General features: G+C 37.4%; 7 protein-coding genes across 11 annotated transcripts; 2 read left to right on the top strand and 5 right to left on the bottom strand.

The window, feature by feature from the left end:
• The first annotated feature begins 535 nt into the window (after positions 1-535).
• Positions 536-5283, top strand: LOC109094616 (RNA-binding protein 15-like). The gene has a single exon (XM_042729725.1). It carries the CDS (start codon positions 696-698, stop codon positions 3255-3257), a length of 2562 nt encoding a protein of 853 aa, XP_042585659.1. The 5' UTR covers positions 536-695; the 3' UTR covers positions 3258-5283.
• A 5389-nt stretch (positions 5284-10672) lies between these two features.
• LOC109094615 (monocarboxylate transporter 5-like) lies at positions 10673-25069 on the bottom strand. Of its 2 annotated transcripts, XM_042729724.1 has the most exons (11): positions 23959-25069; positions 23223-23345; positions 22125-22251; positions 20025-20157; positions 19779-19911; positions 19562-19705; positions 19321-19482; positions 18229-18804; positions 13756-13967; positions 12252-12345; positions 10673-11303 (listed from the first exon to the last, which is right to left on the bottom strand). In XM_042729724.1, exons 3-11 carry the CDS (start codon positions 22145-22147, stop codon positions 11098-11100), a joined length of 1683 nt encoding a protein of 560 aa, XP_042585658.1. In that variant the 5' UTR covers positions 22148-22251; positions 23223-23345; positions 23959-25069; the 3' UTR covers positions 10673-11097. The 2 variants fall into 2 exon arrangements, with proteins under 2 accessions (XP_042585658.1, XP_018963874.1); XM_019108329.2 differs by lacking the exons at positions 22125-22251; positions 23223-23345; positions 23959-25069 and adding an exon at positions 20861-22099.
• Positions 25070-25224: 155 nt separating this feature from the next.
• On the bottom strand, positions 25225-32310 carry LOC109094613 (ragulator complex protein LAMTOR5-like). The gene is made up of 4 exons (XM_019108327.2): positions 32154-32310; positions 32005-32066; positions 29778-29895; positions 25225-25600 (listed from the first exon to the last, which is right to left on the bottom strand). Exons 1-4 carry the CDS (start codon positions 32186-32188, stop codon positions 25540-25542), a joined length of 276 nt encoding a protein of 91 aa, XP_018963872.1. The 5' UTR covers positions 32189-32310; the 3' UTR covers positions 25225-25539.
• A 4076-nt stretch (positions 32311-36386) lies between these two features.
• On the top strand, positions 36387-39379 carry LOC109094724 (prokineticin-1-like). Its single transcript, XM_042729723.1, has 3 exons — positions 36387-36678; positions 37750-37875; positions 38780-39379. Exons 1-3 carry the CDS (start codon positions 36607-36609, stop codon positions 38897-38899), a joined length of 318 nt encoding a protein of 105 aa, XP_042585657.1. The 5' UTR covers positions 36387-36606; the 3' UTR covers positions 38900-39379.
• Positions 39380-40001: 622 nt separating this feature from the next.
• LOC109094612 lies at positions 40002-42185 on the bottom strand. 2 transcript variants are annotated; one of them, XM_019108325.2, is made up of 6 exons: positions 42029-42185; positions 41433-41741; positions 41138-41264; positions 40940-41058; positions 40825-40862; positions 40002-40420 (listed from the first exon to the last, which is right to left on the bottom strand). In XM_019108325.2, exons 1-6 carry the CDS (start codon positions 42066-42068, stop codon positions 40247-40249), a joined length of 807 nt encoding a protein of 268 aa, XP_018963870.1. In that variant the 5' UTR covers positions 42069-42185; the 3' UTR covers positions 40002-40246. The 2 variants fall into 2 exon arrangements, with proteins under 2 accessions (XP_018963870.1, XP_018963871.1); XM_019108326.2 differs by having other exon boundaries at positions 40940-41055.
• Positions 42186-50107: 7922 nt separating this feature from the next.
• Positions 50108-63991, bottom strand: znf335 (zinc finger protein 335). 3 transcript variants are annotated; one of them, XM_042729720.1, is made up of 28 exons: positions 63703-63991; positions 61810-62021; positions 61453-61723; positions 61252-61329; positions 59178-60104; positions 58194-58337; positions 57959-58120; positions 57584-57842; positions 57249-57426; positions 56955-57067; positions 56797-56815; positions 56576-56692; positions 56325-56401; positions 56073-56233; positions 55768-55985; positions 55590-55689; positions 55397-55470; positions 54337-54620; positions 54113-54254; positions 53815-54021; positions 53571-53713; positions 53281-53420; positions 53054-53154; positions 52809-52895; positions 52395-52478; positions 52149-52214; positions 50881-50971; positions 50108-50737 (listed from the first exon to the last, which is right to left on the bottom strand). In XM_042729720.1, exons 2-28 carry the CDS (start codon positions 61999-62001, stop codon positions 50616-50618), a joined length of 4557 nt encoding a protein of 1518 aa, XP_042585654.1. In that variant the 5' UTR covers positions 62002-62021; positions 63703-63991; the 3' UTR covers positions 50108-50615. The 3 variants fall into 3 exon arrangements, with proteins under 3 accessions (XP_042585654.1, XP_042585655.1, XP_042585653.1); XM_042729721.1 differs by having other exon boundaries at positions 54113-54251; positions 61810-62008; XM_042729719.1 differs by having other exon boundaries at positions 61810-62008; positions 63703-63990.
• A 1046-nt stretch (positions 63992-65037) lies between these two features.
• On the bottom strand, positions 65038-69770 carry mmp9 (matrix metallopeptidase 9). The gene is made up of 13 exons (XM_019108324.2): positions 69519-69770; positions 69154-69392; positions 68908-69056; positions 68694-68822; positions 67790-67963; positions 67475-67648; positions 67224-67397; positions 66989-67144; positions 66638-66842; positions 66405-66538; positions 66168-66318; positions 65954-66057; positions 65038-65843 (listed from the first exon to the last, which is right to left on the bottom strand). The coding sequence occupies exons 1-13, from the start codon at positions 69651-69653 to the stop codon at positions 65743-65745; spliced, it is 2025 nt and encodes a 674-aa protein (XP_018963869.1). The 5' UTR covers positions 69654-69770; the 3' UTR covers positions 65038-65742.
• Between the last annotated feature and the right edge of the window lie 712 nt (positions 69771-70482).

The following is a 70482-nucleotide window of genomic DNA, read 5'->3' as shown; positions in this document are numbered from 1 at the left end:
GAATGCTAAATCAACACTGAACCGACATGGTAAAAAAGCTGTTCTTCACGTTTACACTAACGTGACCCTTCCCTTCACCTCAGTGGAACAGGCAAACATCACCATCTGTTGGACATAAAGTGAACTTGTTCTTAGTGTTATTTATTTAACCACTTACAATTTATAATTCACTTACATTCTTAATTTAAATGAAATGTGAGGTGGAATTCCCAGTCTTTAGTATGAACTAAAAGCATCAACACTTTTTTATTTAAAAATTATATATTTTTTTCCTGCATGATTTGTGGATTTATCATGTTGAGAAAAATATCGCATAGAGTGCAGAAGCAGATATAATATTTTCAGTGCATGTCCTCACAACTTAAGAGAAGATTAGTTATATGCCACCTCTCCTGTGTCTATGGTAAATATTTGGCGTTGGAAGCTAAAATGGTGTACACCGACACTGGGCGCTGTATGGGAGGGCTTGATTGACAGGCAGAGCGACCAATGGCGTTGACGTTTCTCAGAGATTCAAACCAATCAAAGTCGACGGGCGGGTCGTGTTTTAGTCTTGACAAGATGGCGTATGCGGTTGTTTTGCCGCAGGGACACTAAACAAATCATACAGTTTCTCGTGTAAATTCGTTGACATTGCAGTAACATAACTGTTAAAAAGTGTTTTGTTAGGCGCGCAAAGCCAGAGGACATCTAACATGAAAGGGAAAGAGCGGTCGCCGGTGAAAAAGCGTTCAAGGGCCTTGGATGATATACGAGACAGGGGAGGAAGCCATCCGACCAGTAAGAAAATGGGGGTTATCTCAATCTCTGGCGGTGGAAGCAACAACGGCAATAGTTCGTCTAAAAGCGAAGGGGGTTCTGCACGACGGGGGCTGATCGGGGATAAACGAGACGGACGGGATTTTGACGGACATGTCTCCAGTCGAACTGGAAATAACCACGGTTACACCAGCCCTGTTGCGAGCTCGAGCGGCAAGAATCACGCCTCGAGCCTGTCCTTAGAGGCGGCCGCGCGCACCAACTCGCGCGGAGAGTCGCGCGCCCCGCTTCCCACAAACGAAAGTGAGTACAAAACTTTAAAAATCAGCGAGCTCGGCTCCCAGCTGAGTGACGAGGAAATCGAGGACGGCCTCTTTCACGAATTCAAAAAATTTGGCGACGTGAGTGTTAAAATCAGCCGAGTCAACGACGAGAGAATTGCATTCGTCAACTTCAGGAGACCGGATGATGCCAGAGCGGCGAAGCACGCGCGAGGCCGGCTCGTGCTCTACGACCGTCCTTTGAAGATTGAGGCGGTCTACTTGAATAGGAGGAGAAGTCGATCTCCTGTAGATAAGGACCATTTCTCTGTCGTTGCAGGCCACAGACATTTGCATACCCAGAGGCCGCTCTCTCCAACCGGTCTGGGTTACAGAGACTACCGGTTACAGCAGTTAGCGCTGGGTCGGCTTCCTCCTCCCCCACCCCCGCCGTTACCGAGAGAGCTTGAGAGAGAAAGAGAGTTCGCCTTTTATGAAGCCAGGGCGCGGCCTGCGTACATCGCGGAGCGGGCCGCTCCTTTCCGCGAGGAGGACTTTATCTCCCCCGAGGATGACCAGAGAGCCAACCGCACACTGTTTTTGGGTAATTTGGATATTACTGTAACTGAAAATGACTTGAGGAGAGCTTTTGAACGATTTGGTACCATCACAGAGGTGGACATTAAAAGACCCTCTCGGGGCCAGAGCAGCACCTATGGCTTTCTTAAATTTGAAAACTTGGACATGGCCCATAGAGCAAAAATGAGCATGTCTGGGAAAGTCGTGGGCCGAAATCCCATAAAAATTGGCTATGGCAAAGCCACCCCCACCACACGCTTATGGGTGGGCGGTCTTGGACCTTGGGTGCCTCTCACTGCATTAGCCAGGGAGTTTGACCGCTTCGGGACTATCAGGACTATAGACTACAGAAAAGGAGACACCTGGGCTTATATTCAGTATGAAAGCCTGGACGCCGCTCAGGCGGCCTGCACACACATGCGTGGATTTCCTCTCGGAGGTCCCGACAGGAGGCTGAGGGTGGACTTTGCTGACACGGAGCACCGCTACCAGCAGCAGTTCTTGCAGCCCCTCCCTTTGCAACACTATGAAATCGTGGCTGAGTCTTTCGTCCATCGTGCCACGCCCGAGGCCATCAGGGTCCGAGAACGGACTCCCCCACCGCTGCACTTCAGAGAACGAGAACTGTATGCTGGGGCTGAATGGCCTGCGCCTGCCATTCGTGAACGTGTACGAACTCCTGCCTTCGAGCCCCTTGAACACTTGGAGCGCGAGCGACGGCGAGAGGCGTGGTCACTGGAGCGGGAGCTGCCGGGCAGGGACGCTGCACGCAAGCGGCGGCTCATGGAGGACGGGAGACATCTGGAATGTTCACCTGACAGCAGCAGCGAGTGGGCGGCCCGGCGTCGCAGACCGCCATCCCTCGAGGGCAGCCCAGGAGGGAGCAGTCGAGATGGACGATTCAGCGACTCCGAGCGCCCAGCGAGAGCAGACCGGGTGTCCCCTGCACGAGAGAGCCGCAACAGCCTTGACCGAGGCCCTGGTGAAAAGCGCATCAAAAACAGCACCCTCTCAGAGTCCAGTGTTGGTGTGAGCCCTGCGGAGAGAAAGCGCAAAGCGGCCGATTCGGCTAAAGGTGCCTCCAAAAGAGACCGATCTGAGAGCAGCTCCAAAAGCAGCCAGGCTTCAAAGCAGGACGCAGGGGGCAAGCTGAGCATGCCCTGGAATGGCATGCTGCTCCTAAAAAACAGTAACTTCCCAGCCAGCATGCACCTCTTGGAGGGGGACCTGAGCGTCGCCAACAGTCTCCTCATCGACGGCAGCACGGGTGGTAAAGTCACACAGCTGCGCATTACACAACGCCTTCGCCTAGACCAGCCTAAGATCGACGAAGTGTCTCGGCGCATCAAAGTCGCAGGCCCAGGTGGGTATGCGGTTCTACTGGCGGTTCCGGGCAGCTCCGAGGAGGCTTCATCTTCGGACCCAGCAGCGTCGACGCAGAGGCCCCTGCGCAACTTAGTCTCGTACCTGAAGCAAAAGCAGGCCGCTGGGGTCATCAGTTTACCCGTCGGGGGCAGTAGAGATAAGGACAACACTGGGGTCCTGCACGCATTTCCACCATGTGATTTCTCTCAGCAGTTCTTAGATTCTTCTGCGAAAGCTCTTGCCAAAACGGAAGAGGACTTCCTGGTCATGATCATTGTGCGAGGAGCATCTTAACAATCATAATGCACACAAGTGTTGTTAAATGCAAGCTTCTCTAAATGTCTCTTAATTGCATGCTCTCTAAAGCAGAAGTGGTACTAGAGTAAAGGGCAGATGTTATTACTTGCTCTGCCAAACATGTGCAAAAAAAAAAAGAAGAGAGAGAGAAAAAGGCCCATTCTTATAGAAAAGTTTAGCTCTATAGCAATATATTTGATTTAATTTGCAATTTATTCAGAGATCTAGTTTGTGATAAGTTGTACCCTGCATAAAAGAATGAATGATATTGGGAATATTAGAATAGGAATTTAATTTGCTATTGGTCATTAAACGCTGTCTAGTGCCAACACTTCCTATCAACATGTATTTCAGTCAGATTCCAAACAGTCATCCCTGTACGAAATCCTTTTTGTGAATGTTCATGTTCATGATTATCAATTAATCTGATTTAATGGGAATCTGGTTTATGTGTCTTGATGCTTTGAACAATCATTCAGTAATGGGGAGTGTAATATAGATATATAGTCCTGTAGGCCACTAAATCAGGCAGAATATTTTGCTCCGTGAACTGCATGTTGATGCTAGTGTTGTACAGTAAGCCCTTGCAGAGGTTTAATATATGTAGCCAAAAATGTCATCAGTGTTATATCGATTGATACAGGCTGCATTTTTAACACCCCTTTATCACATTAAAAATAATTTGTGAAGAGCTTTTGATTATAAATGTAGATATTTCTAAGCCCTTCTTAGAACAAAGCATAACATCAAAGCTTTCAGTTTGTTTAAAAATGAAAAAGGTGTTCTGACATACTGTTTTCATATTTTTTGGGTTACATTTGAAAGGTTTTGAATGAAGCATAATTGTCATTTCAAAGTGGGATAGAGTGAAATGTCTCCATTTAAATTATATGGGTCTCAGATAGTTACTTTGATTGCATAAGGTGGTTTTAATTTACCCCCCCCCCCCCAAAGGACTGTCATAATTTCGCAGGTAAAACCTATTTACAGTGATATTGTTAATAATGGTATTCTTATGAAGGTCTCTTTATAAAGCTAAAGAAAAGAGGTGCATTTGCCACAAAAACAGAATTTTTCCATTCATCAATGTAAAGTGCATGTGTCCTATAATGTGATATTGTCATAATCACCCGTAAATGGCTAGATGTGCCATGTGGATACCACTAAGAAATTAAGGTGTATAACAAATGTAACAAAAAAAATCAAGCCCAGACATTTGTACAAGAAATAGAGACTTGATGCCCTAAAGATTTGTATCCTGTGCAACTGTAAGACAGTCCTACGTTTTATTTCATTGACATACTTTTAGTTGACAATATAGACGTACATTTAAGTATGTTTTTAGTTTGAAATGTTTCACAATGTTGTGGTTCTTAGGTGTCATTGTTTGAATGGTTTTAAAATGGCAGTCTACACTTTTCTCTAAAATCCCGAAGAAGTATAAATTTGTGTTCTTAGTCTGTTTAGCAAATTGCAGTGTACTGATCTTAAGCATAACTAACATCTTTTCATGTAAGACATTTCTATTCTCACTAAATTGTGTTTTAAAAGTTGATTGCTTGGTGATTTCACAACATAACAGCTGTTTGTGTACATGAATAAATGGACATACTGTACGTTCAGTCCCGGCCACACAGGACAGGACAGGAAATGGACCGTTCCACAAGTGGACTTCACATGGCTGGAAGCAGAAATTATTGTTTGAAATGATTCAGGAGCCCTTTGGATGCACAAGGGCAAGAGCTTTCCAATTAGTGTTAGTGTACTCTCACTGAGAGCATCTTCCTGCTTGTGTAATTGTTTTTTTTTTTTTTTTGTGCTTACAGTTCCCGTATTTAAACGGAAATAATGACACTCTTGATTTGTGCTGTGTTTACCTAATTTCTTGAATTGGGGGAGAAAGAGGAAGCGGTCACTCACTCGTTGCACAGCTTCTGACGTGGCTGTTTGTACACACACAAAAAGTGCACTGGCCCCTCATTTGATTATATCACGCTATCAATAAATTGTTTCATTTGAGGGAGAAAATGTTTATTCGTTGGAAATCAATTGAAGAACGCCTGCCGCTGCTTTTTTCGGTTGTGTTTCGGGAGGAATTGTTGCTCAATTGCTTGTTTCTGCTCAGGAAAGAGAAATTCTCCTCCGGGATCAGTCATGGCAGTGAGAGCGAAGGGCAAGAGAGGCTCGATGTTGTTGTTGATCTGTGTTTTCCACCCTTGTGTCCTGGAGTTGCCCCACGTGCTAAGTAACCTGAGGGCGCTGCAGCCCCCAACCCTCACACAGATCAGGGAGAAGGGGGCCGTTCTGCTGAGCTTTGAGAATGAGTGGAGAGATGATGTTTGCGCAGACCTTCACCTTAACTGAAATCTTTCGATTCTCCCAGGCTGTATGTGTCCTTCATCTGGAAGTATCCAGTCTTGCTGTAACCGGTCCGGCCATACTATGCATTGCCAGCACAAACCTCAAATCAGTGCTTTCCAGTTCAGAGGAGCAGGCGTTTGTTTATCCCATCCTTTGATTTCGTCCAATATGATTTTGTTTGGCTCCATTGAAAATCAGTGAAGGAAGAGGATTTAGAAAAGCCAAAAGCATTTTAGCCTTTAACTCAAATCAAGTTTTGATAGTTTCTTAAATGTTTATTTTCCGAAAGAGAAAACGGTGACCGGTACGTGGTAAATTGACCCTTCATTGTGAAGAACCCCTGAAAGAAAACATGCTGCCCATGTGAACTCCACCCAGAGTTAACCTGGAGTTTGCTTGCCAGGAGCCTCATCAGGAGGAAGAAAATGAACTTCCCTTAGTCAGCTGCATCACTTGACCAGCAGCTCGTTCAGGCCTCTGACGCCAGGATCCAGACCAGTCCTCTGGTGTGGCTGGTGAGTAGGGAGTATTTGCTTTATACCAGGTCTTTAGACTTTAGAAGTCTACATGGTGCAGGTAAGTGTCAGTTAAGCAAATACATTAGAACATTGCTATTGGTTGTAACATTGACATCTTGGCCTGTAGCTTCCAAAATCCTATTTATTTGTTTCTTCTGGGGAAAAGAAGAAAAATGCAGAAACGTATGTAATATTTTAGGTAGGAGATTATTGTGCTTGGGATTTTACGCACATAAATTGGTAACAATGATAAAATGCTATAAAAAAATTACGTTATTTGTTCACTCTCATGTTGTTTTAAACCATTGTGACTTTCTTCTGTGGAACAAACAAGATATTTTGAAAAAAAAGTTTTTCTTTTCTATGTATGTTTTTTTTTTTTTCTGTGTTACTTTATTATTTTTCTCTTAACTGAATTGGCAGATATAGTTGAAACATTCTTCAAAATATCTTTTCGTGTTCCACAGAGGAAAGTCATATTTGTTTAGAATGACTTGAGGGTTAGCAAATGATGACACATTCGTTTAATTTTTTGGGTAAACTATTTCTTTAAGTTGATAATATTACATTTGTTGTATTTTTAAATGCAGGTAAACTAATAACTTGCATATTATTCACAGAAGCAAAATGAATTGTTGGAAGTGTCCCTGAGATCATCAAACAGGTTCAACGGTCCTCTTCATTCAGATCATTCAAACACTTATGACAGTAAACGACCCAAAATACATTAAAGTAATAAAAATTAGGTCATGGATGTTCTTTCATTTTAATTTTGGTTATTAAATATTTAAGAGAGCTTTTACTAGATCTAAAACAACTAAATGTTCAATTTACATACAAAATTTAACACAACCCCACATTTCCTTTTCTTTTTGTTTGTTAATTGATAGATTAGATTAAATTTTAGCTTCATTTAATTTTATTTTTGTATTATTATCATTTAATTTGATTATGTGTTGTAATGTTTTCTAATTTTAATTTTAATTTTATCTTAAGTTATATTGTGATGATTTCTTAAAACATTAGGAACATAACTATGACTTTCAATGTTAGGGTTTCATAGGTTTCTGCTTAATTGTCTCAGCATTGTGTTATTTTTTTTTTTCTAATGATAGAAAGAAACAGAACAAAATTATTAGATGAATATAGAAAGTCATGCACCTGATCATTTAGCTCTGCACTAAACCTCATTGATTATAGACAGGCAGAACCAAGGGCTTATTGTGGGAGGTTGTGTTGAATTTCTTAGTTTAAATGATGATGGTTGTCCAAAAGAAATTTGATTACACAACGTTATTTTAATGTTTTTTCCCCTCCATGGGACTGTTATAATTATTTCCCCTTTACACTGATTGATATTGTTAATATTGGTATACTGTGAAGGTCACTTTATAAAAATTAAGACAAACAAGAACTGTCTATACAATCATGGATTTATCAATATGAATAGAATTTACAAGCATTTTTTACCCTTATATATATATATATGTATATGTATATGTATATGTATATATATATGTATATGTATATATATGTATATGTATATATATGTATATGTATATATATTATATATATATATATATATATATATATATATATATATATATATATATATATATATATATATATATATATATATATATATATATTAGATGGTCTGATCAAATTTCACAGTACAGTTAAAGAAACATTGTTTTTTATTTCATATTTTGATGTCATGCCATGTCTCATTTTAAAGGCTGCACCTTCTGAAGGCCACATTTATCACTCACAAACGTCATTGAAACCGCCTCATTTTGAAAAGTAATCATTACTTTCCAAATTAAGTGAAAAAATATTTGTCTCGGGGAATAACAGTTAATTTTATAATTACTTTTCTTAAATAACTCATCCATGTAGACATAGATGTAGCTGACAAATGCGACCTCATGAGGACGCAGCCCTTGAAATGTGACAATTAGGAGCACGGATGTGGCACGTAGTTTGACCAAAATTTGCATTAACACATATAACTGAAACAGTTGTGATAATTCATTTCTGTAACTTCATTTTCAGTTACACATAATGATAATAATAATCAGATGTCTCAGTCCATGGCACTCAGCTGTGGTCTCTAATGTTTTCTCCTGTGTCTTCACCACAGTTCTGACTGGCTTGTCTTCAGATGCTATGGAATGGGCCTGGTAACTTGGTAACCGGTAACACTCAAGCCCCTCCTCTGGCCTCATTTACATAATTTCTTTGTGTAGTCCAGGCACTGTTCCCTTCCCACTTTTCCAAGTAATAAAAAGAGCGTATGAAGTCTGACAGTCCAACACATTAGCTCATTGTTCCTGGTTGTAGCTTAGTTCTCTGCATAAGCTACCACATGATGACTATAAGCTATTTCAGACCTCACAATAGGCTTTCTACCCTCTGAATTTACTACTCTGAATGTTGATTGCAAACCCAATGAAAACGCACAAACTGAACGCAGTCAGACTTTTCTCTATAAAGAGTTAATTCTGAACTGTTAAACCTTATAGAGGAAACTGATGATTGTTGAAACTCAAAAATCTGTTTAGAACTATCAGCCATTGATGTTATAGGTGACCTGTCTGCTATCTTTTATCACCAACGGCCACTATTGTGAGAATATTTGCTGGCATTTTGTAACCAATGTCCTGATCTGAATCTTGTTTCAGGTGGACAGATGTGAGTATCTGCTGAGTAATTAACGCACACTTGGCTGTCTTCAGATGAAACCAGGAGGGTTTGTTATTGATTAGAAGCCTTTGTTTCCTACAGCTGAACAAGCACATTTAATTATTCATTTGTTATGTATGTGAGATTTTCTACACATTATTTTGTGCTGTTTTCAGTGTCCACAGAACATCATGGTTGCATTGTAGGTATCTATTCATCAGTGATTAAACATGAAAACAATGCAGTGCATCTCATCTTGGCTCACATTTCTGTAAGTACCAGCTCATTTTTTAAGTCGAGCATATTTTGCAAGTAATTTTGTTAAAATAGTTTAGAATCAAATGTATTTGAGGAATGTCTTGGAATGATGCATTAGAAATGTAAATATACTGCTTACCATTGTTGTGTGCTACATGCAGTGTTCTCAATAAAGATAATCTTTTACACTACTTTGTGTTATTTTTTTATGTTACACATAAAAAGAATGAGTGTATGTTTTAAAATGACAAATCTTTTAAAGACTCTAATAATAATTAAGATAATAAATGGACTTTAGACAGTGCTGTTTAAAAGATTATATTATCTATTTTCTGGTTTGCAGAAAACTATTTTCTTTTATATTTTCCTCATAATTTAGATAAGATCTCCCAGGGATGAACAAATGTTTTACAGGAAACCCAGTGGCTATCAAATGTACTGCTGGCTTTAATCGCAGTCTTGTAGATCTTGACAGTCATGAGCATTGTCAACAAAACAATAATAATAATAAAAAAAAAAAACCCCACAACAAAAAACTTTCAGCTTATAATCCTCACATTTTTCCAAAAGTATGAAATCACTAACAGTACAGTGTTGCTGGTGAAGTCTGTCATTGACATTAATAGTGTTATTGCGTCCCCTTAACTGTCTTTCAGGCTAGTTTTAAACAAAACAACTTATCAAAACACTAACCAATTTCTTCAAAAAACCCTGCTTTCATTAAACAATTTAGTGTGATAAGGAAAAGCTTGCTGCCAAAAACAACAAAACAAAGAAATCAGTGGCCAATGATTTCAAGATTTCAATGGCGTATTGTTATTATTTGTTAAATTGTTGCATTTGTGTGTGTGTGTTGCTCATTCTAGGAAATACTTAGTTTGTCATTACTTGGCTAATGAAAGAAAAGAATGGGACATTCCAGAACATGGACTGCCTGTTAATTGATACAACATTCCATTAGCAGTACATCTTTCGTGCCTCTAGAGGGCAACAGCTCACACAAAAACACATTACCAGAGAGAACTACAACATGTGAGCAGTAACGAGATTTCTGTCAACACAGGACATGTTCAAATGCATAGATTGATAAATTGTATTTCTATTGCATCTTTGGCTCTCATCACAGGATATTTAGCACAGTCATTGTGTACAAAGGCAAACAGTGGTGATAAACAGTGCACTGTAGTATACCCAACAAAATCAGAACCTAAAAATAAAAATGACCAGAAGAATACAGGATTTGCACTTTAGAGAACGCTCAGCGTCTGGGCCTCTTGTACAGGTACACATGAACCCACAAGCCAACTGACCTAATTCTTGCACAACTTGGCATCAGAAGAATATTCACTTGTATTCACACAGCAGTTTGTTCCAAAAAAAAAAAATCTCTTGGTTGTTGTAAGCAGTAAATGACAGTGTGACTCATTTGGCACCAGTGAAAAAAATTCATGTCTGGAATATTCTGGCCCAAAATGTCTTCCAGTCGGGGGACAAAAGACAAAATCTGTTGATGTCAGCCATTATGGCATGATGCAGTCCTTTTATAAAAACACATCAACAAAAAGGAGGCTCACAGCATCTGACAAAATACTCTTATTTCACTACTAGTATATTTGCCTAAGTGAGTATTATGTCTTGTGATACAAATTTACAATCATATCAGTGGAAGCATTTGAGTAACCTTCTAATGTCGTAAGATCCAGATTTATCATGTGCTGTAAAATAAAAGCTTATGTGGTGACGAAGGCTCCTCATTTTGTTCTCGTGCTGATCTGAGAAGCGAGTAGAAGATTTATATAAAACAATTTAACCAACTCCATTCTCAAAACAAAGTAGTTTGCACTGTAGTGTCCTGAAGCATTCATTTATTGGTCTCTGCATTCAAATGACCATTCATTTGCTTGCCACGCTGTGGTCCCGCCAAATGTTCAGGTCAGGTCCTCTTCCGATCAGCCCACAGAGGGTGAACCACATGACAGGGTGGAAAGTAAAATGGCTTTGAGTTTAGTCCTTTATTATACAACACCATTCCTCTGAGGCGCCGGGCAGAAACAGCCATTACTCCACATCAGTTCTTGGTTTAGCTTCTCTAGCCGCTTCTTCCGGGCTTGCCAGCGCCTCGCCAGAGGCTCAAGGAAAAGAGAAACTGATGATAACAGATAACACACACCTGCCAGGTAGAAGGAGCAGTCGTAGGTCTGAGTGTAGTCGTACAGGAAGCCTTTGGGACGAAACGCAAAGCGTTAGACGTATATAGTTACTGCTGACAGATGGAAAGTTTTCCTTAAATAGTCAGTGGAGGTCAATGAAGAAAACATGGAAAAAAGACAGACTTTCTTTACATTCTATTTTTTTCTGTCCTTGCACGATATACTTAAGAACGGTCAGTAACCTGACACTTTAGATGATGGACTGATGGAGAAAACTTTCTTCACTTTCCAGCCCAGAATCTCCGCACACCTGTTTTCTGGCTGGATACGCTTTTAAAACCACGGCTTGTTTTCACTATGCATGCAGCACCGGGTCATATCCGGAAAGGCCTTGGGTAGGATACAAAAATCAGTTTTGCTTCCCTGGCTGCTCATTATTTTTTGGGGGGGTGGAGGGATTGTGGAAGGGGGCCCTGACAAGATGGTTCATGTTAGCATAACTGTGTTACAGAGTTCAGGGGAAGGTCTATGCTCGCCTTCCTGAAGAGGCCCCTCTTCAAGACTTGCTTTTCCACGAACTGTACTTCACTGTAGACCTGTTCTATATAAGGAGATTCTGTATTTGCGTTGATGACTGAGTATTCTTATTAAATAGTAGCAAAGAAATATATCTAGTAGCATAATGGAATTTGTTTAGCAATAAATTATAATGAAAAGGAGCTGCACATTAGGAAACTAAAGTTCAAAATGCTTTAAATCTATCCAGACAGGTAATCCTATTTTTAGGTGGGTTAACATGTCTCCCATCTGTAACCCACTTAAACAGAAATATGAAACTGTACGACCTCAGTGTCCCTCAAGCCACACACACAGAAGCAAGCTTGTCTTACACATTATCATGTCTGGCCAAGTCTTTCCAAAGCTGCTGGTTATTTTCGTGAGACATCAAGGCTACGTTCACCTATTGATGTTTATCGCTTGCATGATCTAGTCAAAGAGTTCATCCAAACTCCACATACCTGCCAGAGGAGGACCTGTTAGACAGCCAAGCCCCACAAAGAACATTGAGAACCCCATCGAGTTGTTCAGCTTTTCAGAGCCCACCAGGTCCACCTGGAAAACACAGAAATGAATAATATTTATGGCAGATGACATATGGCAGATTATGACTTCTCTGACTAAGCCAGGAAAAACTTTGGTTAGCTAACTTTGATATAGAATATAGACAAGGATTTATCATTAAAGAAATGTTTTTTTTTAAATTCCACATTCTAATCAAATTTATTAATACACATTTTTTCCCCCACCAAAGCATATTTCAAACAATAATTTGAATTGTAATTCAATGCAATATAATCCATCACACTCACACACACACACTGAGGTATATGCAAAACTCTACAGTCATTTAGATTCATTTAATGCATTTTTACTGACCCCAACAGTATTGTATATATTTCATAAAATGTTCATACATTTTAGCACCATAAAGTATGAAAAACTATGTTCCATCATGCTTTACTACAGTAATTCTCTTGACGTTCATCAAATTTACTCATAATAGAACAGTGGATTTGCATATCACAGTTGGACAAGCAATTGTATTGTGTTGATGTTGATTATGTATATTTGACTTGCTTTCTTGAGGTTCAGGGAGAATCAATATTTTATTAGTCTCTTAATGGGACAGTTCACCAAAAATGAAAATCCTGCCATTATTTACTAACCCTAAGGTTGTTCCAAACCTATATTAGTTTCTTTATTGTTTTAAACATAACAGAACAGTTGCTAGTTCCCAATGACTTCCATATTACAGAAAAAAATACTACAAAAAAAAAAAAAAATACTACTAAGTCAAAGGGGACTAGAACTGTCTACATTCTTCAAAATGTCTTATTTCATAATTAGCAGAAAAAAGAAACTCTTACAGGTTTGGAATAACTTGAAGGTGAGTAAATTATAACAGAACTGAACTAACCCTTTAATTCAAAGATATTTTCGTAATAACTACTTTACATGCATATTTAACAAGCATAGTTAATGTCTATACATGTAGGCAACAGACTGTTTTCCCTCAGGGGCTTTTTAAGCACTCATTGTGGGTTCACTGAGATTGATTCCAGGTTGTAAAAAATATTTGAAAGGTAAAACCTGAGATTCCATCCAGAGGAACGGGTGTACTGCAGTGCTGCCTGTCAATCTAGCCCTCTCTCCTTACACTGCCCTTCGCAGTATTACAGAACAAGAACTCAATGTCTCAGTACTAGAAAGAAGACCTCTCCATGAGCACATATAATACGAGTGAAGGAAACTGCATTAGGATGTCCCCATTAGTAATGAACAGAACCGAGTTCATAACTCCTAAGACACTTTCAAGCTGCTGGTAACATTGAGAACAATGAAACAGATGAAACAACTAAACAGAGACAACTGAAATTTCATTTTTAAAATGAACTAAGCATATTATCTATATATACACATTTAAACAAGATCTTTGCAAGGCCCAGGCCTGCCAGTACTCACCAGCACAGGAAGTAGGAGAGCCATGTACCCCCCACAGAAGATGGCAAAGAAGACAGCATAGACCATGAGCAAGATGTATGAGTTGGCCAGAGGGGAGAGAAGATTGACCACACCACATAGGATCAGGTAGGCCTTGTGGTAGTGATACTTGTGAACCAGATTCCTGTCTGTCACCCAGCCAGATGCAAGTTGGGCCACCGTCTCTGTTATACCTGTGAGACAAAAAAACTGTTGAACTGATGGACTGAAAATGGGCTGCTTAGTGTTGGATTCTTCCAAGATTTCATCCTTATATAGTATCGCTGTCTTATATTAATATTATGGGATGTTGTTTTAAACCTGTTAGACCTCTTCATTTCATTTTTAAAGGACTGTGACCGTCAAGGTTCAAAATGACAAAAACATTGGTGATCTAAATGGCTAATGTAGTATATTACTTTAAAGTCTTTTTTTAACTTTGTAAGAAAAACAGTATTTTCCAAATTTCCCAAATTTCCTAAAGTTGCTATCATGCATACACACACTACAACAACTTTTTACAATGCTTGTACACATGAAATATACCTCTATTTCTCCCAACATGAAGAATGGAGAGGTCAGTATTAGTCACAAAAAAAAAATAAAAAATAATAATAATAATAATAATGCATATTTTAATTCTTTGGAAAAGTAAGTAAGTTTGGGGTTGGGTTAAGATTTTATATGAAATGAAACTAATGCTTCTATTAATCTATCAATAGTGATAGTAAAGACTTTTATAATGTTACAAAATCTTTCAAATAAATGCTGTTCTACTGAACTTTATTCATCAAAGACTCTTAAAAAAATCAATCTGAATTAATGAATATTAAGCAGCAAAAACTAATATGAAACATTTCTTATAGCAGCAAACCAGCATTTTAAAATGATTTCTGAAGAATCATTTAAATCAGCTGAATGTTCAGCATTCATTGCTTTAGTCTTCAGTATCACATGACCTTTGTCCTAACAGGAATAAATATATTTTATTTTAAACTGTAATAATATTTCACAATATTCCACAATATTTCAGCCTGGATGAGCATAAGAGACTTCTTGGTAACACTTTACAATAAGGTTCATTAGTTAACATTAGTTGAGTACTTTAGTTAACATGAACTAAGAATGAACAATACCACTACAGCATTTATTAATCTTAGTTAATGTTAATTTCAACATTTACTAATGCATTGTTAAATTAAAGGTTGTGGTTGTTCACATTAGTTAATTAACATGAACTAACAATGAATGACCGTATTTTCATTATCTAACATTAACAAAGATTAATAAATACTGTAATAAATGCATTGCTCGTGTTAGTTAATACATTAACTAACATTAACTAATGGAACCTTATTGTAAAGTGTTACCAGTTTATTTATTAAATATTATTAGATAATGTAACTTTGTTGTAAATTGTTTACATTTTTTTAACTTGGAAAATGGTTGCTCAGCATACTTTCTGCTCAGCATACTTTCAGTTAATTGACACGTTGCTTTAAGCCTCTGGCACAGTCTGTTTTTCAGTTCAAAGAGTGACAGAAGAGGAACAGAAGTAATGATAACAGACTAGTTATTTTGTGGTGTGCCGTACACAGCGTTCAGTACTGCTTCATGTTTGCTGTTGTCTGTGCTGCAGCTGTATGTCAGTGTCCTGCAGAGCTTTATTGAACAGTCTAGCAAAAGACCTGAGGCAGCACTATTGCAGATTCATACATACGCAACAGATCCAAAGTGTGAGACTCTCTGCTGACATGCAGGCTGTCAGAGTTTACTGGATAGACCTATATAAAAATGCACATACACAAGATCATATTTATTCATAACCTATTAAATCACTGAAAATGCTTACACAAAGCCCAGAGGTGTTGGTATGATGATCTGACCAGCTCATGTAGAACCAATGGCTTGAACTGACGCTGCAGTTTGTGCACATGTGGAGTCATTTATTTCTGGCCAGACATAAAGCAAAACAGCTGCTCAATGTTTGCATGTCTTCGGTGCGCCACTTAAGGTGATGTCCTGGTGTGCCATGCTTGGACCCAAAGACATTTTGCGCGTTGTTTGTGTGTTTAAATCCCTGCAGGGCCATTGAGTTTCACAGCTGTTCCTGTCATGCTTTGCACAATGAAACAGAATCTTAGTGACAAAAAGTAGAGGTTCCTAGTCAACAAAACTCTGTAGTGTATAGGGGGACTTTCACCAGGGTAATCGGGCATGTGACAGGTGTTTGTGTAGCCTACTTCACTCAGTGGACACAAAAGGACTGGACGAATGCAATGTCCCCACTACATCAAAGACAGACAATAGGCCCTCACTGAGGTACAGAGCACCCAAATGCATGTCCGATCGCTACCAGCTCATTAAAACACAAAACGTGTTTGGCTCATCTCCTCACTCTCTTTTGTCCTCATTGCGGCCTCAGTATCACGCCACACAATGTCAGCCACTTCAGAACTGGGCACTGGACTACCAAGCCTCACGGCAGCTACTTGGGCTGTTGCTTAGCGACTTCTCTCAGCTCGTCGACAGTTAGTGACCTGCCCCGAGGAGCCTGAGCTTTAGTTCCCTGCTCACCCTGTCCGATGTGAAAACAGCTTTCAAAATGCTGGTGGAGGGGGTGGGGGAAAGGAGACGTTTGGAATATCCCAGTTGTCTTATTTTTTGCACTTATGCACTATTCAAAGCCATTTTGTAGTATACAAATTGCAAGTATATTAGTACTGAGAATTCCAAAAAGAAAAAGTACACTTCAAATATCCAGATGATACACTTAATTAACCAGAAAAACAATGTGTGAGATGTTGGACACTTCATTGACTCAACTTTTGCAGCTTTTTGTATGTAGCGGAAGGGAAGGGTTTATTAGACAGATGCTGGATGACAAAATGACCTTGTAAAGTTCAGACACTAGACAGTAAAGTACATATTTCAAGTTAGTCTAAAACCGAACTGACTTGAGCTAAATAATGATACTATCGTGATTAGAGCTGCTTTACAGCAGAATCTGAATTGGTCTCATACTGTATTTAAATTTACATAATCGATTATTCTTTTCCTGTTTATTACTGTGAAGCTGTTTTGAAACAATCTGTATTGAATAATGTGCTATATAAATAAAGGTGACTTGTAATAGTGTATCGAAGATCATCGAAGCAGGGTTTTTTTGACAGCTTAATCAGACAAACTTGGCAGAAAAAGAAATGACAGAAAAAGAAATCAAATACTTTGGGCTCAAAATTTCTTTGACATGCTTTTTTTTTAAATGCTAAAACTACACATTTCTGTGCCATTGTTTCAGTGACTTACGAATTTAAATGTTTTTTGCTTGTATTTTAAAATATTTATTATATAATTCAGAGACATGGACACATTTTTTATTCCAAAAGGTGACTTTTTGGCCTACTATATAAAGTAGGGATGCATGATAGCATTTTACTTTGAATTTTATTTTGACTAAAGAGTTTATTATTTCAAAACCGGTCATTCATTATCAGCCATAACATGAAAATAATTAACAGCTCATCATATCGGGCATATTTATTGTATTAGTGCATCCCTAATTCTAATATAAAACAATTGGATCAATAAAAACATACCCCGACAACACGTTGTTTGTGATTTTTTGCTGAAAAAGTTTCCATTTTAATAAAGGCTTTTTAATGTTACTATGAGTGCCTTGTATTTGTTTTTTCTCCAAAGAGCACCATTAGAGGTAATTAATTATAAACACCCTTAGAAGCAATATCTCGATAATATTAGCTTTCAGTAAATAAATACAAATGAAAAAAAAAAAGTTTGAGTAAACATATTCACACTCTCTTTCATTCACTTCAGCATTATTGACAGGACACTTGCAAGCCCTCTGGTTTTAGCCACTATGCCAAAGTTCATTTTTTATGTAAGAGCACTCATTGCATAACACTGCAGAATTTAAACTGCTCACAAATAATTCATGTGAAGTTGGCAGCGTTTTTGCATTAACGCTTTAAAGCCCATATTAGAGCACATCTTGCTGCAAAGCACAATGGCCATAGTGCACCTATCAGGTATGGCTTTAGGGCTTTCCTGGAATACATCCCTGATAAAGCCAGAAAAGAACCCAGCTTCGCTGATGACATGCTGTCCACTAGCTGTCTCTCCATTTTCCACAGCATAGCTCAGCAGTGCTTACATGATATTGATTTCCTCTACTGTTACACATTATTAGTGTACAGTTGAACTGTTGCAGCCAGAGAACAGCAATAACAAACATGCTGACAAGAGGACTTTTTTTTGCAATAGGTTACTTTTTAATTTAAATCATCTTATAACCTTTGTCACAAACCTTCAATCTATAATTTCCTTGCGAATGCAAAATTAATTCTGTAAAGAGCACTTAATACTTAAAATAGATGATGGTGGAAAAACAAGACTCTAGTGTTACAAAGGCTGATGAAAGGTAATATGACTCACCAGCCACAGAAATGATGAAGGAAGCATCCATAGGGTCGATGCCCAGGTTCCGGGCCCTTGCAGATAAATGGAAGTAGGGTATAAAATATGCCAGCTGACTGAAGACCAGCGACCAGGTGTAGATGCAAAAGAAAGGGTTCTTCAACAGTGAGAAGTCCAGCACTTTTTTGGGGTTTTCATTAAGATTTTCTGTTCTGCTGTTCTCAAGTAACGAATCCACAGGAGAAACCCCATTCATCTCAGGGGAAGTTTTCATTTGGCTGCCGTCTGCACTGTTCACCCCATTCTGGATAGATTTTTTGAGTTCCAGATGTGGGAGAGTATTCTGTTCATGAACGGTGTTCTCTATTATAAGTGTGTCCCTGTGAATTGGAGGTGAGCTGTCCATTTTGGAAGTGCCATTGGATATAGATGTGTTGCCATTCATATGGTCCTTAAGAGGATCTTTCTCAGATCCAGCATTATGAAGGGTGGAATTTGACATGGGAGAAGCTGGAGGTCTAACATTAATGGGCCGCAAAAGCATCCCAGAAGCCACCAGGTTCAGCATCAGGCCTCCCAAAATCAAAAGAGCTCCTAAAAACAGAAGTTTTTTGGAAGCAATCCTTAAACAAAATTTTTCATAATCTGAATTCTGATTAATTTAATGTATATTGATGGATGTGGATTAATTTAACTTCATATTACTTTTTACCCTTACAAATATAAATTAATTAATTACATTAAAATTATGACGTTATAATGTAACTCAAGATTTCTATTTTAATGTTGTCTTATCAAAGAATTCTAAAAAACACTTCCACTCTTTCCATGAAGGATCATGTGACACTGAAGACTGGAATAATGGCTGCTGAAAATTACATTTTGCCATCAAAGAAAAAAAAGTTTAAACAGAAAAAAGTTATTTTAAATAGTAATTAAATGTGATAATATAACTACTTTTATCAAATAAATGCAGCCTTGGTGAGCATAAGAAACTTTCAAAAACATTAAATCAAGCAAAATCACCCTGACCCCAAAATTTTGGACAACATTATATAAATAATATACCAGTTAAAGATGAATACTGACATCACAGATAATATCAATTACCCTGCCAAGCATACTGATCCAAAAGCAGCTGAGTGAAAGGAGCGAGGGCAAAGGTCAAACCCATGCCAGAGCGTCCAATAGAATATGCAGTTGCCAGCCTCTTTCGGAAATAGGTCACTGTTACAACAGATGTGGCCTGATAAAGAAGAGCAAAGCCGAGACCTGGAAAAATCAAAGTTTTGTAGATTACATTTTACTCTTAGTATCTATACTTTTATTTTTCAAATACAACAAAACTCACCAACAACTATCCCCATGCTAATGTAAAGGTAGATCACGCTGGTGGCAAATATGCTGGTGATAAAGCCGACGCTGACAAAAAGTGCCCCCACTATGGACGTAACTCTGTTCCCCAGCTTGGCACAGGCCACTGAGGCCAAAGGACCTAAGGGTCACAAGCAAAACAGGGTTTATGACCTGTCATATTGGATCGAAGATGGTTGCTATGCTGACCGTACCTCCAGAGAGCCTGAGGCTGGACATGATGGATCCAATCCAGCTGATGCTCTCAGACGAGCCTCCAAACTCATCCTGCAGTGCCACAAAGAAGATCCCAAAACTCTTCAATGTACCCATTACCAACACGTTCACCTGAAAAAACACCAGCAGATTCAACTGATTTCAGCTCAATACAGATCACCTCAATTTTATCATAGCAGAGAAGCTCTAAATCAGAGTCTCTAATAGTAGGATTCATGACATACCAGGAAACAATGCAGGACCACCATCCAACCCCAACCACCATCTGGTGGATCCACATAAACAACCTCCTTCTTTTCCTCCTTCATGGCCTTGACTTTTTGTTCAGAGCAGGAGGTTTTGGCAGCCTTGCCATCACTGAAACATCACAACATCCACTTAACATCAACCAGTGAGAGATAAAGTTTCATAAAATGATTACCTCTGAAACATACGACCCCTTACAAATGAAAGCCTTCCAAGAACACAATAATTAATCAATTATTATATGAACAGGTTCAATTAAGACAAAAACAAAACACTGATAAAAAAGAATGTAAAAATGGCAAATGTGAAAGTTAATTTTTAATCTGATCTCCTGTTACTCTTCTATCTCCTTTGCCCTTTTTACATTTGGACCCAAATACAGTATCGCCAGCATAATGTGGTTTGATCTGGTGTTATCTGTTAAACATTTTCTAAACCCAGAATGCAGTGGACCGTGATGACATCAGTACCATGGGTTATTCTAATTAGAGTGGTTAAATTTTGAGTAAACATGAGGATGCCGCTGGTTTAAACTGGTTATCAGTATGAGATGAAGTGCTCTGGATCTGGACCTGAGACCTCTTTATTTACAGCTGATACAGCTGAATACAATGTGTGTCTAGTACATTCTTTAAAATGACACAGAGAGACTGAGCAAAAGAACGGTCAAAGGCTAATAGGTTCGTTCAAACAAACACCTGGCATGAAGTTAACCGAACGGCGAGCCCCTGTGCAGAGATGGTGGATCATTTGAATTATTTCACAGAGATAAACGCTTGCTCAACTATAAATACTGAGCAATCAAATTCATCACCTCAGGTCATTCCAGCTGAAGCAGGAACATGAAGTTTGCTGATCTGAAAATGTATGTGTGCACATAACAACTTTAGGGAAAATATAAACTTTTTTCTTAAAGGTACAGTTCACTTAAAATATACCCGCTCACAATTTTCTTACCTTCATTTTGTTTCAAACCTGTATGATTTTCTTTCTTTTGTGGTAAACAAAAAAGGAGACATTTAGCATAATATCTAAATTGAGATTGGATGTACCTTTACAGTGAAAGTCGATGGGAATCAAGCCCCAAAAAGCACAAAAAGAAGCATAAATACACTACATTTCAGGTCTTTAGGAACCATTCAATAGCCTTAAATGAGAAATGGACTAAAATGTAACACTTTATTCATTCATGGTCCATTCACTTTTAAAAGAACAGCTTGGACATTCTGCTAAAAGCACCCAATTTGTGTTCCACAGAAGAGAGAAAGCCATACAAATTTTGCAGTAAATGACAACAGAATTTTCTTTTCTGTGTGAACAATCCCTTTATCTACAGCCGTTATGTGTGCAGAACTTTTAAAGACAAAGTCATCTGGAAATTTATAGCTTCACTGATGAAAACATAACTGTGTCAGACAGAAAATATGTGGTTTGTAAAGCTCTCGTACATTAAGCTCATGAGTTCAAGTAGTTGGCTGTTCCTTCAAGAGAGAACAGACAAGTGGAGACGCTAAAGCATGCAGAAACTGCTTAGAGGATTACAGAGCAATGAATTGGGCCAGTGTGTTGTAAGTGAAAACATTTCCTTCCATGTGCTTACCGAGGGCCACCCCGGAGTGTGTCTGTGCTTGTGTGTGCTTGCATGCATGCATGTATATGTCAGATCGTATGTGTGAATTCTTCAGTTCAAGAGTAAATCCTCGAAGTTGCATTTGAAAGGTCTACAGTCCACCATGTTACTCACCCTGACACTTTCACGCAAAAGGCTCTTTAAAATCCAGTGCTAATTGCATTTTTGGTAATTGCCCAATGCAGCGATTGAGTAAGCAATATCTTTGGTCACAAAAGCAGTGTTTTCCTCCTTTGGTATGTGTAATGAAATCATTATATCATTATAGGTTATGTGACAGTCATGCAAAACCTGTCTGGTCACTTTCTTTTAAATGTCGGAGAAAAATTAGTAGCTATATGAATGAAAAGTGCCACCTATAAAAATGTAAAAAGATCCATCTTAAAAAAACTAATTTAGATCTCATAATCTTAGGCAGTTAGAGAAAAACACTTCGAAAAAGACTCACCTGTGTGGCTCTTTTGGCAGCATAATTGTTGCACAGGAAAATGAATAACCTTTAAGGTGACAGCTTATTTACTCTGTGTCATCTTCTGCACTGGAGGCTCAACTTGCAGATCTTGCTTTTGACGAACCTGTTAAACAAACTCTGTTATAACTTACTATCTTTTGGACCTTCCCCACATAAGAATCTCTAATCATTGGGTGTCCAAGGTGTGCGTCTTTCAGACAACTAATTCTCTGAATTTTCATGCATGCTGACTGATGCATGACACAGTTAATCTTACATTCATTGTTAGAGATGTCTGACTGGGGGTCACAAGCTTTCATAACTGTGGTGATTTCTGGTGTGAATAGTTAGAGTACTGCTTTTTTCAAATTTTTTAAACAGCTGTTGTGTTGGCATACCTGTGTGGAACTTTACACCCAGTGACTGTGGACCTTCATACCTTGTGTTGAGTTTGTGCAGGGGCTTGGCCTTTTTAATTAGTTATATAACCTCAATTCAACCGAGAATTACATTATTATTATTATTATTATTTTTTTTAATCTCACACATGGATGAATCTGCAAATGCAGTCTTGTTATTCTGACATTACAGCCAATGGAAGGAAATTCCCTGACCTCTCCATTGATTCACTGTAATGTTTTCTAAACACATTCACAGAAGTACGTTTCCACACACTGCCTCCCAATGTCTTCACATCAAACATTTAGAGTCTAGAAAACATGCACAACTTTCCCTAATGTGAAACATACTAGTTTAATACGATTAAGTAGGCCTAACCTAAGAGCATGTACTAACTTTGGGAGAAAGTGTCCAATTTATAATCCAGTTTCACTCTTCAGCGTTGCCATAAATAATAACCTCGTCATTCCCAACTTTCACTTAAACAAACGTTTGCAAAAGGTTTGCAACCTTCAGAGATTCTCACTGGGAGCACACCGTTCAGGACATCCCACACAGAATATATTTCCTCCTCATCCTCATATCAACCAGCCGTGCTGTGGTAGTGTAGTTAAACCTCTTAAAACTTAGGCTTAGTTCATAGCCCTATACTATGACACAAAGCAGAGGCGAAAATCACGAGGATGTTGCCCTTACCTCAAACGCCAGAGAGCCGCTGCTGTCGCGAGCTGTCCGCAGCCGCATAGCGCTCGTGTGAGGGTCGCGCGAGCCCAGCGGCGTTCATGTGAATGCGCGCTACTGGAGTGCAGTACTTTACACCTATCGATAACAGTCGATAAAGGAAAAAAAATATTTTTTTAAAAAAACTTTGTCAGTTAAATCTTTGGCATTATATGATCAATGCTGCATGTTCTGATAAAACATATCGTGTTTTATTTTTATATATTTTTAAATTCATAAATAAAAAATGTATCACATTTAGCTACCTGTTGTATACGCATTCGTATTAGATTGTGTACATATTATTTTTTTTTTTTTAATTAACAAAACATTAAGAGCATCACATTTTGAAAAGTAAATAAATAATAATAATAAAGAACTATAAAATTATAGGTTACATGTATTTTATATAATTATGTTTTAATGAACACAGAACTCCGAATAATACTTATCACAGGCCGTTGAAATTAACCTACAGCATATAAAAACCATTACCAAATTGACTCGAGAGAGAGAGAGAGAGAGAGAGAGAGAGAGAGAGAGAGAGAGAGAGAGAGAGAGAGAGAGAGAGAGAGAGAGAGAGAGAGAGAGCCTTAAACTTAAAAAACTTCGGATTTGTCTATAGACTTGTGAACATTCCGATAGGCCTATATTAATTTTGTGAATTGTCATCGACTATTTCATAAATGCAAACAGGAAAAGAAGGATTTACCATATTTCCCGAAACGATATCAGTCATTTTATTCCAGGTTTCACTTGTTAAGACTTGATGTGGATGGACGTCTCCTTACGCGCGCATCTGCAGTTGTGCTGCAGGCAACATCCGTGGATTCCCCGGTGACAGCTCCTTCTATGTGCTGGTATGTCTTATCGAAGTCATCCCTGACCATGACTAGACTCCATGTGCTTAATTTCTTATGCCTTCTGTAATTTGCCCCCAGTCTCTGAGTCTATCGGGGGTCACATCTGACCCCTCGGACCGGCACAGATCGGATGCAATGCGCTCAGGCTGTGCAGAGCTAAAGACGGCCCCTAGTGCATTTAATGACCACGTGACCCGACCTTAGAAGCTAAGTACTGAAGTGGAACTCATTACAGAAGCTTTCCTGGGCTGTGGCTATTTGAAAGAGGTCAAAGCACTATATGACTGCTTCGGGGGCAAATAATAAATGTTTAGGTATTCAGATAGATACCACCATGTGGGGGAAAAAAAACATAAAAGGCACTGATGTGAGATGCTCAGGCCCTTAAAACACTGAAGGCAGGTTAATCTTTTAAGTTTTTAGAACAACACAGGTAAAGAGACAGTAATGAATGATAGACTATCCTACAAGTTCTAGACCTTTTAAGTTTGATAGTGTAATCCCAGGTAAAATGTTGCCATGCAAGTTATTGCATGCCTTCTATGTTCTCCAACATTAAAACACACCTGCTGTATTCTAAAATGTTAAACAAATGTACTAAGAGAACATATACCTGCTATTTAAAGCACACACAAACCTTCCACATGTACAGCATATCACAAAATTGGCTAAACTATTTAGAGCTACAATTCAGAGAATATATTTTGTCTCTATCTCTGTATTTTCCATATGCATACAACAAACCTGTTCAATTCAAACAAACAGGAAAAAAGGATAGTATATTTCTGTTCTTAAAAAAAAAACAAAAAAACAAATTTTAAATGGTATCTGTTTGACAAAAATGACATTTATAATTACCATAATTGAGGAGGCTGAGAAAAACCTTACCTGTCTCAACTTTAATAATTTGCCATAGTTAATAATGCACAAACTATAATTCACAATGATCCATTAAACAGTTCTCTGTGAGGTACTTACTGAATGTAAAATCATTGTAATTATCTTCATTATTCTACTTTATGCAAAACATGTTACAACTACTGCCCCCTTTTGAACACATTATGGTACTTCAACTAAACACCTCTCACAAATGTGCAAAATAGACTCAGTCAGAATTAGTTTCCTTAAATAACACAATTTATTAGCCGGGAAATAATAGTTTGACCAATTATTATTTTTTTTTTAAATATGAACCGGTAAACACATCTCAACTATGGTTGAAAGAAAATACAAATATTGGAAACCAAATGATTATTTAGCTGTGGACACAAATATATGATGGTTTCTGATATGATGGAAGACATAATCTTAGACGATCAATAAACTTCTATGCTGCTGACAATAGACCGTTAAAGCTTTTCAAACTCAAAATAATGATGTTTAAAAACACTGCACACATTCAATATATGACAATTAGAAATAAGCAGTATTTATGATGCCATCTTATGTACAGCCAGTGTAATTGTTCCATGTGTTCTCACCAAAATGTTCCTGCAATGACAGAATTACATTAAGGGTCCCATTTAATACTTAAAAAGCAACAACAACATTTTTTGTCCATTATAATAACCTTTAGTGTGCACAGATATAATTTAAAGATCGTATGGGATGAAAGCAGCAGGCTGGAGAACATGCCCTCAGTTTTAATATTGCTGTGCCCTGAATTATTAGGGCTCAAGCCTGGAGGGCGAAGAGCCCTATTGTTTTCCTTAGGATTATTTTTTTTTATTTTTTTTTTTTTTCTTTATTCTTCTAATTTTTTCCAAGGTTTCGGGGGGCTTTTGGGGCCCTTAACATGCTCAAAAACTCTTGAAAATTGGCACACACCTTGGAATCTGCGGCCATTAGGGCCGGGCAGAGACTGATACACGGGCGTGGCACAGGGGCTCTACAGCGCCCCCTGGATTATGGAGGGCCATATATAATGAATTATTGTACTTTTATGTATGTGTTTTGGTATATATGTTGATATTATCAAACCAAACAACTTTCGCACTGCATGTCATAAGCTCTGCCCAACAGGAAGTTGGCTATTTAGGGTTTTTTGAAAAAAACACATGCTCTGGAATTTGATATACTCCTCTGAGGAACTCCACCCGTTTGCCACAAAACTCGTGTGAACATGATCTCAAGACATTGGGGATGCTAAAATTGCGAAGATATTTTTGATATCTCGAACGGTTTGTCCGTGGCGAGGCGTTGAAATTATGGCGAGAAATGAGAAACAGGAAATGTCTAATAACATCAACATACACTACCTGAGTTTGATCAAACTTCATCGGTTTGTTCGATGTATGATGCAGATCGCATATATGTGACTATTAGGAGTCAAAGTTACAGCGCCACCAACTGGCAGCAGGAAGTGTGTCATTTTCAAAATGCTTTGAATTCAGCATCTTATTTTTACTCGATTTGCTTCAAACTTCATCAGAATAATGACAAAACACGGGCCGATGTAAATCTCTTGTGGGGATATTGATATCTAATATAGTGTTGCTATGGCAACGTGTCAAAGTTGAATATTCTGTTCTGGTGATTTTGAGGCAGGATAACATGCTCAGAATTACATAAAACTCAGAACACATATCAGTATTAATGATAGCTAGACAATGGAAAAAGCTCATGAAAGGGCGTGGAGGAGCCACTCTATAGCGCCACCTTTTGTCAAAAGTGAGGGGGTTAGTTTTAGCTACAGACACCAAACTCAGTACATAAATTGTTCTTATCAAGACGGACAACTTTCTAATTCACAGTCATCAGCTACGATGAACAGGAAGTCAGTTATATTGATTTGAATATGGATTTTTGGAAAAATATAGCTGTGAATTAATGCATACTGCTCAGAGAAGAATTACAGTATACACACCAAACTTTGTCTACATGATGCCAAAACATTGAGGAACTTAAATTGCGAATGGATTTTGGATAGCTTGAACGGTTTTGCCGTAGTGATTTATTGAAATAACAGTAAAAAAGTAAACATAAATTGTCTTATATTTCTTAAAGTGCAGCTTCCAAACACTTCAAAATTGTTATATATAGAGGATAAGTCATTCTGAGCAAATATGCATAGTTTCACGACTTTTCAATGCTCTATGGATAACAGAAAATTAAAAAACTGTCAGTCATCTGATCTCACTCTGAGGCCAGTCTCTCTGTGTGAGAAAAAGGAGGGGGGCTGAGTCACTCTGATGACTCTGCCATTGCCCTGTGAAGAATGTGTGTGCGCTGAGTGTATGTGTTAATCGTTTTTGATGTTACAAAGGTTATTTAGTCAGAAGCAGTGAGCACTTGTATTTTTCTTTGACAGCATTAGATTTATTATTATGCTTTCACTTTAAGAACCAGTCACGGGTTTAATATACACATGCCTTTTATTTCTGAACTGTTAACGTTAAGACATATGCCTAACCGACTGTGTTTACTAGGATATTCCCCAAAACGCGCATTTAGATGTAATTATGTATTTATTGATCCATGCACAAAAAAAGCGGAAGATAGCTCAGTTTAGTATTCGCGCGTGCGGCTGTCTGTGTGCATGCACGCGCTTCAGATGTGTGCGGTGAAACACACAGCGCTCGACTGTTCCGCGAACAATCCCGAGCGTCTTATATGCTCACCTTGTGCCTTATACCGAGTCCTAATCGGTGAGTTTGAACGAGAATGCAGCCGTTGATGGACATTATGTGAAAATGTAGACAGTGCCAAATAAGCTGCCTATTTATATAACAGATATCTATATTGTACGTTTGCTATCGATGAATCGATCCATATCGATGAATCAATACATCCCTAATATATCAAACGTAAATAACTGCATAGACTTCACTGTTTAAAAACTAAATATAGATTAATCGTTTTTGATGTTACAAAGGTTATTTAGGTGGGTTTTTTTAGGTGCTATCGATGTATCGATCCATATCGATGAATCAGTACACCCCTAATATATCTATGTGTGTGTGAATCAATACACCCCTAAAAAAAAATTGTGTGTGTGTGTGTGTGTGTATATCAAAAAAAAAAAATAAAAAAATATATATATATATATATATATATATATATATATATATATATATATATATATATATATATATATATATATATATATACACATTTCAATACTGTCATAGGTCAGTATTTAAATGAGTTTGAAATTATTATTATTATTATTATTATTATTATTATTATTATAAACCTATGCAATTATATATTTATATATATATACATATATATATATATATATATATATTATATATATATATATATATATATATAATTGCGTAGGTTTATAATAATATGTCAAAATAATAATAATAATAATAATTTCAAACTCATTTAAATACTGACCTATGACATCCTGTGACATGAAATTTATCTGAATTTACACAACTCATGATGTTACAGTAAAACAGATAAGCTCACAGATGAAGACCAAGCTGTAATGCCGGCAAAAATAATTTAACATAAGCTCACAGATGAAGAAATAGTTGTAAATTCTTTGCACGGCGTGCATCATTATTAGGCACTTGATATTCAGATGATATTTTCCAAGCACATATATATATGCCCTTTTGGAAAAATTGGCTCTTAACCAAAAATAAAAATTTTGCTTTTTGGTCAAAAAAGGTTCCTGACCCCTGTTCCAGAATCTGGCAGTAAGTTTGGGGAGCGCATTTTTATTCCATCTTCTATTCTGAAAAGTCTTAATTCTTAATTCTTTTGCAGTTCCACTGTCCCAGTCAGCATTTTTTTGTCCAATGATCATGTCGAAATTTAGCAATTTCTATATTGCAATAGTTTTGAATAATTCTCATGGGGATTTAATAATTTTTGACTTTTCAGTCCGAGTTAAAACTCTTTTTTGGCTCATTTCATCTGTAAAAAAAGCCTAATAATTCTGCACACCTGAATATAAGAAGTTTTTCTCTTCCAGCCTTCATGGACAATTATATATCGCTCATAAATGATTAAATACAAAATTAATGGTAGTTATTAAGATTGATGTCATTGGGAATTGGTAAAATGTGCTTGGAAAAAAAAATCAGAATATCAACATGCCCAATAATTGTGCACACAGTGTAAATCAATAAAGGTTTTAGTAACACTTTATAATAAGGTCTAATTTGTAAACATTAGTAAATGAACATGAAAAATATATTTTCACAGAATTTATTAATGTTTGTTGATTTTAGTTCACAGTGCATAACTAATGTTAACAGATATATATATTTTTTTTAAAGTTTTGACTATTAACTGACATTGACATGCAATATAATTATTGTTCATGTTAGTTAATCTTAATAACTGAAACCTTATAAAAAAGTGTTACTAAAGTATTATGTATTGTTCTCTGTGTGTGTCTTTCATAGTCTTGATGGTTTGGATTAACCCTTTAATTGCCGAATCCTTAAAACCAGACTGCCATAGAGTTACTGTAAATGCATGTGCCCACTGGGCACAGTTTTCCTGATGCCACCGGGGCGGCGTTTGCGCTGATGGCTTGAGCCCGCCATCGCTGCTTGCAGCTATATTTCAATTTTTTTCGCTGCTTGCAGCTATATTTCAATTTTAGTTTTACTGTCTGTTTCATTGTTCTTGGATGTCTGTCAGAATTAAGCTTAATCAAGATTCCAGAAACTAGGCAGATGTTTGTCAAGGTGCCTCTTACCCAGAGTCAGACTCCAGACACACAGTAGGAGAGTCAGTGGGGTCTTTGGTTAGAGAAGCAGCTTGCTTGGCCAGCACAGACACAACTCCTCCATGTTCATCAGAAAGCGAGCCACGGCCTGAGTTTAAAACATCAAAGAAGTTTACACAGTTACAGTACATGGGTCATCCCCGAATTATGGTGAGCAATTAAAAAGATTTCAGACAATCAGGAAAACACATATGAAAGCAAAATTCTATAACCTTATATTTTATTAAACAATACTTTCAATGTTATACCTGCATATTGTTTGGGACATTTAAAAAAAGTGAAAGAAATTGTCATTGGTGTTTTACCTTTGCTTCATTGGTGAAACAAAGTATAATAAATGTAGTGTGTTTCTTTTTTTGTATTACAGTTTTTTTTCCAACTGCTCACACACAAAATCTTTACTTGCACTTCTGAAACCTGACTCTCAAACACCAGAACCACATACCAAATCTGCAAAACCATACACTAATTCTCAGCCTTTGACTCGGTTTTCAATTTCATAAAACACTTTTTGCAAAACACAACACACACTTCTCTATGTAACACAAAAATCTAACAGGAAGCATCTTGATTTCCTTTTTCAGACACAACCAATCAAAATGCCACACTAATTCATCAGTGCCTCCCACTAACTCCTCACATGTGCAAACATTGCTTAACTTCACACCAACCAATCATGGCTTTAGAATAGGTCTTTCACACTGTGTAATACTGTATTCACAACCATAAATGCTTTTTTAGTTTCGATCTTGCTTTCATTTTTACCATTCATTTTTCAACATCTCTCTGTCAATTACTTTCAATGTCATACAGAAATGTACATAGGAGCTCATAAAAGAATATTCATTATTTATTTTTTCAAAGTTCAATTTTGTTATTTTGTGTACATAGGAGCTCATAAAAGAACAGCTTTAGGTTTTGAATAACTGTATTTTCGCTGACGATGAGCCGAGTGTGAACATGCAAATTCATTCCCTGACGTTAGATGGCACTTAATGTAAAACAGAAATACTAGAAATACTAGTTCTCTTTTATCAAGATTTTTGTAATCGCTGTCGCGTTTGTCATATAGTTCTTTGTGTTCCGACACCAACGAGACCAGCAACTGTACATTCATCTTGCCTTGCATCTTCTTCGTCTTATTTCTTCCCGGCAGTGTAGACGCTACTTGGCGTATATCTTCTTCGCCGTTACGTATGTGTGCTCAGCAAGACAGTTTTGTGTTTGAGCGCCCCCAAGTTGTGTTTTACTGTAACTTCAGAAGCTCCAGACACGTGTGCAAAAGCGCCATTCTCATTGGTCGTATAGTTTTTGACGCGGTGCGTCAAACCAAAAAAACGAACCCGAGGGCGTTTTTTAAAAAAATGACGCTTTTACGCGTGGCATTTTTCGCGTCGGTGTGCACACTCACATTGGCGCCCTTTGTTTAGTCACGAGGCGTTAAACGTCGGCGAATATCGCGTGCGAAATTCGTCCCGGTGTGAACAGCCAATGTCATACAGAAATGTACATAGGAGCTCATAAAAGAACAGCTTTAGGTTTTATGGCAAGGTGTTTGCAACGCAAGACAAATGTTTGCTTTTGAGATGTGTTTGTGAAGTTTTGAATGCAGTGCTTCATTTTGCAAGAGATGTGAGGCATTTTGCATTTTGTGTGTGCAATTCTTGGATTTGTGTGTAAAGTTTAAAAAAAAAAAAAAAAAAAAAAAAAAAAGAGGCAAAGTTTTGAAAATGTGTAAGCGGTTGAAAAAAAACTGTAATTACATACACTGTTGTAGTTTTAATTAATATTTATAATTAGCTTTTATTTTTCGATTTTCAATTTTCTTTTTAACTTTAGATTAATTTTTTGTAATCGTAGGGCCTGAACTTAATTTAGTTTCTTATTTTCATTTACTTTCATATTAGTTTTTTTTTTTTTTTATGTAATTAGCATAAATGAATACAAATACACAAGCATAGTTTTAGTTTGGTTTGTAGTTGTTCATTTTAAATAATAACGTCCCAGTTTGATGAAAGTAAACTGAATTGAACCTCATTCAGAACTTTTGCATTTCTCTGTATTTTTGGCTAAACCTTCCCTTTACACTTACGTAAACATGAATGTTGCTGGGGAAAATATGCACATGCAAACTGCTCAAATACAGTAGTCCTGTCATCATGACCTAGTGGGATAAAGGAGACAGAATGATACTTACATCCTAGATTATGGCCTTGAGCGTCTGTGCACAAAACTCCAACAATGGCAGGATTTTTCATTCTAGTGGAAGAAAACAGATTGGTAAAGCAACACCTAAAACTTCATATCGCCTATGCTTGGGGGGAAAAATTATACATTTGTACATACGTATCATCAAGATGTTGCTCCAGTGCACCCTCCATAATTAAATAACGTCTTTAAATTAACCGAAATAAGAAATATTGAGGAGGGAGTGGCAGCGATATTTATTATTTATATAACTTCCGGGATGTCAGCTGACATTCTAAACACGCGACTCCAACGCTACGGCGCCCTCTAAGGAAAAAATACTAAAAGCGAATATGATCTAGCGCCATCTAGCTCAAAGTCTAATTTTGACAGTAAATAAGAAAATATCGTTAGCGGCCTAACCCTCTTAGTTTAAATAAATATTACTTTGATACAGTTTAACTGACATACGACAGGAGAACTAACAAGCTGATAGCTTAGTTTTTGCTGGACCAAAGTGATTTATTACCAGCATGAACCACAAACCAGCTACAATGTACTAAAACACAGCAACCAGCTTGATGGATGTTCTTGCGGGGCTATGGAGTGCTGCAACCGTGATTTCAAAACCCAGAAATGTGCGACTGAACCAGTTGCACTGCCCTAAGGACGGCCCTGCACAGACCTTTTTTTATACATGACTCGAAAAAAACCTTATTAAAACCCATAGCAAAAATCTCGAGGGAACCCATGGTGAATTAGTCAGTGTTTTGACGTCATGGCAGCAGCACTGTTTTGTTATTTAGTGGATGATCACATATGATTCAATGGCTTGATCGACATCTTTTTCTTCCTCTACTTCCTTGTTATAAATAATACATTCCTAAAAATTCTTTAAAGGCCAAATACATCCGGTTAACATTTAGCTGTCATTGTCAATGAGAACTCCCAGGGGAATGTGTTAATGTTCAGTGTTGATATCTCTAGACAACCTTATGCTCCTCTGACCAAGAGCGGAATAAAAGACTAGTCCTGCTCCTCACCATCAATTGTATTTGAGCAGAAGTTCTTTATCAGAAACCAATGCTGTCTTCTCCATTTTGAACTCATGATAGTGAGGCACTCTCTTTTGTGCTTTGTGAGCCTGTTTTAAGAATCACTTCTAAAATATATATATAAAATATATGTTTATATAACTGTGTAGCATATATGTAGAATAATTTTGTGGCTTATATTTAGAAATTTGTCTAAAGTGTATAGTATAAATCAGGTTATTGAATTCAATATACATGCAAATGGAATGAGGCAGAGCAACATCAACCATTTCTGTCCCTCTAGAGCCCATCCGATCAGGTTAATGTTTCCAGAATGTATGCAATCTTTTATTTATGGGTATCACAGTTTTGATATGAGGTCCATTTGACATACTACTGCTACTGCAAAAGACAGACATTAATTAATGCCAAAAAAGACACGTTATTAGTGTGTGCTGGATAATTTAAATAATTCCAAGATAATTACTGAGCGAAAATTAAGTAAATATAAAAAAAAATAGGCTATGTATTAATTATTTAATTTAAAATTCAATTTAATTGAAACAATTATTTCTTTCCTTTTTTTTTTTTGGCTCACTTTTCAAACTGCATTTATTATGAAGTTGTGCTTAACAGCTTTCAGGCTCTTTTAGCTAACTTGGATTCTCCCCTGCAGGCAACGCTTGATGATTTCTGCCCAGTCCTGTGCAGTTAGAGCCAAGTTGGTCTGCTGACAGGGCAAAAAGTTGCAATGTAATTACGTGGCCTGGGCGTCAGTGACATCCATCACTTTCACTGCAGTCAAGTAATGCACTGCTGACTAACCAATGGCATTTTCATGCTCTCGCTAAACGTAAATCAAATCCCAACAGATAGGACTGACATTTTCCACCCCGCTATCCTTCACTCCAACTGCCGTCAAGTCAGATATTTTATTTAGCTATAATTTCAAGTAAGCTCATTGATTCTGTATAGCTGCGTTTCATCACATATCTCCATCCCTAGGGCTTTTGATGATCAGCAGTTCATACAGGCTATATCCACATTTTCATTTGCTTCTGATACTGATAAAAGGAGCGTGCTGGACTTTATAAGGTGCCTTTATAAGGACTTTAAAAGGCCATGTAAGATGCCACTATTGTATGTTAGCTGAAAGCACAATTAAAATACTTATAAACAAACATGCTAACAGCTTTTATGAATGGAAGGCATTTCAATTCTGCATAAAACTGCAGAGCTTTGTGTGAATTTCTGCGGGTGCAGCGATGCCTTGTAGGCCTTTCCGATGACCTTATTGTGGCAAAAGCAGAAGGATGAGACCAGATTGAACTTGACACGAGAAATTGAAGAGTCCCCTTTTTTTAAAGAGTCACTTCATAAGAAACATACTGTTTGTAGTGAGTAGGACTTACGTGTCCATGATGAGATGTAATTACTCTTGTTACTGCTGGGTCAAGGAAGTTTTCAGGCTTGAGAGGACATGATGTCGAATGCATTTAACCATCTGTGCCTGACTGGCACATTTAAGACTTGTAAACAGGAAATTGTCAGTGAATGACAGTGCATATTATGTCATGAAATGACTGTAGGCTTAAACGTCTCAAATGAATTGACAAGTGCTTAATTTGTTCTGATTTACCTGCGAGCTGCATCATATTGTCAGGAAGCAAAAATAAATGTTTCTCTCGTCAACCCCTTGCGCTGATGATTCATTTCCTATGGACTTACTTGACTTGTGTTGGTACTCTGAAACTTGGCTGCAAGTCTGACGTTACTTTGGCACTGTAAAGGGTGATGAATCCTAATGATTCAAACGAGAAGGTGATAATTATAGCTCGTGGAGTCCTGTAAAATGAACAAGTGCCCAGTGGAGAAGTGAATGAGGGAACGGGAGAAAAACTGAAATGACTTTAACAAGCTGTGCATTAAACCGGATTCATAGAGGATATTGGATGATGAAGGTGTGAGGAACTATTAATTTTTTTGTATAATGGAGTAAATCATTTAAAAAATATATATTTTCAAATTATTGTTTGAAAATTTCAGATCCTCACAGCTCTTACATCATTACAAATCCTGTTAAAAATATACAAATATACCTCAAATTTTTATTTAAAAGTTGCATAAATCATGGAATTTTCGCAAATACTGCTGAACTACTACAATTACCCACATGACAGGGGGGAACAGTATTTTCAAATATATTTTTTAATATTTTCGAAATATAGAAAAATGATCAAAAATATATTCATTTTTATATTAAATATATTTTAAAGTTATTAATATAAAACATTTAAAAATATACTTTGCTCCCCATACATTACAATCCAACAAAATACATTCACATGTCACAATTAATGTAAACCTTTATTTGTATTCTATAACACGTGTGTAACATGTTTGAATAAAAATAAGCAAGGAACATACAGTATTACAATATTAAAAAATAAATAAATATTATCAAACCACTTAGGTATATATAGCCCAAGGTTTTTATCTTTAGCCTAAATGTAGGCTACTGGAAGACTGGAAATGTATTCTCTTGCCCCTAAAATACACGAATGCATATTGAAATATATTTTATTATATGAAGGTTGAAACTAAATATATTTTTAATTACAAAAATATATTTAATATGGCTTCACTTTTTACAACATAGCATATATTTAAAATGTGTTTTTGCCAGAAAAAAAAAATACATTTAATAATCTACATAATAAATAAATAAAACACTATAAACATTAACTGGAGGATTTACTGAAATATTTTATAGCGATTTGAGCTCCAGTGATTCCCAAGGGTACTTGGAAAGATTTTGATTTGTTAAAACTATAAAACAGAAAAAGTGGATGAACAAAATATTGTTTTGTGTGTTCTTATAAATTAGTGTGGACAACACTAATACCAGAATATATGTAAACCTTTTTTTCCACTCATATATCAGCTGTGATTTTATTAAATTGTCAAATAATTTCTTATTTTAAATGATATTCAGTATAAAATGAGTTGACAATATGAGCACATTTCAGAATTCAACGAAGGGGTGCTTGGGTCTTATTGATGGGGCTTTGGGGACATATAAGACAAAAAAAGACTGGCAAATAATGTTCTAAATTTAACTCAGCTGATTTATAACCACACAAATCCAATGAAAAATGTGCTACTCTAGCTGGTGTGATTAGGAAGGAGATGCTTGAAGTGAAACGTCCACTGAGGTCTCTCTGAGGTCTCCATCATCCGGTCCAGCGTCATACAGAAAGAGATGACGAAGTCCCTGCGGAGGTGTGGGTGGGGGGAAGAGAGGGGCGAGGGGAGATAAAGAGAAAGAGAGATGGAGAAAGAAAGAGAGAGACAGAGCCAGACCTCAGACCTTATTTCAGAAGTTACCAAAGACTCCACACTCTAAGACAGGAGGACGAGAACGAGAACAGAGAAGTGAAATCATCTCAGGGCCATACTACATTCTCCGGGAGCTCTACAGGACAGAATAGAGATCAACAGGGAGATTTAGAAAAACACAAAAAAGAACGATCAAGCTCTTAGCGTTCAGTGGTGTGTGTTTGTGTCCCGCTGCTGCTATGAGCAGGGTGTTGATTCTGTCTGTGCTCCTGCTGTCCCTGAGCTGGTGCAGATGTGCCGTCATCACAGGGGTAAGTCTGATCAATCCTCTTACAGGATTGACTTTTATTCAACTTAATTGTATTATTTAATGGTGTTTTAATTGATCAATTTTTGATCAGTTTTTTTTTATTGATCAATGGTGATTTAATTGATCATTTATTTATGCAATTATACATAATCAATTGTGTTTAGTTGGTTTTGAAAATAAATGTCAATAATTAAGTGTGAAAAAGTAAGCGGGAGGTTTGCTTATATCCCAGAATGTATTCAGTTCATTTGTAATTTGCCTTAATTTAGATTGTTCGGACTAATTGTTTAAAAAGCATGTTTGCTTGTAAGCCAATATTTGTCAAATCAAATGTAATTGTATTACAGTTTTTTTTATGTTGATAATATAAATAATATAAATTAATAATATAAACAATTTCTTTATAATCAAATTTGGAAATCAAATAATGGCTAATTAATTTGGCATTTCTATTACATACTTTTCTGTATTTTATCAGTTATTTCTCAACCTTTTTTGCTCTATACTTTTACAGACCCAACATCCTCAATTAACATCCTCCATTTAAATTATATTTAACTGGATATCATTTAGCATTGTAATTTCATACAGAATATTAAATATTACTATTGCACTCATTCACTTAAATGATGTTTTTGCACTTTAAAAAGTCATTTTTATTGATCATATAATTTTTTACAGGGATGTGTGAAAAGAAACTTACCAAGAATGTAGCTTCCTCTCTCTTTAATGAGTCACCTGAGCTTTTCTGACTGTCACAGGTTTTGCTAGTTCTGTGGAAAATCATCAGAATAACCCCTGTTCTCAAAAAAAAAAAGAGAATAAGCATAATTTAATCTATAAATCAAATCCAGACTGAATGTTTAATAAAAGCATTTAATTTGCACTCTTGGCATGGGGTAACATAGACACATTAAGAAAGCAAATACTCTATCATTCATACAAATTAGCTCCTCTCTTTGTACAAATTAACAAAGACTTTTAACAAAGCCATGCAGAGCAAGATCTTCTATGCACTGGGAATGAATGCCATACTGTATGTGACTGATGTTGTGCTGTGTTTGTGTGTCAGGCATGTGACAGGGATGTGCAGTGTGGTGTGGGTCTGTGCTGTGCTGTGAGTCTGTGGCTCAGGGGTCTGCGCATGTGCACACCACAGGGGCTGGAAGGAGACGAATGCCACCCGTACAGCCACAAGGTATACAGATACACACAGCCCCTCTGGAATATGAAAGCAGTGATTTGACTGGCTGACCTGAGGCAACCCAGGCCTAACTGTTATAAGAACTGAAAGAAAAAAATAGAAACCAGGAGATACACAGAGGAAAGATCAAAAGAGAAAGACAATTTTATCTTAGACTAGTCAGACCGGACAATACAGCTTATACAAATGGTCAAAGAACTCTTAAAGGGATAGTTTACCCAAAAATTAAGATCATTTACTCTCCCTCAAGTTGTTCCCAACCTATATGAGTTTTGTTCTTAAAAAAAAAAACATTGACTTCCATATAATTTTTTTCCCACACTGTGGAAGTCATTGGGAGCTGTTTGCTTTGAAGTAAAAAAAAAAAAAAAACACATTGGAAACAAGTTGGCAATCTCATTTTAAACCGCTGATCAGATCGTGGAGTAAACATGGGTGATTGCCAGAGATGACTGAGAAAGGCTTTAAAAGAATCGGCTGATAAGTGTAACTGATATCGATCGAATGTCTCACAGATCAGGGCTGTTTATCACTCTGTCTGACAGTCTCAGACTGATACGGAGATACAGAGGCTTTGCCATTCAGCTGAGGTTACAAGGCGAAGAGAAACGGATTTGGAGGGTGTTTGTGACTCACTGATGACTAGTAAAACTGACAAGATCCTTAAACAGAAACCTAAGCCTATAGAGTTTTGTAATGTATCTTGATTAGCTAACCTAACGGCTGAAAAAAGATTTAATTAAAATGATATCATTACAGCGGTCAGATTTACACACAACCTGCAAATGATTCACAATTTATGTTTTCATAATAAATGCATCGCTGATCTAAAAGTCAATTAACTATATGAAATAATAATATAATCTAACGAATGGAGTTATCTGTGTTTTGACTGCAGGTTCCTTTTCCTGGCAAGAGACAACATCACACTTGCCCCTGTCTGCCACATCTGGGCTGCACCAGGTACAGCGACAACAGATATCGCTGTACCAGCGACTTCAAAAACATAGACTTTTAACACTGGAACTTGTGAGAAAGAGACAGATGAAGGTGGGGAATACTTGAAAAGGAACAGCGCAAGAAGATTAATAATAAGTGCCATAACACCTTTCTGGTCATGTTCATTTTTCACTCTCATGCACTTTGCACTACAAAAATGCTGTTATCCAGCTGCCCCAGAAATGCTGACGTACATTATCCACTGTGGCACAAGGTCTGCCTCAGAATCATTGGTTTACCTTGGCATCCATTACACTTGATAGTAAAAAACAAAGTTAGTTTCATCACCTTTACGTGAGTACACATGCAAACAGACATCTTGTAAGGAATGTGCTTAGACAGGAATCATGTTTTCTTCAATATGCTATGAATTTGTTGAAAGCTTAATTAAGGTAATTAAATTATTATCATTCTGAATGGTCTTTGTGTTTTTCTCACTGTGTGAGTATGTGCTGGGTGTGTGTGTATGTGAAACAAAAGTTTCATATTAAATAAAAAAAAAAAAATTATTGATACTATATTTGTCCAGTAAAGACAGCAAAATAACTGTAGAAATGGCATAAAATGCTGTTATAATGTAATATTCCAAATTAATTTGGAAAATTTCTATACAAAACATTAAAATACAATTTTGAACATATTGGAATATTGGATTCTCTTCACCACTGAGACCTGCTATGGACAGGTCAACAAACTTCCTAGGAGCTGGACGAAGACAAAGCAAGGGTGCCATGAAATGACATTGCAGAACTTATTGGGATGGTTTGTGGAAGGTGTATGGTAAATCTAGACTTGATTCATTTGAGTGGCCTTGATTAACCCAGTGTCCCTTAAATCCTATTTAATAGTAACAGAATGCATTACACACGACATGCTTCACCACGTTTATGTTGCCTTGCTCAAAGACTACTTCTGGATTTTGAAGGGTCTAACTGCTACTATAAAGAAGTACAGGATTGCAAAATCTGGTTTTCATTGATTTTCGACATCTAACAGTTTCATAACTGAAACTTTCTCTGTTCATCACAAAAAAAAAAAAAAAAAAAATATTGCAGTTATAATTGCATCACAGGTTGTCATCCTGTGTATTTCTATGTCATTATAGGTCAATCACCAACGAGTCAAAAACCCAAAAAGTTTAATTTTTTGAAAATACATTTTACTTCTATAGACATTTTCCGGCAGTTATCATCATACTTACATTTTCAAGAGTAAAATACTTATCAGTATCAGTACCAGTGTTGAATTAATAATATTGTTTTTAGAAAAATCTTGCAAGGAAAAAAAAACCCTCAAGAAAACAAAAGCAACCACAACAAAAACAAATCAAAGCAATGAAAACATAGAACACAATTATTGCAAATGTTTATGCTGATGCTCTCATAATAGTGGAATATTCTACACTTTCCTCTACTGTGACTTTACAGTTTGAAGAAGCATCAGTGTCTTTTGGGTTGTGTATCTGCAAATTGGCATAAAGTTCAGATGGATCCTGGTGGGGCTTAAATTCCACCATAGAGTAGATGATGCCATTCTGCTCCTGTGGAGAGATGTTGAGCAGACAATGTTTAATGACATTTCAGAATCAATCATTTAATCCATCCATCCGTCCGTCCATCCATCCATCCATCCATTGCAAATGTACAGTCTAATTTTCCCCGTTCAGGATGATGACGTGATTACAGAATAAGCAGTAAACAAGTTGTGGCTGAACTAATGATTCACCGAATGTTGATTTTTACCTCAGATTAAACCTTTTTATAGTACATGGCTGCCAAACTTATTATTAAAAGTGGGAGTTATACATGAAAAACAACAACAAATAAACAGTAATCAGTAATTCATTAATAGTCTCTATACTCAAATGTTTTACATTTGCATTTGTAAGTCTTTGTTAAGGGACTGAATCAAGTCAAAAAAATACAGTATGCATAAACTGCTTACCAGGGAGACGTTAAGAGAACCACAAATATCACTCTTATCTGTAGGTGGGAAAAGAATATGTGTTCAGTCAAAAATTCCTTAGATGAATGAAAATAAACACTGTCCATTCACCTACCTGTGGATTTTTTCTTCCTGGTGTTTAGACGGTACACGAGCAGTGTCATTGAGATGACAGCAAACAGCAGAGCACTTAAAACAGCAGCTAACGTGTAGGATGTTCTCCAGCTGTGACTGCTTAATGAATTGTGTTACACAGATTAATAACTCTTAAGAGTTGGAACGATAAAGGGTTCATGATTGTAACAAAATTTACCTTAGTTTATCTTTGTCGTCCTCAGATGCAATTGGCATAGAAGGAGAAGAAGAGGGCCAGACAGCTGGTGTGATGGAGGATTTTGGCAAGAGAGGAGCTGTGTTTGCTCCAATGTAATATGTTAATTCTATTTGTAGAAAATACATCTTTTTAACATATTTTGCATATTATTACTATTATTACAAACTATTAACTAAAAACTATAGAATACAACCTGCAAGTGAGTACAACTAACACATATATTTCTCAACCTTTAATCAATGAATGCAAAAACGTGAATTTAGAAACATCATACCAGAAACTGTAACTTGAACATCTTGATAGGTGTTAGGGAAGCCTCTGACACCACATCTGTATCTGCCAGCATCCATTATGCTCAGGCCTGTAATTTTTACTTCAAATTCTCCATCATAATTAGTGATGAATATTCTTCCTATATATAGGGAGGCAGCTTGTCCTCTGTTATTAACAAAGAGAAAGCACTCCGACTGATCGAACTTACAACAAGCTTTTTCATAACTATTATAATATGGGTAAAATAAATATTTTAAAATGATTTCCTGTGAAGAATAAAGCACACGGAGTCCTGCTGTTGAATTCATTCCTAAAAAAAACATTTAGTGAACATTAATGTCTCTCAAAAATAGGAATGATAAACACAATACCATTGTTTATTGTTGCTTGAAATATTGTATTTTATTTATAGTGTTATTATGAAAATTAGACAATAATGTTATTATTGAAACGCTACAAATATATTTATGTAACTAAAATTAATCAAATGTCTGCTATTAAATTTAAATAGACAATTAACACCTTTAGTTTCAGTATAATGCTCCATATTCTAATATTCCAAAAACAAAAAACAGAAAAAGCAAGAACCATTCTCACCGTTCTCCAAGAGGGCAAGAAGAAAGAAAATCAGCTTCATTTTCCTCTGTTATATTTCAAATATTCTTTAAAAAGCTGAACTGACTCTGGTGAAACTGGTGAACTCTATGTTCTTTTTCTGTCAAATTGAGGAACGACCTATCTAAACATGACGAACAACTGACAAAAAGGAAGTACGTCACTTCTTGTTTGTTGCTGCCGTATGCCTCTAGTTTGAGCTCTGTCACGTTATTTCTCTATCGTCTATTATTTATTGTTGAAATCTATTTTATACACCATCACTTTCGTTCCTATAACGTGTGAATATATCCTCTATCGTATTCTACAACAAAAACAATAAGAGCGCCTTGTTATCACTAGTTTTATTTTGATTTCCCAAGTCGCTAGTAGCTTATAGCCCATTAGCATTACCAGCGTGGTTGACGCTAAACCCGCGTGCATCGCTAATACTCTATTCACACACATTACAATTGCTTTACTCACTATAACTTGCTTTAATGGCGGATGTTTGTCTACCTTTGAGTACAGGTGACGACACGTTCGAGCTGCATTCGGTGCAGCTCGAGCTGGAGGCCGTGGAGAAGCAGATTCGGGTCCTGGAGCAGAGGCAGTCCCAGCTGAGAGAGCGGAGAGCCGCGCTGGAAACCTCCCAGGCTGACGCTCACAAGTCCATGGTAAGTATACAGCGCGTTACTAACAGTCTCACCACCTCTACCCCGTGTGTTTCTCTGCACAGGCCCGGTGCACCCAGGACGCGATCTGCCCAGATGTCCTTCACTCCAGCGCCGGGACACCACGGACCCTGGGTGCATCCGCAGCGGAGGATGCGAGCCAGGCCCCGGGCGATGACTTCTACCCCTCCGGTCTTCGAGATCTCCACACGGAACCGCTTCTCTCCCCTCCGCGAGACGGAACGCGACGCTGTGATCGTCGGAGACTCCATCGTCAGACACGTCCATGCTACGTTAGCCGAAGGTAAAGTGCACACTCACTGTTTCCCTGGTGCTCGTGTTCTCGATGTTTCTGCGCAGATACCCGCGATCCTGAAGGCCGACGAGAGCCCCAGAGCGGTCGTGCTTCACGCCCCGGGGTTAACGACACCACGCAGCAGCAGACAGAGACACTGAAGAGGGACTTCAGGAGCCTGATCGAGACGGTGCACAGCACAACGCCTGCGGCGACGATCATCGTGTCAGGACCGCTGCCCACGTATCGACGAGGACACGAAAGGTTCAGTAGACTTTTTGCTCTAAATGAATAGTTATTGTCATGGTGTAAAGAACAGAAACTGCTCTTTGTTAATAATAGGAATCTTTTCTGGGAGCGTCCTAGGCTTTGTCGTGCTGATGGCCTGCACCCCAGCAGAGTTGGAGCGGATCTCCTCTCGGACAACATCTCCAGGACTCTACACTCCATTTGACTAGTAAGCCAATTCTCAAATAACTGCTATGATGGCTTTTGTTCTATCCGCTTAAATGTAAGAAGTACTTGCGCTGTCCAGTCTATTAAGACTGTGTCTGTTCCCCGAATAGTGAGGTCAAAATATAAATTTAATGTAGGATCTAGAAAAAATCTTTGATTTAACCAGAAAAACTTAAAATAAATGAAGAAAAACTATTTTTAAAGTTTGGGCTCATAAACATTAGATCCCAAAGCAGTTATTGTAAATGAAATGATCACAGATAATAGTTTTGATGTACTCTGCTTGACTGAAACCTGGCTAAAACCAAATGATTATATTGGTCTAAATGAGTCTACTCCACCAAACTCCTGTTATAAACATGAGTTGGTGGTCGTGGGGGAGGTGTTGCAACTATATATAGTGATATTCTCAATGTTACCCAGAAAACAGGATACAGGTTTAAATCATTCGAAATACTTATGCTTAATGTTACACTGTCAGATATGCAAAAAAAATCTATCGTATCTCTTGCTCTGGCTACTGTGTATAGACCACCAGGGCCATATACAGAATTCCTAAAAGAATTTGGAGATTTCCTCTAAGACCTGTTGGTTACCGCTGATAAAGCGCTAATTTTCTGAGATTTTTACATTCATGTTGATAATACAAATGATGCATTAGGACTTGTGTTTACTAACTTATTAAACTGTTTTGGAGTAAAGCAAAATGTCACCGGGCACATTTATCGTTTTAATCATATGCTAGATTTAATTATATCGCATGGAATCGATCTTACTGACATAGATATCGTACCTCAAAGTGATGACGTTACTGACCATTTCCTTGTATCGTGCATTCTGCGTATTGATGATAATAACTGTATGGCTTCGCGTTATCGTCCGGGCAGAACTATTGTTCCAGCCACCAAAGACAGATTCACAAATAACCTGCCTGATTTATATCAACTGCTCTGTGTACCCATAAATACACATGAACTAGACAAAATGACTGGCAACATGGGCACTATCTTCTCTAATACATTAGAAGCTGTTGCCCCCATCAAATTGAAAAAGGTTAGAGAAAAACGTACTGTGCCATGGTACAACAGTAATACCCATGCTCTCAAGAAAGAAACTCGTAGTCTTGAGCGCAAATGGAGAAAAACTAACTTGGAAGTTTTTAGAATTGCGTGGAAAAAACAGTATGTCCAGCTATAGACAGGCTCTAAAAACTGCCAGGGCCGAGCATATCCACAAACTCATAGAAAACAACCAAAACAATCCAAGGTTTTTATTTATCACAGTGGCTAGATTAACAAATATCCAGACGCCACCGATCTAAATATTCCCTCACAGTTAAATAGTAATGACTTCATGAATTTCTTCACTGATAAAATAGATAACATCAGAAATACAATAACAAATGTAGATTCTACAGCGTATAATACTTTAGTTTTATCCATCGCACCCAAAGATAAACTGCAGTGCTTTACAACTATAGGACAGGAAGAGCTAAATAAACTTATCAACATGTTTATTAGATCCTGTACCCACTAAATTACTGAAAGAGTTGTTACCTGTAGCAGAAAAAACCGCTTCTCAATATTATTTAACTCGTCATTATCTTTAGGTCACGTCCCAAAACCATTCAAGTTGGCGGTTATTAAGCCTCTTATTAAGAAACCACAACTAGATCCTAGTGAACTGGCAAATTACAGACCCATTTCAAATCTTCCGTTTATGTCTAAAATTTTAGAAAAAGTTGTGTCTGCTCAATTGTGCTCCTTCCTGCAAAAAAATGATATATATGAAGAATTTCTGTCGTTCAGTTAGCCCCATCATAGCACAGAAACTGCACTTGTTAAAATTACAAATGACTTGCTTCTTGCTTCAGACCAAGGCTGCATCTCATTGCTAGTTTTACTTGATCTTAGTGCTGCGTTCTACACCATAGATCACGACATACTCATAGATAGATTACAAAAAACTATACAGGTATCCAAGGGCAGGCTTTAAGATGGGTTTAGATCCTACCTGTCCAATCGCTACCACTTTGTTTATTTAAATGGGGAGTCATCTCATTTATCACCAGTAAAATATGGAGTGCCACAAGGATCTGTTCTAGGTCCTCTGCTATTTTCAATATACATGTTGCCCCTTGGTAATATCATTAGAAAATACAGGATTAGTTTCCACTGTTATGCTGATGATACTCAACTATATATCTCAACGAGACCAGGTGAAACTTCAAAATTATCTAAGCTAACAGAGTGTGTTAAAAATGTAAAAGATTGGATGACCAATAATTTACTCCTATTAAATTCAGATAAGACAGAGATCTTACTTTTTGGACCAAAAAAACATTACACAGAATCTCATAGATTACAATTTGCAATTAGACAGATGTACTGTTACTTCCTCTACTGTAAAAAATCTGGGTGGTTATATTAGACAGTAACTTTTCTTTTGAAAATCATATTTCCCATGTTACAAAAACAGCATTCTTCCATCTTAGAAACATTGCCAAGCTACAAAACATGTTACCTGTTCCTGATGCAGAAAAGCTAGTTCATGCATTCATGACCTCTAGACTGGACTATTGTAATGCACTGCTAGGTGGTTGTCCTGCATCCTCAATAAACAAGCTACAGGTAGTCCAAAATGCAGCAGCTAGAGTCCTTACCAGGTCAAGAAAATATGATCATATTACCCCAATTTTACAGTCTCTGCACTGGCTACCTATTAAGTTCCGTATCAGTTACAAAATATTATTACTTACTTATAAGGCCCTTAATGGTTTAGCTCCTGCGTACCTAACTAGTCTTCTACCACGCTACAACCCATCACGCTCCCTAAGGTCACAAAACGCTGGACTTTGATAGTACCTAGGATAGCAAAGTCCACTAAAGGAGGTAGAGCTTTTTCGCATTTGGCTCCCAAATTCTGGAACAGCCTTCCTAATAATGTTCGGGGTTCAGACACACTATCTCTGTTTAAATCTAGATTAAAAACACACCTCTTTGGCCAAGCATTCGAATAATGCACCTCATAATTTTGGACTGCAGTTATATCTGATCAAATGCGCATTATTATTCTTTAGCTTGGGTTAAACTAATTAATTTTACTTGGCTGGAACAGCAGCTACGCTTATTATGTCTCTATTTGTTTCTCTGTTTTGCCACGGGATTTACATCCCGTGGTAACTAGGATTTACACAAGCTCCAGTCTGGATCCAGAACACCTGAGAAGAGATGATGCCAACCCCTCAGAGGACCTCAGATGATGCTTACCTTGAGACAACATACAGAACTACCACATTTTGCTATAAGTTTGATTGCATAATTGCTGTTAATAGTGAATCGTCTGTTTGTTTACGTCTTTTATTGATTTTTCTGAACATTTCTGCCGTATGCACATAAACTAACAGTCATCACTGATAAGCTACTACTAAATATTGTAGAAACTTAATTTTCTGTAAAGTTGCTTTGCAATGATTTGTATCGTAAAAAGCGCTATACAAACTTGAAAGTTAGGCCTTTTGAACACATCAGAAAATAATTTTTACTATTTTTTCTTTCTTTAAGGTACGGCCTTTTGAACACATCAGGAATTTATTTTGAATGATTTTTAAGAGCTGTATATATAAAAACAAAGTTTTCTGTCGTCATGACAAGTAGAAATGTTACTTTTAAATTGTCTGTTGGGCTTGAATAGAGTTTGAAAGACCTTTTTCATCATAAGCAGCATATGTCTCAACTTAGAATGCCAGTCGAGTTCAAGTTATCCTTCATTCCCTCAATCACACCACCAAATTACAATACGTGATGCTTGCATTAAATGAGAACAAATTATAAATTATCATTAAGCTATTTATATATGACCCTTAGCTATATATTTTAATGAATAATGTCTCATTTATACAGTGGAAAATATAAATTGTGTCAAATACTTATTTTCTATAAAGCTGACAATAACTATTTTGTATCTATCATTAGAAACACTGTCAAATCTGTCTGTAAAAAATATTCATTCATTCATTCAGTCATTCATTCACTCAAAGGTGTTTTCCTTTTTTGATTTACATCACCTCTGGTCTCTACATGTCAGTTGTTTTCATCCCTCAGTTATCATTCAAGCATTTGAGAATGTTATAGAATTGAATATTCTGGTGTCAACATTTAAGGGATCAACTTTATTGGGTTAATGGTTAAAGGCCATACTAGTTTGAGGATAATAGAGACACAGGCTACTGTCTCTATCAATCAAGAAACTACTAAGAAAAGATTTAAAATGTTTTCTTGTGTTTTTCTATGTCCAACCTGCTGCATGCAGAATCATCATTCCCATAGTCATTGTGAGAAGAACATCACAGTGACAATTTATATTGTTTCATTGATGAAGCTGTAACATACAGGCCAAGAGTGAAACCGTAAATGTTTTTCAAGCTGCTGTTACGGAACATTTGAAACAGGAATCCCATTATAATTGGTAATTACTAGACTAAATTGTTGTTTATTTATTTATTTAAAGTAAGTACCCTTTAATGTTTTTAATTAAAGAAAAAGACAAAATAACACTATACTATCAAGCTACACAATTTACATCTACAGTTCCTGCAGAATTATGAAGGAAAACATTCAGGAGAAATTGTGGTTACAGATACACTGCATCAAATAGCACATGCTAAAAAATATGAGTTATCCTATAATTTTAACTTAAAAATGTCAGTGTTCATGCTTGAAATTAAAACGAAAAGTTTAGTTAACTTTAGTTAAGCTGGATAGTTACCTTAACAAATTTTAAGTGGTTAACTAATTGCAGCAGCATTTTTTACAGTGTAACCTGAACGTGGTTGCCTTGAGAGTGCCTCACAAGATGTTGAACTCCATTCTGAGAGCTCAGATGCTGGAGATGGAGACAAAAACTGTCAGACTGTGATTTGATCATGAGTCCATCTGACTGAGGGTTTTGAATCTGTTTATAGTGTTTCTTGTAAAACTGAAGCAGAAGCTGTACCTCAATGATTTCACTGTCTGGTCATTAGATACTCCACCATCTGTCTATCTGCAGGGTTGTTCTGCTGAATATACGTCATCTCCTGTTAAGTAAAGTGAATCATGAGTTTTAAGCGGTTTAAGATGTCATCCATGAGGTCATGATTCAGATGCATAAACCGCTTACCACCATGGTGTCGAGAGAACTGCAAGTTGAATGTGAAAATCATATTATGCCCATTCATTAGATTTAAGAGTCGGCCACATTATATTGAAATTTGCTGAGTATTTTGGTTCTACCAACATGTGGATTTCTTCTTCCAAGTCTTTAGAAGAAACACAAGCAGTGGCACAGAGACGACAGCAAACACCACACTACTGAGAACAGCAGCTCAACATAAGGTTGAGAATTTTTGGGTGGCAGGTAGCTTGTAGGTCTTTATTTTTATGTTATTCATATATATCTGAGACAAAATTCAGTGAGTTTCTCTTGTGTCGTTCTCAGAAACAATGGCTGTAGATAAGATGGACATAATCCAGTTGTTTATTGCTTGTCATAATTTCATTTGTAGGATTATTATGATAATTATAAAATGATTTTGTTATTGATAAAGGTACATTTAGTATAGCAACTTAAGTAAAACAATTAAGGTTAATTCATAAACATTTTTATAATTTATCTACAACAGTCCTGGTATTTATTTTAAATATGGAAAAACATGCAGTACTAGAAATGGTTTCAGTCTAATGACAAATTTTACTTCATAATTTTCATAAGAAAAAAGAAAGAAAAACCAAGAACCATTCTCACTGCTATTCAATAGAACAAGAAGAAAGAAAATTTTAATTTCCATCTAATATTTCCTATTTGATCTAAATGTTTCCAAAAAGTTGGACTGGCTCTTGTGAACGTTTTATTTTAACCTCTTTTCAAATTGAGGAACAAACTATTGAAATACCAGACCATGATGAACACCTGAGAAAATAAATGAACAGGAAATTTAGTCTTGTGTCGCTGTCAAATGGTGTTGTTAAAATTTATTTATGGTAATCAAGCACTTATTAACAAAAAAATGATATTTTGGAAATCGTCAAGGTCTCATCTAAAGAAGATTTATCACTGCTGTTAAATGTTTATCCAGGTATTTATTCTGCAAATTGATTGTGTAAATTGGTTTGTTATAATGGATTGTCATAATTGGTCTGTTGGTATGAATGAAATTTGCATTTACCATAATGAACATTCAGTGGAAACTGAGCAAATACAATGACAGACTACAACATTACATGTTAGCCTATTAACCGTATCTCTGCAAAGATATATTCAGTTTTAAAGCTGATGTCACTACCAAGTGAAAAAAAAAAAACACCTTTTAATTGGGATGGACCTGATCTTTGGTACTGAGCATAAAATCAAATGGAAATGCAGAAGAGATGAAGACAACATTAACACTTTGATTTGATCACAATTTCATCTGAATTTCTTCTAACTTGACACAGTTTGATATTCATGTCTTCTTGAAAAAGCTCTTGAAAAATCAGCAAGATGTATTAATAATGTACACAAGTGCAATAAATGTTACATGTTTTCATATTCTATTACACTCCATTCCCTGTCATCATGTCCAACAGCTTGGTCAAACCTGAACTGTAGCATGATGACTTCAAGAAAACCAACAATCAGTTCAGATAAAGAGGTTGTGATTTATTTGGTATGCAATTTAAGTTCCTTTCTGTAGCCATCTGAAAGAAAAACTAATCTCTAAAACTTAAGAAGCTAATGATGAAATGGTACGTTTCACGTAAAATGAAAACAAATAATCGACCCTCCTTTATAAGCACTTCAGCTACAGCTATAGGAACTATTTCATAACAATGTGACATCAATCCTCCAGTCTACTGTTTCCACACTGTCACTGAAGTAGCATTAAATACAGGGATTTTCTTTACAGGCAGCTTTTGTGTTTCTTTTTCTTTACAAGGCAAAACACAGTAGGCAAAGATAAATTGCTTTAAATATTTACAAAGGCATGAGTCGTATAATTTTCAGAGAGGATCTAACTGTACATTCACTGTCTTACTGAATAACTCTGGAAGAAGACAACTGTTACTTGTGATCGTCAGAGTTTGCAGTGTCCACTGCAGTCATCTGAGGATCTGTGTGTGTGTGTGTGTGTGTGTGTGTCTTGTTTCTACTCCTCAGTAAAAGTGATGACGTCATACTGGATGCCCTGCTGCTGCAGCTGCTCCAGCTGTTCAGGTGTGGCCTCGGTGTAAACGGTCTGAGACTGAGCCATGGCTGCATCTGCAACAGCTACACACACACACAAACACACATCACTTCCATCACCTCTGATTCTCTTCAATGTCACCCGAAGGCTGTAGTATTAAAACTTTCTGTTCTTTATTTTTGAGTAATTAAAACTCCTAGTTAAGTGTGAAGGTGTAATGTCATACCAGTGACAGCAGAATGGGCGGCTGCTTCCAGGTCCTCAGGCTCAGCAGTGATGGGGACGTACTGGATCTGTCCATCCTGAGACAGAGCAATCTGGCACACAACACAGAACAGATTTACTCATGAATCAGAGTAAATAAACACATTATGCATCACGTTCATTTTCACTGCTAAAGCCAGTTAGGTAATGTTGAAAAAAGTTTGATGTCTTTCAAGGAAATTAATTATCCAAATGAATGGTGCATTAAACTGATCAAACGTGACAGTTAAGACTATTACATTGTTAAAAAAAAGATTACTATTTCAACTTTCTATTTATCAAAGAATACTGGAATTTTTGCATGTTTCTAAAAAAAAAAATATTAAGCACTGTTTTCAATACTGATAATGAGACATTATTATTTATATTAATTTCTTGAGCAGCAAATCAGCATATTAGAACGATTTTTGAAGGATCATGTGAAACTGAATTTGTTTTACTGTCTATTTTTGATTAAATAAATGCAGTTTTATGGAGCAAAAAAATTCCCTACCAACACTAAACTTTTCATTGGTATTATCCTGATTGATGTCACTTTATTAAAACAGCATTTTATATGACAGCAGCAAAGTTGCATATTGAGCCATTTAGCATTATTATTATGTCCCTTAGAATCAAATAATTTCAAGAAGGAAGACATGAACAGCTCAAAGTATCAAAGTTATTATGCTGTAATTACTTTACAAACATGTATTTGCACGACTCATATTTTGCACATACTGTACATTGTTCAAGCTATTACACTGTATACTGTCTAATGCTGTTTTTGCACAAAGCACAGTAAACCATTTCTATAAATACATTATTGCACTACTGATATTTTGCATAGAATACATTGTTTAACAATACTATTGTACACATAAACAACTGTATTTATTACCACTGTTCTTACGTTGCTGCTGTTCATAATATACATATAACCCTACATTGAACTCCTATTATATTCTGTACATACTCTGCTTAATATTGTATATAGCAACTCCACTGTACATACTGTAAATCATAGCTTCACTTACTCTGCACTTATCTGTATATAAAACACTATATTCTTGTACTTCTGGTTAGATGCTAACTGCATTTCATTAGCTCTGTACTTGTACTCTGCATAATGACAATTAAATTGAATCTAATCTAATCTAAAAATGTAAACACAACTTTAATGCAGCGTAAAATAAGCTGTAATATAAAAAAAAAATATTTAAAAAACTTGTAATCAGCTCTGGGTTCAACCTGTTGCTCCTGCAGAAACGTCCCGTCATGCTCATACTGAATGTGAGCGATCCGCCCATCCTCCATCTGCAATTCACAATCAGAATTCTTTTTCTCATAATGATGAAATATAGCATCTTACAGACCACAAATTATTGTGAAAATGCTTTTCAGGCTGCAGTAAGAGCCATTTGAGAACTGTTCATCAACACCCATGAGGAATTCTGGACCCTTGGGTTATGAATGATGGAAAGAGCACATACTAACCTGAATGTGGTTTCCTTCAGATAGCACCACATATTCCCGTGGGAGCAGATGCTGAACTCCATCCTGAGAGATGATATACTGGACCTGAGAAAATACAGGGCAGAAGAGGGCATTCAGCATACAACTGAAGATCAGACACACACACACACACACACACTACAGTTCAAAAGTATTTTTTTTATATTATTATATTATATTTTTTTGATATTAATTTTGTGTTGAGTTTAATACAGTCTTCAGTGTCACACCATCCTTCAGAAATCATAGTAATATGCTGATTTGTTGGTGCTTAAGAAACATTTCCTATTGTGGCTTTTTTTCAGGTTTCTCTGAAAAAACTCCAAACGTTTAACTGATAGTGTGTATATGATTTTTGCTGCTTTTCTGAATAAAGCCTTAGAAAACGAGTTGTACCTCAGTGACCTGATTGTCTCCAGTCATTAAGTGCTGTACTGTCTGTCCATCTACTGTTGTGATCTGCTGAATATATGTTGCCTCCTCCTGAGAAATGTAGAATTTTGTCAAAATGTGAAAACCTGATATAAAATCTTCTGTATTACACATACATGAAACATTAACAAGCTGCTCTGTTGGCCAAAAAGTGTCAGTGACATAGAGGATGAGAAAGTGACTGTGTGCATTGTGCAAAAGTGCAATACCTGGTCAGAAAGAGTCTGATCCTGAGCCACAATGATGTGTTCCTGACCCAAAGCCTGCTGCAACCTCTCCGGACTGATGACTCCCTGACCCGCCTGCAGATCTGAACAACACAGGAAAAAGAAACATTATAAACGCATAAGTATGTCAAATAATCCGAATAGGGCTGTGTGAATCCACTATATTTATATAAACAAAATACAATCTTACAATGAGAGTCAGCACTTACTCTGCAGTGTGGCTAAAGCTTCTTCATCACTGTTAACGATGATGGTCTGCTGAGAGGGGACAGAGCGGGTTTTATGGGGCGAGGGTTCCTGAGTGTGAAGCCTCTCCATGTGGAACTTCAGATGGCCGTTACGGTTAAACTTAAAGAGAAACTCAGATCACTGAGAGGCTGCAGAGGTCTGAGTGTATGCGTGTTGCTTACATCAAGTACTGGAAGTGTTGTATAACCCGTAATGTAAACAGCACAAAGTCCATAATCATTTTAATAATTTTTTTTAATTGCTCCCTTACCTTTGGCCACAGACTTGACAGGCGTAAGGCTTTTCGTTGGTGTGTGTCATCATGTGGCGTCTCAGGTCCTTCTTGTTTTTAGAGGCAAAACTGCAGCTGTTGCATTTATGAGGCCTCAAATATGCATGCATGGCCATGTGAGACTAGGATTATAAAAATAGATACATTACAAAAAGCATTTAACACAACTAAAAAAAGGTTTTGTAGATACTGAATTAAACCTCAAACCATATGACCGACACACCTTGACTTCTGGCCAAGAAGGTGCTGTAAAGTCACAGTCGGGGCATTTGAATGTTTTGGGGTCTATGTGCGCCCTCTTGTGGTTCTCCATGTCCGAGCGGCCATGGAAAGCCTCCATGCAGATGCGGCAGGAGAAGCGTTTGGTGTTGAGCTGTTTAGAAGGGGGTGATGGACACAGAGGAGGAGAACCTGGAGCTTCACTGCTTAGCTGCAGGAGGAGAATTCTGTGTCTTAATCGTTCCATTGGGAAGGAACACAACTGGTTATTCTATCTGTGAAGTAACAAAACTGAGTCTCACCTCTACCTGCTGCAGAACTCCATCTGTTAAGTCTGAACTCAAATAAAACTTCTCTTTATTCTCTTTGAGAGGCGTAGAGATGGACAAGGGCTCAGTGCTCACTTCCATGACCTGAGGCTCAGCTGAGGGTTCCTCTAAACTGCTGCCAAACACATGCATCATCTTAAAGGATTTCTATGACATTAAAAGACATTACACCAGCTGTTTTTGACATTCAGTAGTACCTGTGTGCTGTCTCTTCGGAGGCCTGCTCCACCACACTGAAATCTGCTCCCTCGTATGTAGCGATGCCCATCTGTGTCACCTCTTGCGACACATCCGTTGTCTCCTCTTGCTCCACGGTCCCTGTAGCCGTCTCAAACGCCTCCTGCACCAGAGTGTCACCATTCTCTGACACATGGAATGTGACAATCTTTTGAGGCTGCAAGGATGAGCCCTCACTCCCAGAGTCAGCTCCGGTCCATGACCCCGTCTCCAGGGTCTTACCATCTGGTTTCAACACTGCCACCTGAGAAGAGTGATCAGTTTATCACAAAAAAGAAAGATATTGATAGATATAAAGTCATATAATTTCACTTTAACAGGGTGATTTTAGAAATACAGATGAACAAATATAATAAGCTAAATTCACAAAAAGGCTGGTATCATTATTATGGCGTACTTATAATTGCTAAGTATTTATTGCATTGTACATGATCTAAATAAAATTCCTTAATCTAAAACAAAATTCCTATGTGTAAACATTCCTGATGTTTTGTACACATGAAGTCTATGTACACATACATTAAAAGAAAAACAAGAAAAGCTTCTCTTGTAAAGAAAACTTGCTTCTGCAAAATGGAACTTTCAGTCTATTTTTAAATCATTTATACTTTGTAATACTCTGACTATCACAAAACTTTATACTGTTTCCTATAACATTCTTGTTGCTTATTGTTATTGTAAATTAAATTATGTTCTTTGTTAATTTTTTTTTATTTTTTTTTGTTATTATATTATGGATGTAACACTAAAATATATTTTTTCTGTCTTTTGTAGGGGTGTTAAAGCACAAATCAGAGGCAAAATAGTGATTGCATACACACCAGTATTGGCCTATAGTTGTGTCGTTGTTGTTAAAATAAGTATCATTCAAAAATTTCCAAACTGACACATTTTACTTTTATAGATTATGACATTAATTCACTTACTGGTACCACTTTATCCAATAAATGTCATACACATTATGCATTTCTAACATTATTTTATATTCCAGTAGATGATGTGAGTGTGTCAGTACAGTACCTGCAGTTCTCTAGCGTTACTCATGTTCAGCAGCAGATCTAGAGCATTTTGGGCTGAGAGGTCTGTAGTCTGGGCTGTGAGGGAGTGTAAAGATCAAATGTAACACTGTACATTAATAAGTTGAATGATGAAATATGTATAGCACACCATATATTTTAGGTGTGTTCCAATCACTGATAGCTTTTCTACTAACATTGCTCATAAATGATGGTAGTGTTTCCCAGGGCATCTTGAGATACAGATGTTTTCCCTATGGACTCCATGGTTTGGAGAGTAATGGGGTCCACTGTTACCTTTAGGTGTAAAACAAATATTATATATATGGATGCTGGGAAATTCTTCTATTCTGATATGCATATCTATGTACGTACAATGGTCCCTTGAAATTCCTGGGGTTCATGCTGTAATCTCAGATCCTCAATCTGCTGCACGGTGAAAACAGACGTCTGGCGCCGGCGAATTGGCTCCTCTGGGTGGGATTGGCTCCACTCATCGAAGGCCTCGGGGTGGCGACACTGCACATGCAGCCGCAGGTTCTTCCTGTGTCTGGTCGTGAAGTGGCACATGTCGCATGAGAAGGGCTTTTCACCTGGTCAGTGTGTAAAGATGGACAGATATGATCAGTAAACCTTTCTACCACCAACATTTAAACATTCTTAACCATTACATAACTCACCAGTGTGTTTAATGGCAATGTGGGACACCAGAAAATCCTCTTTACTCGTGGAGTATTTGCACTCTTCACATTTGAACGGTTTGTCGTTGGTGTGGGACAGCTGGTGATTAAGCAGGTGCTTCTTGTCATTGCAGGTGTACTCACAGAACTCACATTGAAAGCTGAAACAGGAGAAGAGAAAAATAGCTGCCTTTACATTATGTTAATCAGACGAGTAAAATTTTTAAGAGGACATCCTGACATCTCACTTACGTGCTGTTGCCACAGTTCTGTATGTGCGTGAGAAGATGCATTTTGAAGGTGTAGCGCTTCTTGAAGGATTTCCCACACTGAAAAGCAAACACATTTTTATTATTGTGAACATAGCAAATATCCAGGACTGCATTTCACAAAACCATTGTGATATGATGTAGATCGTACAGACATTTTTTTTATCAGTGCTTACTGCAATCTGCTTATTCATCAAAACTAGTTTAACAAAATTCACACACCTAGCTACATACCTTGTCACACATGTGAGGTTTCTCTGTGCTGTGTGTCTTCATGTGCTGCGTCAGGCGTTTCTGCATGGGATATACGCGACAGCAGATGGGGCATGGAAACTCGGACACTTTAGGAACCTGTGAAGGATTGATGAAAGACTGCTGTTGCATGAAAACCTTTCCTTATCAAACCACTCAAAGCTAACTTTAACTGATACATCATGTCAAATCTTGAATCTTACCATATCGGTCTTTCGACTCCTAAAAGAGAAGAAACAAGAACATTAATTTATACTATAATTAAGTGGACAGACAAAAATCATATAGACAACTTCAAGGGTTTGACAAAATAAAATTCATGACGAGTGATTGATGAAAAGGAGACATGCTCAATTCTTACTTGGTTTTGTTGTGGACAGCTGAGTGCCGGATCACGTCTTTCTTATAAACACTGGAGTAATCACACATCTCACATTTGTATGGTTTTGTACCTTCATGATTGAACATGTGCTCCTGTAGGACACATACATCAATTTTATAGTTATATACATTTATTTTGACATAACCACATATTATACAAACTTTTAAATTACATTAAAAATCGTTCTTTAAAAGTTTCTTTAACTAATGAAAGTGAATAAAATACAGTTTTTATGGATTTATGGATTGTCAGATGAAGGACTCTACTTCTTACCTTTAGTGAGGACCACCGTTTGCAGCGGTAGCTGCACTGCAGGCACTTAAAGCGTTCAGGGTCATTTCCCTCATGAGAATCCACATGGAATCTGAGATCCTCTTGCGACAGAAAGCGAGAGCCACAGATCCAGCAATTATGAGGCCTTAGCAGAGGCTTAAGGGATCTGTAGTACTTGCTTAAAAAAAAGAAGATAAATGAAACTTTGACTCCAGACCCCAGAATGTATATTAAATTTATTATAAGGTTTTCTAAGATATAATTTTGTGTCAAACGGACAAGAGAAATTAATCAAATGTTGTGGAGGATCAAAGAGTAGTACAGGTACTACTTACTTGCGATTCATGTACTTTTTGTACTTCTTTTGAAGGAATCGTTTAGATGGTCTGCCTCTTTTTTTGGGCAAAAACTCTAGGTCGTCAGGGCTTGTGTTTGATGAGGGATCTTTGTTTTCTGAATCTGACTGGCTGACGGTTGGTTCCACTGCTGACCCGTTGGATAATGAGGAAGATCCATTCTCCAATCCAGAGGAACTTGCTTCTTCGAGAGCTTGAGGGTCCCCTGCATTGCTTGTTTGAGTTGCTGCTGGTGACTCTGTTTTATACACAGGTAAAAATAATAGTTATCTCAGACCTATGCAAGTAGATTGAGTTTAATATTTAAAAATCTTATTATACTTCTTAGACTTGAAATGTTGAATTAACACTGACCTGAGTCAGGAAGGAATTTGCGGGGTGGCCCCACCGTCCTACGGGGCCGTTTCCGTGAGGTAGAGGAAGATGATGAAGAGCAGGAAGGAGGAGGAGGAGTGCTGTGACTGGAAGCCAATCTGGACCTGGCCTCTTCAACAGCTGGCTTGTAATCACTGTCACCTGAATGCAACATGCAGATAAATTAATAAAAACGGAAATGAAATATAGAGTACACAAACTGCTCTCCACTGACCTTGATCATCAAGAGCGCCTGCATCAATGATGTCATCTTCTTCCTCTTCTGGTGGCTCCTCCTTCTTGACCTCAGTGACCGCTCGCACCCTGCTCTCGGATTTTCGAGGACGTCCCCGTCCACGTTTCTTTTGGCCCGGACCACCTACATGAGATAGCACATTCTGAACAAGAGAAACTTAAGAGAACTGCATACATAAATTACTTAAGACTGCACAATTATTTTCTGCATTATGTTATTGTAATTGTACGTTATTAAATCACAGTGTTTGTTAACTGAGGCCAGAGGAGAACTGGCCCTAGAACTGAGCCTGGATTCTCCCAAGGTTTTTTTTTTCTCCATTTCTGTCACCTGATGGAGTCTGGGGTCCTTGTCACTGTCACCTTGTCACCTCTGGCTTGCTTAGATTGCGTTTAACAGACTATGATCTGCTTTAAGATGTTTAAGATAGAGCTGGGTGATATGGCTAAAAAAATCATATCTCTGTATTTTTTGGCTGAATTGATAAATACGGTATAGATCTCTGTATTTTTTTTTTTAAATCTACCGGTATATGGATTAAAACATTTATTTATTCATTTTTACATCCTGCTCACTGTTGTCCAATGCATGTTTATATTACAGGCAATTAAAAAAAATATAGTGAAAGTAACCATATAAACTATGGGCTATTATGTGCAAAAAGGGTCTAAAATCACATTACATTCTACAATAAACTAAAACAATGCTTAATTTTTTTTTCTTCTACTGCGGGTGTTCTGTGCTGCCCCCAGCAAGATGCAGCTCTGGGCGGTTGCCTATGTTGCCCATACCTAAATCCGCCAGTGCCAGTGCTTATAAAGAATATATCGATATATCATACAACCTCAATATACCACTCAGCCCTAATTTAAGACTGCCATTTTGGACAGGGGCATTAATGAAGCAGATATCAAAAACAAAGAATACATTTAAAAATGACAAAATTAGAACCTCCTACTTTACCTGGTGGTTTAAAGTGTTTGTCTCTCATGTGGTTGATGAGCGTATCCTTAGAGACGCTTTTATATGGGCACATCTTACACTTAAACTGCTGTACGATCACCACCTCCATCATTTCCTCTAGCTCAGCCATATCTGGGGTTCTGTGCCCAGGCTCATCCACCACCCCAGACTCCACCACTTCAGGCTCTGGGTGGGTGGAATAGGTCCCACTGCTACTTATGTATGAGCCAGGCAAGTTATCATTGCAGTCCATTTGATCAGTGAGCTGGGATCCCACTGTGTCAGCCAGTGAGTGCTGAACCGCACCCTCGTCAGCATATAGTGAGCCCTGTGGTAAGTAGGAGTGCTGGGCATCGTCTACCACACTTCCTTCCTGCTCTGATGCTGAGACGTGCTCCCTGTCATCCATGCTGCTGTCTATATAACGTGAATGCTGCGGCCGCTCCGCACCCTCGGCCCCGTAATCCAAGTAGTCATCACTGCACTCTACGATGTACCGGGAGGAGCGAAATGAGCGTCTCTGAGGGCTACTGTTTGTACCACTGCACTCTGCTGTGTAACGCCCTAGAGGTTCTTCTGAGTCTGCCACGTGGTAGTTGGTGACCCCTGAATGACGTGGGGTCTGGTCTGGTTCGGCTCCTGAGCACTCGATGTACCGAGCCTCTCTGGTCTGGTCCGGGTCGTCTCCTCCACTACACTCTATGTACTGGGAGTGCTGCGGCTGGTCTGGGCGGCTGCCGCTGCTGCTGCTGTCGTCATGCTCACGGTATCCGGAGTGTCCAGGCTGGTCGGGTTCCATGCTGCCCTGTGGGTTTTCTGACAGGTCTGCCTGGTCCAGGCAAGTGGAGGTAGGTCCATCGGCAAGGGCTTCAATGGCAATGCGGCTTGACAGAGCAGAGGAAGACATCTGAGCCACCATAGGAGCTCCTACACACAGTGAACAAAGGAAATGGCTAATTAAATATCCAAAAACTACCCCTATTTCATCATTATTTACTCCCCCTCATGTTGTTCCAATTCTGTATGCATTTCTTCTGTGGAACAAAAAAAGATGATATTTTGAAGAACGTTGGTAACTAAACTTACGGTATCCATTTACTTCTACTGCATTTTTGTCCATTCAATATGAAGTCAATGGGAACTGAAACAGTTTAGTTACCAACATTACATTACCAACATGGTTTTTTTCATACAGGTTTAGAACGGCAAGATAGGGAGAAAATGATCCCTTTAAGACTATCCCTTTAAGGCAATTTGAAAAGTTTTTTTCTGCAATGAGAATGGTAGTAGTACTAGCACGTTTTGGTCAAATAATATACTAACTGACAATTTCTGCATTTAAAATCTAGATTAGTCAATTAGATTATAAGAAGAACAAGACAAAAAGGGAATTTTACTACAATAAAAATATTGATAGCACCATATGTAGGATGTAGAGATAGTTTAGCCAAAAATGAAAGATCAGCCATAATCTATTAATGTTCTTGTTGTTCAAAACTCATATGATTTGTATTTTTCTGTGGAACAGGATTTGGTCATTTAGCACATTGATTGTCAGCCTTGCTGACTCCAAAACCACCATTGTCCACATATATGATTATAATTAAAAATGAAGAAAAAAAAAGAATTCCAGAAGTTTGGAGGTGAATTAATATAATAAATATATTATGATTCTTTTTTATTTTATCTTATTTCAAAGCTTGTTTTGTTTCCCAACAACCATAGAGTGTAGGCGAAAAACAGTATGTGAAAAGAGTAGTATGTCCGAATTCACAGTATTCATAAAACTGTAGGTGAAAAGTGCCCAGATACCCCACTACTTCCCGGATGAAATTCTGAAGTGTGCAACTGATGGACAGCTCACTATCCCATGAGGCCACAGGAGAGGATTTGTGAATGTCAATAAAGTGATGCAACTGACATTGTAGGTCTTGTCCGGATTACAATCATACAACACACATTCATATAGAACATACTTTTCAATCACTTAAAAGAAGTTAAAAGAAGCACATACTTATAGAGTAGGTGATTTTACATACAGCCCTTTACTTTGAACTCTAGGGATCTTTCTCACCATCATCAGGACCTTGAAGTATCAGATACTGTGTGGTCTCTGCACTGCCATCCTCTGCACTCGTAACTGCAATACATCCTGTAAAATGGGCACAGAAACACAGTATTGACATTGAATACTACATAAACATAAAGATGACAATGTCTACCATATTAAATAGCTTGGCTGTGATAACAAAGAAGAGGTAATAGGTTTTTCTACCATTCATAATGTCAGGTCCAATGGTGGATTCGATGATCTTGTCGATAGCTGAGCCCAGATCTGAGGAGGTGGAAGCAGTGGAATCTGAAACCATCATTCCTCCTTCAGAAACAGCGCTGGAGTGGACCAGCACCTGGACAGACTCTGACACCAGGACCGACTGTGTCACTGTGGAGACGCTGGACACACTGGTTGACTGGGCGACAGAAGAGGAGTCTGGGAGATGAACTCTTCGCACATCTGTACTGGAGCTTGTCTCTGGGATAAAAACCTAAAGCGCAACCCCCCCCAAAAAACCTTTGATATGAATTACACAGTAACATGCGGAGATATAAATGTGTGGGTTGTTTGTCTTACCACAAGTCCTTCAGAGCTCTGTCCTACGTGACAGTCTGATTCTGGGGCCGGGGCAGGAGGAGCCGCCGCATCGCTGCTATCAGCAGACATGGCTTCTGAAGACTCCATGCCCATGCCGCTCTCTGATGGCTCCTCCATCCCAGAATGCCCCACGTCACTGCTGCTCTCCACCTCCATCTCCTCAGAGTCCATCTCTGCTCTGTGGGAAGTGTCTGTCACTCAGTAATGCAAAACTAAGTTGGACATTGCATTCTGAACGATACATGCAAGGGCACGGGTGATGGCAAGCGCATGAAGTGTAATGAAGTAATTATTTTACTGAAAAATTTATTTTGATGTATAAACATGACTTTGTGGAAGTTCAGTATTTGAATATTTATGTTAACAATATTTTAACAATGTTTGAAGAATTTCTAAATAGAAATTAAGACCTTCATTCAGCAAGGATACATTAAATTCATCAGCAAATACTATTTTGAATAATGGCTGTTCTTTTGAACTTTCTGTTCATCAAATATCATGAATTCCACAAAAATATTAAGAAGCACAACTGTTCGTTCATAATAACAAAAAGAAATGTTTCTTGAGCAGCAAGCAGCATATTAGAATAATTTTAAAAGGATCATGTGACATCGAAAACTGAAGTAATGTCTACTGAAAATTCACAGAAACAACAGAGGCCTACTTATTAAAATATATTAGAATATAAAACAGTTGATTTTAACTGAAATAATATTTCATAATCTTACGTTTTTTTAATCTGTATTTTTGATTTAATAAATGCAGCTTTGGTGAGCATAAGAGAATTCTTTAAAAAAAGTATGAATACGAACAATTTTGAACGGAACTGTACACATATAAAATGATATATACATACATTGTTTCTCACTGTTAAAAGAATTTATACTATATATACAAAAAATAGATTTGTTAGAATCATATTATATTGGAGATACAGTGGGTTTATATAATTGTTTCTATAATTATGTAATATATAATTGCTTATATACTTGTGAAAAGTGTTTTGCAGTAATCTGTGAGCTATGAAAATAAAAACCTATGTAAAAAATGCTCAATAGCATATTTTCTTTCATTCAGTTTTAACTGGACAGATCCACCTGCATATTTTCTGTAAAATTTGCACAAAAGATTTTTCTAAATAAACTAGAATTTTCTAAATATTTCTTGCATCACAGAGCAGATTTCTCTTATATTTTGTGCTGTATTTCTTGTTGTTTCCTGCTCTGTGATACATGTCTACAGAGGGTGAACACAGTTGTCTTGTCATGGCACTTCTCTGGGTCACTCAAGCACATTATAAGCTTACCAGCAAAACCACAAGCCAGCGTGGTCCCCCATTAAATTTATATAAATAACAGAAAACATCATCTAAACCATTTGATTTCTCATGTCCTAAGCTGGCATCAATCCCTCCCCACCAAAACACACATCTAGCCGTGGTTGGGACATAAAATCTTTCCCTTGACTCAAACTTATAAAGGACAAAAGGGTATTTGCCCTTGCTCAGCATGTCACGTACTGCTGCTAAGCACACCAATAATTTTATGAAGAAAATGACACTACATTAGACGCTAATAACACTTGAGTCCTCTCACGGACCGTGGCAGCTCTTCGCTCGTTTCTATCTCTATGCTAAGCGCATGTATGTGCTGCCCTTCCTCCTGCCTGCTCGCGCAGCGCCATTTTCCCTCCCGCCGCTGCGAGTTTATTTTTTTCCGCTCAGGCGATATGAAGAACCGCTCGGGGACCTCGAGGGCCTGCGCGAGCAGGGAGAGCCAGTTCGCCCGAATGTTTTTCTCTTGTCCATCATGGAAGAAATTGTATTTGTACACAATTCTACACCATTATTTTGAGCTTCGATTTTTTTCTTACCTTGAATGGACGAGTATTTTGCTCTTCACGCTCGCGAATGCGAAATAAAATAGACCTTTGAAAGCGAATAGTAGGTAATGGTTTCTAGTCGGGCGCCATCAGCGTCTCCTCGCTTCCTGTCCTCAAAGCTGGCCGGAACTCATTTATCCGTCACAGGGAAAAGACGAGAGGGAGAGACCCTTAATCTGTTTTATAATGTAACACGATTTATTTTAAAAGTGATTTTCTATTTAGAGAACATGAATGTCGAACATCTCACTTTATCTTTTAAGTATTTTATCAAATAATGTTGTTAAACGGAGGACTAATTGCGCTCAGAGGATGAAACCGCCGAGTGTCTCGCGGATTAATATACAACAGCAGTTGTTGATCTTAAAATCCTCGTTTATAATTAGTGATTACGCCAAAATAAACATCTTTTATTGCACATATCGAATGTGAGGTGTTATACACGAGTCAGTTTACGTGTTAAAACAGTTTAGATGTCAGTTAAATCTGTTCCGTGGATATAGATGAGACGTGTACCCCACTGCATATCGTCATTCCGCGTGAACTTCGATTAATATTTTGACTTTTAATTTAGGTTTTATTTCTAAAATTAGTCCAGCGCTTTCACTTGTTGTAGCATCTTCTTTTACGGTGAATCGGCAAATCATTTAGAGCAGCGTTAAATATTCAATGCAAGTATAAAGTATAATGCGCTTTTCACGAAATAAAGTTTCTACAATATATTTAGTATTAGCTTATCAGTGCTGGCAGAAATGTACACTAAAAATCAGTTAATGATCAATCAAACAGACGATGAACACTAATAACAGCAATGATTGTATGTTGCAATCAATCTTAAAGCAAAATTAGTTAGTTCTGTGTGTTGTTTCGGGGTTGAATATCAATCAGATTGCTCTTTGTGTCAGTATTCCTATCATTTTAAGATCAACAGATATTTAAATATCATAAGTTCCCCTGAAATTGCATGTGTTTATTACATTCCTCATAAGCAGTCGTGACACTTTAAATCATTATAATACCTTCTGCTTGTATTTATGCTTGTATTTATGAGTGACTATATTTAAAATAATAACTTTTTATATAAAACGGGCATGCGTGTGTGTAAATATTTACATTAATTTCCACTGCATACAAATATGAGACTATCTTTCGATATTGATCAGCTGCTAAAAACACTAGTGTGGCAACAGTTTAAAATTTTCTGCAGTAATTATATTTTGAATATTAAAGAACTATAACGTTCTAACTTTGTGAAATTCGATATTTTGCTGCATTTTCAAATATGATTCTTCGTCTAGATGTAGTGATAGAGCAGTCGCACAAGGATTGAATGGTCTTGTTTACAAATTTATTGAGCAGTCATAAACAATGCAACAAACAAATAAAAATATAAATAAGTGGAATGTGGAAAATTAAATTAATAATAATAATATTATCATTTACGCCAGGCAAATGATTTCACAATATGCCAAATCTGGGCTAAATAACATCTCAATATTAGCTCTAAGGCTAAAAATAAACCTTTGCTTAGAAAAACATGTGAGTGGGGTCAATACACAGAGAATGGATGCTTTGTTGACAACAAATGCATTTAGGCTACAATGTTCCTGAGGTGACTCCACTCATACATTTACAAACAAAGTTAATTCCTAAAAATTAGTCTGGCAGTGCCTCATTGTAGTTTGATAGAACAAGATTATAGTTTCTCTTAATGTGCTGTTAAGAAACTCATCGTGGACGAAGCAGTTATATAGTAAGCTGAAATAAATTATAAGACCACTTTAAAGCTAACAGACAAATATGCCTAACATCCCGTTTCATGTGCCTAAGATAATTTCAGTGTTAAAACAGTTCTTTTCCTATAACAGTTAAAGTCAAAGTCCCCATAACAGAGACTTTAAATTTACTACATTCTGTCTGTGTCTTCCTCACTACATTTTACACTGAAGAGAAATGGTTTCCCTATTGAAAAGGGCTCTGTCATCAGGTTAGGATGTCGGATGTTGTCACTGTGCACAGCGACTGCACATCTTAGCATTTTAGGAGGTCGTACTTCACATAACCGACTCGGTCAACCTGCCTTCTGGCATTCATTCTCCAGTAGAAATTCTCCCGGCAGAAGTAAAGGAAACCTGAAAAATATTGAAAAATAGCAGAAACAAATGTCATTTGCTTGATCAGATAAATCAGAGTAGTTCATCAGACTTTATTAACTTTTTTTAGACTATTAATTTTTAATTACCCTTGTAGAGGAATACATCATGTGAATCAGTGGGCACTCCACCAAAATAAGAGTCAAAGAATTTTGGGTATCCACTGTCTATCAGCTGAGCCTTCACATCAAGTCTGTGACAATAAATAAGACATAAGAATATTGTGGAAAAACTACAATGAAAGAGGTTTACATTTTCTGATCGGCTATTGCACATTAAAGTCCTGAAGCATTTTTCTCATACCTCCAGAAGGTCTCCCCGTTAAACAGGAGCACCTTGCCATATTTTCTCTGCACAGCTCCATCCACTCTGTCCAAGTTGCTTGGCAGGCCGAGCTTCTCGATTTTACGTGGTCCAAACACCTCATTTCCAGTATAAACCCAGAACTGTTTTTCTGTGTGCATGAGATACAGTTGAAAAAGCGCTGTAATATATCAGCTTCAACGTGTTCGGCAATAATGGCGAAATATCTCAAAGTACCTGCAAAGAAGTAGATCTTTTTCGTGAGCTGGTCCTCAAAGGCAGTGTTAATGACGGCTGGCAGGGCAGGCCACTTCTCAGATATCAAGAAAGGACCTTTGCGTTCTCTTTTGTTTGAGATCTTCCAGTAGTACCTTTGAGAGAGAATTTAGAAACATGTAATTGAAAATAAGGCATAATGAAGTTGTGTTTATAAGTTCATAACACTACATATGTAGAGTTATAACTCATACCCATCCTTGAAGAAATGAAGCTCTTCCTGGATTTCAGTGATGGCATCAAATTCCTTGATTTGGCAAGCATCCTTTGAAGGGTCGACATGTACTGTGGTAGAAACGGTGGTTGTTTTCTCACTCGGGGTGGATTTAGTTGGCAAAATCGGAGAGGAAGTGGTGAACTGTGGTTCTGGAGGAGTGGGATCAGGGCCAGTTTTAGGTCCTGAAAAGAAATAATGAAATAATATAGCTATTAAGACCAGAATTGTAAAAGACTATTGGGTTTCAACATCAAAAATCTTAAATTTTGAATAAGACAATGTAATCCTAGAAATCAATAAATGATGGATTGTTTAATTGGATAAATACCATAGAGATACTGAATGCCCTTAATATCATCCTCATGCAGAGAGAAATCCTCTATGTATTTGTACATGGGATACATCAGTGCGTCTTTGATGTTGGAGTGGTCCAAACCAAGTGCATGTCCAAACTCATGAGCAGCCACCAGAAACAGACTGTATCCTGTGAGAGAAAAGACATGTTAGCCAATGTATCACTTTCTGATTTGTTATAGTGTCTGAAAGAGATGATTATCACTTACCTCCATCAGGGCAAAATCCCCATTTTTTATCTGTGTCATAGTTGCTGGTAGTTGCACACCAGAGTTTTCCATCACTACGGCCTTCACTGGTGCAAGAAGAGTATTGGGTTCCAAGGAAGGTGAAAGGAAACTGGCATGGCTCACCTTCTGAATTTCCACCAATCACAGCTGTATCTGTGAGGGGAAATATTTTATTATAAAATATCTTACTTCATTAAAGTTTCAGGGTTCAGTCTGAAAGTACTGCTTACCTCTGTTAGGACAGAATCCATACTGCTTATCAGTGTCATAGTTAGCTGTAGTGGCACACCAGCGATACCCATCAGTTCGTCCATCTGTGGTGCAAGAGTCATATTTTTCCCCCTGAAACACGAAGGGGAAAACACATGGTGCTTCGTTGCTGTTCCCACCAAATGTGGAGAGAACTGTGGGAAAACCGAGAAACGAATGTTAGCCATGGTTGTTGAAATCTTGTGATATTAATTCCACATATTAGGGCCAAAGGAGTCAGTTTAAATGTCTGTTTTGGAATTAAAGCCTCATAAAATCATGACTGGAACACTTACGCTCACTGGGACAGAAGCCAAATATCTTGTCCTTGTCGTAGTCTGCGGTGGTTGCGCACCAGGGGAGACCATCTGTGCGCCCCTCCGTGGTACAGGTGGAGTAGGATTGTCCCTCAAACAGGAAGGGGAAGTGACACGTTGCACCCTCTGCATTACCATAGCTGGTTTTAATCACTGAAAGAAACACAATGTCATTGTCTTCTCCACAAATTTTAAGACAGGGTATACATGAGTAAACATGCTGACCTGACATTTTTAATACTGTATGTGAGGACTCATTACATTATTTATTAAAAATATTAAATGGGATATTATAAAGACAGTATGTTTCCAAATTGTACTTTTTATTGAATGAAACCTAAAGCAAACATTTAAAATATCATCCAGACCCTGGTTTAAAAAACAGAGCTACAAATTTGAAAATCCAGTTTATATGAAATATATTAAGACAAAGTGATATTATAAAGACAGTACGTTTCAAAAAAATTTTTTAAAAAAAGTTATTGGATTTTTTAATTTATATTTTTTGGAACCCAAAGCTAACATTTAAAATATTACCACAGGACCCCAGTTTAAAAACAGAGCTATAGATTTTAATATATAAGTACTCATTTATACTACATGGGAAAAATACTATACAAAATTAATGAAATGGCTTTTTTATTGATGTTGGATTGAACTCAAAGCTAACATTTCAAATATTACCCCAGATTAATATATTATCAGTTTGGCAGACTCCAACTGTCGCTATACACTCAAAACTGTAGAGGGAGCTATTGTTATACTGTGCATCCCATGCAGCTGTTACAGTGTATGATGCTACATGGTGTTTAAAGTACTTATATATTAAATACATGCAGTGAAAATGGGGTGTATTGAAATATAAATCAAGAATCACTCTCACCTGGTCCAGAGCCAAGGGTCCAGTATTCATCATCATCAAAATGGGCATCTCCCTGGATTCCCTCACCTGGAGGGTAGGCATGAGCCAGCAGCCCATCTTTCCCATCAAAGGGGTAGGGATCGCCGTGATCTGAAACAAAAACAGCAGCTCAATTAAACTCATTCAAACGGTGTTAAATCGTAATACTTTAATCTATTACAAAAACTCCACGCACCAGCTTTGCCAAAGGAGATCATGATGTCAGCAGTGCCGTCATAGAGGCGCCTGAATGTCAGAGGGGTAACATCACTCCAGACTTTGAAAGCTCTGGCAAAGGCGTCATCGGTCAAAGAGGCTTCCATGTCGGGTGAGTAGTTCAAAATCCTATTTATCAAAACAATGCAATGGATTACAGTGTGTTCATTACAAATCTATGAGATGTGCTGTATTCAAGGTACAGATGGTGTAGATAATATCCCACCTGTATGTAACGTCCTTGTTATCCCACTTCAGGTTTCCTGTGAAAGTCTGATAGTTGCGGATGTCTGGGACCCCACAGCGAGGCTGCTTCATGGCGTCAATTGTGGGCTGGTCAAGAGAGCCGGTCTCCTCCAGCCCGAGCTGCTTCTGGAGCTGCTTCAGTGCTTTAGAAGTGGACACGACTGCCTGCAGTCCACTCTTCTGGAGGACATCTATGTAGCCATAACGCTGCAGGTACTCCTGGAGTTAAATATTTAGATAAAAGAGGAATTCATATAAAATAGTAAAATTAATTGCATTGAACTATTTGAAAAGCAGATGAATGAATATCCAGAGAAACCATGAACTAAAACTTGATATACTCACATCTGCCAGCTGTTTGTCTGTCATGTTCTTGATCACATCTCCAGGAAATGTCACATACACGGATTTGAGCGGCACACACCAGGCTCTTAAAGAACAGGTTCCCAGAACCAGAAACGCCAAGACTCCAAGTCTCATGATTAGCGCTTCAAGTCACAAATCTAAGTAAAATTTGAAACGATAAGAGCAGTGATTGAAGGAGATGAAGTACAAGCGATGTGGTTGTTTCCTCTTCTCCTGCACTGTCTGTCTTCTCTGGTGCCCTGAAGGCAGTATTTATGTGATCCCCAAGGCTTAGTCACTGAGCACCCACCCACCACCAGCAGATCATTTCAGCACTCCCACTTACTAACACTTGCCCACTGAGAAGGAGTGATTTTTTTTTGTCATCCATTCAAAAAAGAAGGGGCTTTCCAGCAACCTCAGATTAAGCTTGTGGACACAAAAAATAACAAATTAAGACTGTCTTGTCTTTAATAAATTTTCTTAAAATAAATCGTGACTCATAAATATAAACATAAGTTTTAATTAAAACATTTTTTGAAATAAATATATTTAATAATTTAAAGAAATTGGCTATATGAATATGACTGTATTTATGGTTAAAAAAATAAAATAAATAAATAGTACATATTTAAGCAACTGGATTTTTTTCAGCAATTAGTTGTATGAGCATAAAAGTACTTAAGAACAAGAAATATAAATAAATAAATAGTATATATTTTTAGCAATGATCTATAAAAGTATAAATGTATTTGTGGAAAATAAGGATAAATAAATAAAAAGTATATAATTTTAGCAAATTGCTTTATGAGTGTTAATGTATTTATGGAAAACAAACAAACAAATATATATTATGCATTTTAGCAATTGGCTATATGAGTGTAAATGTACAAAAATATGAATGAATTTTTCTTTTGTTCACAGTTGAGGAAGGTAATGGAGGTAATGAGCACCAGAGAACGTT

Source organism: Cyprinus carpio, chromosome B8, assembly GCF_018340385.1.
Source record: "Cyprinus carpio isolate SPL01 chromosome B8, ASM1834038v1, whole genome shotgun sequence".
Taxonomy (NCBI): domain Eukaryota; kingdom Metazoa; phylum Chordata; class Actinopteri; order Cypriniformes; family Cyprinidae; genus Cyprinus; species Cyprinus carpio.
This window is presented reverse-complemented; position numbering and strand designations above follow the sequence as displayed.

Bases quoted from the DNA above. Each gene is read 5' to 3' on its own strand.
- LOC109094616 (XM_042729725.1), top strand. From the start codon at position 696: ATGAAAGGGAAAGAGCGGTCGCCGGTGAAAAAGCGTTCAAGGGCCTTG.
- LOC109094615 (XM_019108329.2), bottom strand. From the start codon at position 20,925: ATGTGCACACATACATTTTCAGATCAGCAAACTTCATGTTCCTGCTTC. The intron at 20,158-20,860 runs GTGATGAATTTG...GTGATGTTTCAG, and splicing joins TTCAGCTGGAATGACCTGAG to TGATGGCAAGGCTGCCAAAA. The intron at 19,483-19,561 runs GTGAGTTTTGTT...TGATTTTTCCAG, and splicing joins TAGCATGGGGATAGTTGTTG to GTCTCGGCTTTGCTCTTCTT.
- LOC109094613 (XM_019108327.2), bottom strand. From the start codon at position 32,188: ATGGAGGGTGCACTGGAGCAACATCTTGATGATAC. The intron at 32,067-32,153 runs GTATGTACAAAT...TTCTTCCACTAG, and splicing joins GAGCAACATCTTGATGATAC to AATGAAAAATCCTGCCATTG. The intron at 25,601-29,777 runs GTAAGAGGCACC...CTGTCATTGCAG, and splicing joins TGTCTGGAGTCTGACTCTGG to GAACATTTTGGTGAGAACAC.
- LOC109094724 (XM_042729723.1), top strand. From the start codon at position 36,607: ATGAGCAGGGTGTTGATTCTGTCTGTGCTCCTGCTGTCCCTGAGCTGG. The intron at 36,679-37,749 runs GTAAGTCTGATC...TTTGTGTGTCAG, and splicing joins GATGTGCCGTCATCACAGGG to GCATGTGACAGGGATGTGCA. The intron at 37,876-38,779 runs GTATACAGATAC...TTTTGACTGCAG, and splicing joins GCCACCCGTACAGCCACAAG to GTTCCTTTTCCTGGCAAGAG.
- LOC109094612 (XM_019108325.2), bottom strand. From the start codon at position 42,068: ATGAAGCTGATTTTCTTTCTTCTTGCCCTCTTGGAGAACG. The intron at 41,742-42,028 runs GTGAGAATGGTT...TGTTTTTTTTAG, and splicing joins TCTTGCCCTCTTGGAGAACG to GAATGAATTCAACAGCAGGA. The intron at 40,421-40,824 runs GTAAGCAGTTTA...ATCTCTCCACAG, and splicing joins GTTCTCTTAACGTCTCCCTG to GAGCAGAATGGCATCATCTA.
- znf335 (XM_042729720.1), bottom strand. From the start codon at position 62,001: ATGGACTCTGAGGAGATGGAGGTGGAGAGCAGCAGTGACGTGGGGCAT. The intron at 55,986-56,072 runs GTGAGTTATGTA...CACACTGACCAG, and splicing joins CATTGCCATTAAACACACTG to GTGAAAAGCCCTTCTCATGC. The intron at 53,714-53,814 runs GTGTGTCGGTCA...TTATAATCCTAG, and splicing joins CTTCTTGGCCAGAAGTCAAG to TCTCACATGGCCATGCATGC.
- mmp9 (XM_019108324.2), bottom strand. From the start codon at position 69,653: ATGAGACTTGGAGTCTTGGCGTTTCTGGTTCTGGGAACCTGTTCTTTA. The intron at 68,823-68,907 runs GTGCGTGGAGTT...TTTTTGTTTCAG, and splicing joins GATCTCCTTTGGCAAAGCTG to ATCACGGCGATCCCTACCCC. The intron at 66,843-66,988 runs GTATTTATCCAA...ATTTCTTTTCAG, and splicing joins GGGCATTCAGTATCTCTATG to GACCTAAAACTGGCCCTGAT.